A 72,089-nucleotide genomic window follows, 5' to 3' on the forward strand; every position below is an offset into this window, starting at 1 on the left:
TTTTTATTCACCCTGTATTTTAAGATGACTTAATAAGTCATGCACATGTTAAATGGATTCGATTGAATACCTGATGCTCTTTAAGAGCTTATCATGTTGCTCTTATGAGGTTTAATTGATTACAAATGTGCCATTGATTGAAAAAAGGAAGGATGTTAAACCAATTATGTTTTTTTCTGCCTTTGTTAGAGCCCCTGTACGAATAGTTAATTATTTACTATTTTCAAATATATGTGTGTGAGTTATATTAAAATAATAATTTAATATTAAACACATTAAATAACCCTAATAAAACAACTATTTTTACAAGTATTAAGATATCTTTAACAGTTTTAGAAGGTTGGGAATACTTTGTAAGCAGAAACAGGGCTAAAAGAAATATTTCATATGTATAAAACTTGAAATAACGTTTTGCATATTCTTATGTTTCGTTCCAGTAAAAAAGCTTTATGTTTAAATTTGTTAAAATTTAACACTAAAAAATAAAGACAAGATGGAGGTGTTACCTCTGAAGAAACACTCAAAAATAAAGACAAGAGGGAGGTGTTACCTCTGAAGATAAATCCATCTATGGCCAGCACTTATGGAGAATTTCTTCTATAAAAAACTGGGTGTGCCAAAAAAAACCAATCAAAGGCAAATTGACAAAAAACTTGATTATAAAAGATAAAAATTTACTTAACTTATATACAATTTTCTTTCTCAACCAGTTTTTTCCGACCATTGTTTCGCCGCCTAACCTCTACATGTTCTCCGTTTTTTTCTCAAAGAATGTCAAGTCTGTGTTCCAACCATGATCACACATTGTGGCGTATTTCATCATTCATTATTCCAAAGGCTCTTATTTATCTTTGCTTTAAGTTAGGTTATGATTAAGATTGGGCAGAAATCCACTTGATCTTTCACAAACCCCAAGACAAAAATCACACCACAGATTTTGCCTTGATAAACCAATTAATGCACTGTGCTTTCAACTGTATGTTTTAAATTCAAACGTGCCAACAACAATGGAACAGCTGTTTACTGTTAAAATGGTTCTAAACAAAACTTAGATATGCCACCTTTAAAATGAGACCTATTTAGTTGACTTTTCTTCGTTCCTTGCTAACACGCATATTATTAAGCTGAAGATATGATCCATTCTTTTACACGGTGTGTACTATTTTTAGAATGGCAGAATTAACGTTTACTAGAGAGTCCTAGAATCGTAGAATAATATTCTATGATACAATTCTTAATACAAATTACATTCATAAAAGGTTATTTGAAACAGCCAATACGTATACTTGCAACATAGACTGATTCAATATCGACAGTTGAGACACTTGCACTATCGACAGTATTATTACGTAGCTGAGACAGACACTAGTAGTATAAATACCCACACCGCAGTAAACCTGCAGAAAAAGCAAATTTCCATTTGCCTGATTTTTTCTTTTATTACATATCCTTTATTGCAATAAAATTAGGTTTAATGATTGCCTAGGTTTTCTGCTAAAGGGAGAGTAATAAAGTGTGTTTTAATATATATGATTATTTATAGCTTTATATAAAATAAATAAATTTGCCAAGTTTGATCAAATTATAAACGAGCAAACTACAACTGTTTACTTATTTTTTATAAAAATAGGGTAGGAGTTTTAAATTAAATGTTTTTGGAATTTTCTTTGAGACCAATAACCGTACTAAACACTTCAATATACTAAATTATTTAATTTCTAAACAATTCTAAATGGGGTTTAAGGAGAAAGTGGGGAATGTAATTTTTTTAGGGTCAAAAATTAGAAAAACTAATTTTTATTGCATAAAACTCCCGATAAAAGTTCACCTACATATTGATGTATGTAACTCTATATATTTATATGTAAAAATTTGAAAAAAAATGTTTTGGACTCTTGAGACATCAAAATAAAAAAGTAAATCGGCCCTAGGCCTAAATCTTACCGTGCCACCTACGGTAAGAGCTCCTGTTCTCTGCAGTGATATTCGCAAAAAAGACACGAAAGACCATTGCTAGCAGGTCACGTATCTACTGGGCTACAAATTTACAGGCCAGGCTACTGACTGCCTTGATGTCTGTGACAACATCATTGACTATGTTTATAGTTGTGGGGTTTTAACTTATACCACAATGTGTATCTATTTTTTGTAACTAATACTCTTGTATTGTAGATATATTTAAATTTTCAGTTAAATGCAACTTTGCAGAACCTAGTCTTCTCTGACTTTATTATGTGGTTGGAAGGTACAAGGTGTGAGCTTTCAGATGTTTATGATAATATTTTATATGAACATGCTTATGAGCTTTAGGAAAGCTTGATACTGTACCGACCTCTTAGTGGTAAAAAATGAAAATCCTGCATTAGTGCCTTGAGGTGTTAGTTAATAACAGAGGTTACAAGGCTTTTCTATTACATCAATAATTACAGTTTGTAATCAGATTAAAACACACACACACGCACATTTAATTAATTGTTAAACTTAATTATACTTAACTCAATCGGTAATCTAACACAAATTGTAAAAAAAATGGAAAAATATTTTAAGAATAATATAATTGTTAAAGACCTTACAAAAATAAAATAAAATAAATTAAATAGCCGGGTTAATAGTTTCGAGCTCTTTTGTACTGAAGAATTATAAATTATCTTAAACATAGTTGATAAATCAGGTCAATAACTATTTGTTGCGGGTGAAAATAAATGGCTTTACACAAACACTCAAATATAAAAGACAAGTTGGAAACGTTCCATTTGGAGACAAATCAAACAATGACCAACACTCAAAAACGTAATGTTCGGATAAAATTTATCTTTATTTGTATTTTCCCTACACTGAACGCTTAGTTGGGTAATAAAATATACAACAGCGTTTGTTTTGAATATATGGTAAAATACATTATATTTATACTTTTCAATGGATTGTATTCGATACAAACATGTAAAAATAAAACATTGTAACTAACTACGTTATCTAAATTTATGTCATATAAGAGGTTTGAGTTTGGTTGCCAATGTAAGGTAATTAAGGTACAATGCTGCTAAAGGGAGTATTTGTTGGAGGTAAGCAAAGTTCTGTTAATGACAAAGGTGACACAAATAATCCAGCAAGTCTATGGTTTTGATCTTTTAGAATTAACATTTTATTAAATTTTAAATTTTATTAAAAACATATTAAATCTTATGAAAGGTTAATTTTACTTTAAACAAAATTTAATGAGTAAACACTGATTCGTTAATACCTTATCTTTCTTTATGTACATGTACTAATTATTTAAAAAGCAATATAAAAACAAAATATTTTAGATGTATTTACTATTGGCCAACATAAACAATTCCTATATTGGAATTTAATTTTGCATTAGCTATTTTATAAAACACAATGGATGGCGTTGTAAATGTAAAGTCAAGGTAGAAAGCATGCACATTTGCACGGATCGTAACTTTAATCTAAATCTTCTCTCTTCTCTTCTAACTGCTTTCAAAGTACTTAACTAACTTTGGTTTTAACATTACGATAATTAGCAATATTATTTCTTAACCATTGTCTATAAAGTTGTGTATGGATTTTATAATGGTTTAATTTGTTCAAAGTTTTACGCCGGTGAGGTACTTTATGGATTTAAGCGTTGCACAGTTGCACCGTAATATAAATAAATATCTCAGTTGCTTATGAATATATTTTTACAATTTAAGCACGGTTTTAACTAAATTTATAAGACTTTCAAAGAAATTGTTTGTGCATTTTATTTTTGAAAAACAACTTATTTTTAAGTTATTAAAAAAAGAAAAGTTGTACTCTCCCCCATTTAGAATTGGTAAATATTGTCGTAAGATGTGAAAAAAAGTTTGCAGATGGGAATTAACATCAAGGAGTAGAAAATTTACTTATTTATGCATTCATACCATAAACATATAGACAGATAGACACATAAACAACCAGGAACTTTAAACACAATGCTTGTTTTTTTATTGATCCGATGAAAAATAAAAATATACACAAAATCTTTCCAGGGTTTTTGTATACACCTTGCATATTGTGTTGTAGTGTAATAAATGAAACTCACTATAATCGACTCTAGTAGTTAAAAAATATTATTTCACTTTTCTAAAGTTAAACGCATGGAGTGGTTACTGTCATACTGTATAATATCTTTAATTGTTAATACCGTACATTAGCTTGTGTCGTACAAAATATTATATTTAGAAGACACGGAAAAGCATAAAATTATCCACCTATATGTTTATATTTTGTATGCTTTTATCACATCAACTTTCTAGTTTTGCATGTTTTGCCGATTAAGCCACAGGCAAATTGGCATATAAAAATCACGATTTAAATGGTTCTCTGTTATTTTAAGTAAAATATAATCTTAAAGTATACAAATTACATTTTGTGTCAGAAAAAAACAAGCCACTATACAGTCAGACATTCCGGGAATTTCAGTCAGATTTGCTTTATGTAGATGGGCTTTTTAATATTTACTACCCAAGGGCAAGGACAGAATTTATCATGTAGGCTCCCGCTAACCCGACGAGACAGGAGGCAATATATTGGTCTTAACGCTAGATTATGTTGTCTCCAGTGACGTCCATGGCGAAGTTAAGTCTAAATGTTATTAGGCATTTTTCCTACATTCAATGTAAGTACGAGACTATGATTATTTTTTACACTCAGCTACATGCATTTATCTGAACATCTTTAATTGTTAAAACGAGTTAGTTAAGAACGGGATTTTTACCTCTCCCCCATTACATGGATGATAATGGGATGCAACTAAACATCAGTCCCTGTTCTGTTGCATGAATTGTCCCTGAATTGACCAAGCTGATAACACAATCACCACACAATCAGGTTTGGTCAGCTCAGTTCATCACTGCTCCTATATAGTGACGGAATTGTGTTGCAACTTCAATCAAATAGCTTGTGACTGATTTAAATTATTACGTTTTAAAAGCTATTGCAACCCAAAGCCTAAAGGCGAGGAACCCTTTATATTTTCACACTGCATACGGCCAACCCTTGAGTAGGACAGTAAACTTCAACAACCCTGAGGACATTTTGCCACCAGGCCTTATTAATGCTTGTATCTCTATTAAACAGATAAACATGATAAGTAGAACTACAAAAATTTGTCATTCAAAAACGCTTAGAAATGACACACCATTGAGCTAATATTTTGCTAATGTAAAATGCCATTTGAGTAGTGGCGAACTACGGGTTTAACGCCACTTGGGGCACGTTTTCCCATAAGAAACAACATGGGATCATTTTTTGGCCACTAAAACCAAAAATCCTGATCTTTGCCTATACATCCCCTATACTACTGTACAACTCCATTAACATTACAAATCAACATATATTTTCAAATCATGTGAGATTTGCAGCAGAACTCAAGCGCACTCCCGGCCCATGCTTCTCATCTCCAGCGGTGTGTAGTAGTATAGTAGTGTAAAAACGCTATTCACTGCAGGAGCAGGTGCAACCCCCAATTGTACCATAGCACCCCATCATGTGTACATGATATTTTACTCACGATGTTTCACCTGTTTTGGATTGAATATATATTTTTGTGTGTAAAAACACTATTAACTGTATCAGGAGCAACACCGTGTATTTTTTTAGTAGTATAGTTTGTCGCTGCCGTTTTTTGGGGTGCGTCGTTTTTGGGCCAACTCCCCGCCTCACGCCTAATTGCTAGTACATCTACCATTCCCCTTTCTAGTTGTTCTATTGACTGATTTGATATGTTGTAGTCTATATTTCTGTCTTATCTATATATATTAGTCGTATGAGTTGTTTAATATTTTCATTTCTTTGTCTTTTGAGATATACCTCTTAAACTTGCTCTTGGGCCTATACAAGCCTATATAAATGTACAACTCCATATCTATAATGTATAATTTCAAATCCATCTCCAACACCCATTCACATGTATATTCTCAAAATCGAGCGAGGTTTGTACGCGAACTCAGGCGTGCTCCCGGTCTATAGGCACTGCCATGGTCACGGGCAAGCTCCTGCTTCTTGCTCCTTGTCTCTAGTGGTAGCTCTTGATTGAGTCCTGGGTGGGAAACCTCTAGTTGAAGTAATTTCTTAATTTAAAAAAATGTATAAATTAAAATTTCTAAAGTTAAATTTTATAAATTAAAATTGTTAAAGTCAAATTTTATAAATTAAAATTTCTAAAGTCAAATTTTATAAATTAAAATTTCTAAAGTTAAATTTTATAAATTAAAATTTTCAAAATTAAAATTTTTTTTCTAAAATTTTATAAATTTTAAAAATTTTGAAATTTTCCAAAAGTCTATATATAGAGGTGGCATCAGCCCGAGACCTCATTCCTAAACATGAAGCCGTCATGTCAACACTGCTCCGTGTTGCTCTCCACAAAAAGCAACCTGATTCGCCACTATAAGGTAATGCATCAAATGAATGTGAAACTGTGCAAGGTTTGTGATTTAATCTGTGATAGCCACATGACTCTTAAAGTCACATATATTACAAAGTCACAAGACTTGTAATTTTTGTAAGAAAAATGTTGGTCATTTTAGAAGGCATATAAATTCTTGCAATAATTGTCCATATACAATGATTAAATTTGTTGGTGAATTGATTAGAACTGACCTTGAAAATACTCTTAAGTCTTGTTCTCTGCCAATAAAATGGACTTTAGTAAGGAGAATTAAATTTATAAAATATTCAATGGATCAAAATGGAAATTTAGTTGATGAAAAAGAATGTATAGCAGATTTTAGAAGCCTTACTACCTTAACTATTGAGAAGAGAGATTTAAAGTCTCAAATTAAAAATGCACTTATAAAGATTGATGCATCGGTACATAAATATCAAGCCCAAGGTAGTGGATGGATATATGACCATACTAAATATTGGCAGCTGCATGTTTATAAGTATAAGCCCCTAACTCCAAAGTCATACATCCCCACACCAAAAAGTATTCAATCAAAACATGCAGTTCTAAATATAAAAAACACAGATAATAAATGTTTCATTTGGTCGATATTAGCAGCTTTATATCCAAGGAACTCTAATGAACATGCTAATAGAGTCTCTAATTATGTACCCTATGAAAGTCAGTTAAATATGACAAATATAAAATATCCCGTAAAAATATCTGATATTGATAAATTTGAAACACAAAATAATATAAGTGTTAATGTATTTGGAGTTGAAGACCAGAAATGTGTATATCCATTAAGAACAACGAAACTGAATAGTAATACTCATGTAGATTTATTATTATTACAAGAAGGTCGTAAATCACATTATTGTTTAATTCGTGATTTTGATAAGTTAATGTTCCACTGTACAAAAGATAACAATAAGAAGTATTTTTGCAAGTTGTGTTTGCAACATTTTTACACTAATGATATATTAGAACGTCACACAACATATTGTAAAAACTTTGATGCTCAACGAGTGGAAATGTCGAAACAAGATACATTACAATTTAAAAATTATAAATATCAACTTAAAGCCCCATTTGTAATTTATGCAGATTTTGAATGCTTTATAAACTCTAACAACCATACTCCATCTGGATTTGCATTCGTTGTAGTAAATGATTCTACAATTATTTCTGAAGAGTTATATAGTGGTGCAAATGTTATGGATGTGTTTTTCAAAAGATTATTTGAGACTTATGATTATATTAAAAGTCAAATGGCAATATATATTCCCCTTGTAATGACTCCAGAGCAAGAGGCATCTTTCCATAACTCAACGCATTGTCACATTTGTGAAAAGCCCCTATATTTTGATAGGGTGAGAGATCATTGTCATTCATCGGGTCAATACCGTGGAGCTGCCCATAATGATTGTAATTTAAACTATAAAGTAACAAAGAAAATCCCAGTATTCTTCCATAACTTAAAAAATTATGATGGCCATTTAATAATGCAACACTTGGGAAAGTTTAATAATCGTAAATTAAATTGCATAGCCAAGGATATGGAAAAGTACATTTCATTCTCTGTTGATGATTTAATATTTTTAGATTCCTATAACTTTCTATCCCTTCCATTATACAAATTAGCTTCCAATTTAAATACATTTAGATTCATAGACAATCCACTACTACAACGCAAAGGCGTATTTCCCTATGAATATATGACGGGACCAGATAAGTTTGCAGAGTGTCTCCCACAAATTGAAGCATTTTATAGTACTCTAACTAAAGAACATATCTCTCCCAACGAATATGAACATGCTAAAAATGTCTGGACTCATTTTAATATAAATAACTTACAAGAATACCATGATTTATATCTTAAAACAGACGTATTGCTACTGGCTGATGTGTTTGAGACATTTAGAGACCTGTGTTTAAAGGATTACAAACTTGATCCTGTACATATGTATTCACTCCCTGGACTAACATGGGAGGCCTGTCTTAGAATGACCGGTATAAAATTACAATTATTTCAAGATATTGACATGCATTTGTTCATAGAAAGTGCAATCAGAGGAGGAGTCAGTATGATTTCCACACGTTATGCCAAAGCCAACAATAAATATATGGGCGAACACTATGACCCCAATCAAGAGAGTGTGTATTTAATATATTTAGACTGTAACTCACTATACTCTACAGCAATGTGCGAGCCACTGCCCGTGGATGAATTTCGTTGGACAAATGAGGTAGACTACAAATATCATCAAAATGATGAGTTTGGATACATTTTAGAAGTTGATTTAAAATATGATAAAAGCTTACATGATTTACATAATGACTATCCATTAGCACCAGAGAAAATGAATGGCAAATTAATACCTAATTTAAATGACAAAACTAAATATATTTTACATTATAAAGCATTACAAAAATATGAGGAATTGGGTTTGACTGTTACAAAATACCATAGAATTTTAAAATTTAGACAATCTAAATGGCTTGCACCCTATATTAATTTTAATATTGAAAAACGAAAAAGTGCTAAAAACGATTTCGAAAAAGACTTTTATAAATTGCTAAATAATAGTCTCTTTGGTCGAACAATTTTGAATCAACGCAAGTTTCGTGACATTTATCTCAAGGATGAGTCACTATTAACAAAATATGTCACTAATCCAAGGTTTGATTGTAGCAAAAAGTTTGATAACAATTTACATGCTATACATTTAAATAAATTAGTTGTAAAGTTTAATAAACCAATATATTTGGGAATGACCATTTTGGATATTAGTAAAGTAATAATGTATGATTTTCACTATAATTATATGTCAAAATTTAAGAACAAAAGATTTCTTATGACAGATACAGATTCTTTAATGTATTCTATAGTTACAGAAGACTTTTACAAGGAAATAGAATGTGACTTGCACTATTTTGATACGTCTGGATATAGTAAAGACCATTTCTTATACTCTGATAAAAATAAAAAAGTCACAGGCAAGTTTAAAGACGAATTAGATGGTCATATTATGTATGAATATTGTGGTTTAAGACCAAAGTTATATTCTTACATTCCTCTAAAATAGTTATATGAAGAAGACAAGCAAGCTTTAGAGGTGAAGAAAGCTAAAGGAGCTGATGGTGCCACAGTTAAACATCTCCTAAGACATCAACATTATTTGAACTGTCTTGCAACTGGGCAAGATTACTATGAGAATGTGACGAGAATTAAATCTACAAACCATCATCTTCAAACCTTAACCATGCACAAGAAAGTACTATCGTTTGACGACGACAAGAGGTTTATTCCAGAAGATGGCATCAACACTCTTGCGCTTGGTCATTATAAAATTGATCAAACATAGCCAATAAATTGTATGTGTAGATTTGTATGTGTTATTCAATGCTGCAAAATAAATGTAAATGTTAAAAAACTTCTTTTATTTATTTACCCTTACCATCCTCTTGATAGAATTGGTCAAACATAAATCTATATTTGCCATTATTCTTTGACCTTTCTTTGTCTATTACGAAAAAGCCATATTTAGTTTGATCCCAACATTGATGACAGAGATTTTTAAATTGGTCAAATGAAAAGTCATTACCAACATGATTGTGATATACATGTTTTAAATTTAAATCATCTTGTTTGAATAATATTAGGAAATTTACATTATCACGTAAATGTTTGTGTACTTTGCTGTAAGATTGACACAAGTAAAAACAGTTAATATTTTTATGTCGACCCATTGAGAAAAATTGTGTAATATTTGGACTATTAATGTCATCAAATACAACAACTGACTGTGATTCGACATCATTTGGTGTGATTTCACAGTCAGTAAACGTGTGTAATTTCACTTCATCACACAAACTAAATATTTCAATTATTTTTTTATATTTTTCTTGTTCTAAAGATTTAGATATTAAATATAAGTTTGTAAATTTTAGTCCTTCCTTTCTTACAATTAAATTGTAAATTACAACCGTCTTCCCACTTCCACTTGGACCGCAAATAACACATCGAATATTGGTAGGAAATAGACCCAACTTCTTTGGTATATTTTCCTTAGTATGTACTATTTTAAATTTCTGTTTTTGTTGAATAAAAGACATTTTTTATATAATAAAAATGGTAAAAAATGATAATAAGAAAACATGTAAAAAGGGCAAAGGTTTATTCCTAAAGCCTTACAGGGGTCGAGGGTTAATGAATACTCTTATAAATAACCTTCCATTCCCACTTCACATACCATCATATCGGTACTGTGGACCTGGAACGAATATACGTGAAAATATAGCCAAAAATGTAACTCCAAAAAATAAACTAGACTCTTATTGCAAAGAGCATGACATATTCTACATGAATAATCCCGATACCGCTGCTCGGAACAAAGCAGACATGAGATTAGCAGACTTAGCTTGGACTAGAGTTACAGCCAATGATGCAAGTCTCGCTGAAAAAGCTGCTGCTTATGCAGTGACAAATTTGATGAAGGCAAAAGCAAAAATGGGAATGGGATTAAAATTTAATAAAAAAGATGGACAACTACCAGCTGTTAGAGGCCGCAAAAGACGTGCCTCACTTCAGAGGGGTGTACCTAAAAAGCGAGCTAAAAAATCTAACACCAAGAGTAAAAGAGTGCGGAATAGTTAATTTAGACAGTTCATCTGGCACACATTGGACAGCATATCGTAAAAATAAAGATATTGTAATTTATTTTGACCCATTTGGAATCCAACCTCCAAAAGAAGTAATTAAATATTTTGAGGGATATAAAATCTACTATACAACTGATCAAATACAAGATTTAAATAGTTCTATTTGTGGAATTTTATGTTTATCATTCATAAAAAATATTTCTTTATAAAAATGGATTCATTTACTATAACATTTTCGGGTACAGAGCCAGAGCTAAAGTCAGTGTTCTTTCCTCCCATTGAATTAAATGATGATTATGTAATTGGATTAGTAGATTTTCAAAGTTATAATTCTATATTTAATGTGAAAAAACCTCTAAATACTTTAACATATTACAAAGTAGAGAAAATGACATTACCAAAAGGAGAGATCTCAGTTGATGATTTAAACCAGTTATTAAATGGCAAACTTAAAGTTATAATAGATAAAAATGGAGAAGCATTAATTAATACTAAATCCAAACTTTTATTCAAAGGGCTTATTCCAAAATTAAATCAACTTAAAGGCAAAAAATTAACCATTAGTGAAGGTGATGATGTTTTCTATTATGACCACAATGCTCCAGTTACAATAGAAATTTCTGAAGGAACATATGAGGTGGTTGAGCTTGCAAAGGAAATTCAAAAGCAAGTCCCAGACTTTTTCCTTACAGCTAATAATAAAACTATGAAAGCTACACTACTTTCTAGCCATGTGTTTGATTTTACAAAACCGTGTTTAGGGTCTGTTTTATTGGGATTTAAAGGTGTTTCTACTCCTGGTGTTCAGTTTGAATCTACAAATAAAATAAACATTAATAATGTAAATGTGATTAGAGTAAAATGTAATATTGCAAATGGGTCCTATTTAAATGGAAACAAATCACACACCATACATAGCTTTTATCCAGAAGCTCCTCCTGGCTACAAAATTATTGAAGTTCCAAGAAATATTATATATTTTCCTGTAAATAAGAGAAGTTTAGATGTTGTCAGTATTACATTTGCCGATCAGCATGACAAGGCAATTGACTTTAACGGAGAAGAAACTACAATTACTTGTCATATAAAAAAGATATGAGCATTTATAAGAATTTATCTATAAGTGTACAAAATGCTAGGTTCCTAAAGTCAATAGGACTAAAGTTAAAATTTTCTATTAATAAAAATGGAAGATTTTCTAGACGTTACAGGGAAATCCCAATTCGACGATAGTGTGGTTAAAATTACAAATCACTCCTATGTTCCCCACAACACTTTAGCAATAAATAATTCTGATGAAATTAGAATATGTATTAATAATCAAGATTTGCTAACTCTCCCATGTAGAAGTTATCTGTATATTAAGGGAGAAATTGAAAATCATGATAAAGGTCATTTTATAAATAATGCATTTGCGTTCTTATTTGATGAAATTAGATACGAAGTTGCAGGTAAGGAAATAGACATTGTAAGAAACCCAGGAATTTCCAGTCTTATGAAAATATTGAGCTCTTACAATAAAACAACTAAATTGACAAATGTAGCATTTGATTCTGACACGAATTTAAAAGAGTTCCATAAAGGTGGCAAGTTTAGTACATGTTTACCATTAGAGCTGTTAATGGGTGTATTTGAGGATTTTAATAAGGTATTAGTAAATGTCAAACAAGAATTGGTGTTGAAAAGATCCAAAAATGATTTGAATTGTATATTAACAACCGCTAGTGCTCCAGCCAGTGGCACTGCTGATATGATTCCTAAAATTACACTTAACTCAATTCAATGGGTGATGCCACATGTGATACCATCAGATGGGGAGAAGTTACAATTACAAAAGATGTTATTGCAAAATAAAAATTTGCAAATTGCATTTAGAAGTTTAGAGCTGCATGAACTTCCATCATATCCTAATACCACAAGACATACATGGTCAGTAAAGACGTCTTCAAGTTTGGAGAAGCCTAGGTATATTATATTTGGTTTCCAAACAGCTAGGGATAATAGTGCACGAAAAAGAACTGATGAATTTGATCACTGTAAATTAAAAAATCTCAAAGTATTTCTAAACTCTGAATATTATCCTTACAGTGATTTAAATCTCGACTTTGAAAATGGAGATGTCTCTAAAGCTTATGAGATGTTTATGAGGTTTAGAGAGACTTACTATAATACTATCCCAGATCCTATGATTAGTAGGGCCGAGTTTATGAAGAAATATCCACTAATCGTAATAGATTGTTCTAGACAGAACGAAACAGTAAAGGAAGGAATTGTTGATATTAAATTAGAGATTGAAACTGCAGAAAATGTACCAGCAAATACATCTGCATATTGTTTGATAATACATGATAAAGTGTTTGAGTACAATCCTTTGTCAAATGAGATAAATAAAATGTAAATAAAAGATGAAAAATATTCAACAAGAATTGGTTGACTCTGCAAATCAAATAAGAGAGAAATATAGAGCTTTAAAACGTGGCAAGTTTCTAGAGGCTGAAGAGAGGTTCCAAACATTCCAACCTTTAATAGAGCCATTACAAGAATTAAAGAAAATCACATCAGAGAGGCCTCGAATGGAGATACTCCCAATGACTCCATCTAGAATATCAATGATACCAAGATTACAACCATTACAACCATTACAACCATCCACCCCACAGAAATTAGATTTTGGTCTTTTAGCATCAGACTATTTAGGAAATTACCTCAGTAAAAGTAGTATGACAGACACTACATATGGTATTAGACGAGAAGCAAATAAATTTTTTATTGGAAATAAGGAAGTTGGTATTGCCAATGATGATGTTACAGTTGCAAATAAAACCTACAAGGGGACAAAAGGTTTATGGGAATTGTTAACGTTAAAAGAACCTGAGAACTATACTCAGGCTGATTTGCAAAATTATAAAGAGATTTTAGAAGCTACAAATGGACATTTAAAGAGTTGCAAAGATGGCGCACCAATTTCAAGTAATAGACATACTAAATATCTTAATATAATTAAACCTCTATTTAGATCTGTTGGTGAAGGTTTGAGACAAGTGACTGGTAATAAAATATACTATATTTATTGGGATGATCCTAATGAGCTTGTAGATAGGTTAAGACTTCTTTGGCTAAGTCGCCAAGCCGGTAACTCAGGAGTGGATAATGAAATAGATTCCATTATTGAGGAATTGAGAGAAAGTGGAATTATTTATTAAATAAAAATATGTTTATAGATAAATTTTATCGTTTATATAATCCATATAACAAGCCTGCAGAACCCAGGGCAGCAACCATGAGTAGTGAACCTACTTTAAATTTACAAGACGATAGTTGGAATTGTTTAAACCGTAAAATTGGTAATGTTAAAGATGGGGAGTTTGTAGATGATGTATCAACTTTGGGACAGACATTAACTAGAAAAGGTGATGTCTTTTTACAAGGTAAAACTAAATATGAGTTTTTAGAATCTAAGAATAAAAATTGGAATGCTAAAAAACAGAAAATTACTAATGTGAAAAAGGGTGAAAGTTTAGATGATGTGCCCACTTTACAACAGACTTTAATACGAACAGATGGTGGTACATTTGTACAAGACAATAATAATTATGAATTTTTAGAATCAGAGAATGGTGTTTGGAATGCTAAGAGACGGAAAATTACTAATGTAGAAAAGGGTGAAAGTTTAGATGATGTGCCCACTTTACAACAGACTTTAATACGAAAAGAAGATGGTAAATTTATACAAGATGATAATAATTATGAATTTTTAGAATCAGAGAATGGTATTTGGAATGCTAAGAAACAGAAACTTAGCAATTTGATGGAAGGTACAGATAGTAAAGATGCTGTGAATGTTTCACAAGTTCCAAAAATGGAAGCAGGCTATTGGAGTTTTTATAATAAAAGGTTAGTACGTGTTAAACCTGCCATTGATGAAACTGACTGTGTTATAAAAGAACAGACTATAACTTTTGATAAAAAAGAAAAATGTTGGGATGCCAAAAAACAATTTATAAGAAATCTACCAGAGGGGGAACATTTGGATGATATTTGTCTAATGTCACAAGCTATGCATTACGATGGATCAAAATTTGTATATGGAGAAAAAATTTTTAATTTGATGGAATATAATCCTGATTTATTAGTTGCTGACCCCACATCCTTGAGTGGATGTAAGTATATAGATAATAGACCATATATACCAGAAAACTACGTATTTAAAAGAATGGAAGATAATCTATTGATTGGGGCTAATGGTGATGTATTTAGAGTTACAGGAAAGGATGATGTTATAAAAAATGAATAAAATTGCATACGAACTTCATAAGCCTGCAAGAAAGAATTTCATTAGAAGGTCTTTTAAAGTATTGGGTATAAACGAAACCATACAAATAGATTTAATTGATATGCAAAACTATGCTAGAGAGAATTCTGGCAATAAATATATTTTAACTTTAATAGATACATTTTCTAAAAAAGCTTATGCTGCTCCACTAAAGAATAAGACAGGGTTGGTGGTTACAGAAGCCATTAAAACCATTCTACCAAAGGGGGTTAAAAACATTCAATCCGACAATGGAAAAGAATTTTTTAATCAATATTTTAGCAAACTAATGAAAAAATTTAATATTAATCACTATCACACATTTTCTACAACTAAGGCTGCAATTGTGGAGAGGTTTCAGAGAACTTTAAAGAATTGGTTATATAGAGAATTTAGTGCTCAGGGGAGTTATAAATGGTTGGATTTACTTCCAAAGTTAATTCGAAAATATAATAATAAAGTGCATAGATCTATAGGTATGAAGCCTAACCAAGTGAATATTAAGAACAGTAAATATGTTCATGAGAGGTTGCATGAAAGCACTTCTAAAGTAGTGCAAGTTAAAAAGCCAAGATATAAGGTAGGTGATAGCGTGAGGATTTCCAAGTATAAACATGTGTTTAGTAAAGGATATACCCCAAATTGGACAGGGGAACTATTTACAATAGTAGAAGTTAAGAATACAAAGCCTGTGACTTATATCTTGAAAGATGAAAATGGTAATATAATCAGGGGGGGCTTCTATACAGAGGAGTTGTTAAAGACCAAGTATAAAGACATGTATTTGATAGAAAAGGTAATTAGGAGGAAGGGTGATTTATTGTATGTCAAATGGCTTGGATTCCCAAGTAGCCAGAACTCATGGATTTCCACTAAGGATGTCCAAGGGAGTGCGCCATGAACTGGGAGCGCGTACAAACCTCGCTCGATTTTGAGAATATACATGTGAATGGGTGTTGGAGATGGATTTGAAATTATACATTATAGATATGGAGTTGTACATTTATATAGGCTTGTATAGGCCCAAGAGCAAGTTTAAGAGGTATATCTCAAAAGACAAAGAAATGAAAATATTAAACAACTCATACGACTAATATATATAGATAAGACAGAAATATAGACTACAACATATCAAATCAGTCAATAGAACAACTAGAAAGGGGAATGGTAGATGTACTAGCAATTAGGCGTGAGGCGGGGAGTTGGCCCAAAAACGACGCACCCCAAAAAACGGCAGCGACAAACTATACTACTAAAAAAATACACGGTGTTGCTCCTGATACAGTTAATAGTGTTTTTACACACAAAAATATATATTCAATCCAAAACAGGTGAAACATCGTGAGTAAAATATCATGTACACATGATGGGGTGCTATGGTACAATTGGGGGTTGCACCTGCTCCTGCAGTGAATAGCGTTTTTACACTACTATACTACTACACACCGCTGGAGATGAGAAGCATGGGCCGGGAGTGCGCTTGAGTTCTGCTGCAAATCTCACATGATTTGAAAATATATGTTGATTTGTAATGTTAATGGAGTTGTACAGTAGTATAGGGGATGTATAGGCAAAGATCAGGATTTTTGGTTTTAGTGGCCAAAAAATGATCCCATGTTATTTCTTATGGGAAAACGTGCCCCAAGTGGCGTTAAACCCGTAGTTCGCCACTACTCATTTGTATGAAATAAATGTTTTTAATCAACTTAACGCAATAAGTGATTATAACGACAAATTAGTACCTGATATGCTTTAGTGTAGGGATGTAACGCATTGGTTGATTTCACGCATCAGATGTGTACGCATCAGTTGTCTCTCCACATCATTTGAATACTTCTGATGTTTGACATTAGGTTGTGACCTGGCTGTTGAGAGTGGGGATAGTGGCGATGAAGGCATTATACACCACAAGAACATTGACTAATGCGTAAAAGCAGCTGTTGTTATAAATTCTCACTCATCTAACTTAACTTAATAATAAATCTGATCCGTACATATCTGATGCGCTAGGTATATTACTGATTATTAGTAAAAAGTAAATAAGAGGAAAAGTCCTAGTTAAAATCAAAATTAATGTCAAATAACTTGTCAATCTATACAAAATAAATCATTACATAATTATGTAAGAACATTAAAACACAAAATCTAGGCCTAAGACAAACTAGGCATTTTCTTTAAGGAACATTAATTGCCTAACTTTACTTGATTTCAGTCTTGTGCGTCTATCATTGATTAGGATCCCAGCTTTAGGAAATGTTCTTTCGCATGGTACCGATGTAGCAACTATTGGAAAATAGAACTTCACTGCCTTGGGAAGATACGGGTAGTGATGCCTGTTTACCTGCCACCATTTTAGTGGGATATCTTTCCTCTGTATGACTCCTTCTTGTGTGTATCTGGAATATACACAAAATTACTAGTAACAATAATATTTAGCTCATACCAATTACCGTGTGAATATTTTAAATAATGAGTAGTTCAAATTTTAAATTTTATAACAATTTAAAATGTAAAACCATTGACCTAAAACTTTTCTAAATCTAAAAAAAATAATTAAAAATAATTAAATTGAAATATTAACAGCGTTAAAAGAATGGTTATATATTAATTTAAAATTACCTTTGTAGCTCTAGTATAGCAGAACACGTAGGATTGGCTTGAGGTAGGTTTTCCATTTTTGCATCAATAAATCCCCATATGGAAAGTTCGTTATTTTGTTTCTTTAGAGGCGGTTCTTCGTTGGGTTTCCTTCTTTACCCTTCTTTTTATCCTTCTTATATTCTCGTACCACAAACTTCGTTATTATATCTTTAACGGTTCCAAGTGCCGTTTGCGATGAAAATGCATGTTGCTTAAAGCGGGGGTCCTAAAACGTACAAATGCCGGCTGTTTTGCTGTATTCTACATTCATGAATCTGGTCGAAATTCCTTGTTGGAGACAAGAAACAACTTTAAGGACATCGGCATGGTATGGTGTGTTCATTAATAATGAGCAAATGTGGGCAATACCTGGAGTCAATACAATTATTTGGCCTCCAGTAACAAAGTTTTCTCCGCTCATTTGACGCGTAAGGCTTTAAAATGGTTCCAATACTTCCACCAATTTGCCGCACTTTTTCCATTCTTCAGGCGATCGTGATGTGTCTGTTAATGGAAGGATTAGTGGTCTAGTGATCACACACTCACTACATAAATGCACACAATACCTACTGTTGACAATAGTCAAATTACAGTACTCAGTAGTTGATTGGTGAGAGATAGTGATGTGACTGTTAATGGTAGGATTAGTGGTCTAGTGATCACACACTCACTACATAAATGCACACAATACCTACTGTTGACTATAGTCAAATTACAGTACTCAGTAGTTGATTGGTGAGAGATAGTGATGTGACTGTTAATGGTAGGATTAGTGGTCTAGTGATCACACACTCACTACATAAATGCACACTTACCTGCTGTTGACAATAGTCAAATTACAGTACTCAGTAGTTGATTGGTGAGAGATAGTGATGTGACTGTTAATGGTAGGATTAGTGGTCTAGTGATCACACACTCACTACATAAATGCACACTTACCTACTGTTGACAATAGTCAAATTACAGTACTTAGTAGTTGATTGGTGAGAGATAGTGATGTGACTGTTAATGGTAGGATTAGTGGTCTAGTGATCACACACTCACTACATAAATGCACACTTATCTACTGTTGACAATAGTCAAAATACAGTACTCAGTAGTTGATAGGTGAGATATCGTGACGTGACTGTTAATGGAAGGATTAGTGGTCTAGTGATCACACACTCACTACATAAATGCACACTTACCTACTGTTGACAATATTCAAAATACAGTACTCAGTAGTTGATAGGTGAGAGATCGTGACGCGACTGTTAATGGAAGGATTAGTGGTCTAGTGATCACACACTCACTACATAAATGCACACTTACCTATTGTTGACAATAGTCAAATTACAGTACTCAGTAGTTGATAGGCGAGAGATCGTGATGTGACTGTTAATGGAAGGATTAGTGGTCTAGTGATCACACACTCACTACATAGATGCACACTTACCTATTGTTGACAATAGTCAAATTACAGTACTCAGTAGTTGATAGGCGAGAGATCGTGACGCGACTGTTAATGGTAGGATTAGTGGTCTAGTGATCACACACTCACTACATAGATGCACACTTACCTATTGTTGACAATAGTCAAATTACAGTACTCAGTAGTTGATAGGCGAGAGATCGTGATGTGACTGTTAATGGAAGGATTAGTGGTCTAGTGATCACACACTCACTATATAAATGCACACTTACCTACTGTTGACAATAGTCAAATCACAGTACTCAGTAGTTGATAGGCGAGAGATCGTGATGTGACTGTTAATGGTAGGATTAGTGGTCTAGTGATCACACACTCCCTACATAGATGCACACTTACCTATTGTTGACAATAGTCAAATTACAGTACTCAGTAGTTGATAGGCGAGAGATCGTGATGTGACTGTTAATGGAAGGATTAGTGGTCTAGTGATCACACACTCACTACATAGATGCACACTTACCTATTGTTGACAATAGTCAAATTACAGTACTCAGTAGTTGATAGGCGAGAGATCGTGACGCGACTGTTAATGGTAGGATTAGTGGTCTAGTGATCACACACTCACTACATAGATGCACACTTACCTATTGTTGACAATAGTCAAATTACAGTACTCAGTAGTTGATAGGCGAGAGATCGTGACGCGACTGTTAATGGAAGGATTAGTGGTCTAGTGATCACACACTCACTATATAAATGCACACTTACCTACTGTTGACAATAGTCAAATCACAGTACTCAGTAGTTGATAGGCGAGAGATCGTGACGCGACTGTTAATGGTAGGATTAGTGGTCTAGTGATCACACACTCACTACATAGATGCACACTTACCTATTGTTGACAATAGTCAAATTACAGTACTCAGTAGTTGATAGGCGAGAGATCGTGACGCGACTGTTAATGGTAGGATTAGTGGTCTAGTGATCACACACTCACTATATAAATGCACACTTACCTACTGTTGACAATAGTCAAATCACAGTACTCAGTAGTTGATAGGCGAGAGATCGTGATGTGACTGTTAATGGAAGGATTAGTGGTCTAGTGATCACACACTCACTATATAAATGCACACTTACCTACTGTTGACAATAGTCAAATCACAGTACTCAGTAGTTGATAGGCGAGAGATCGTGATGTGACTGTTAATGGAAGGATTAGTGGTCTAGTGATCACACACTCACTACATAAATGCACACTTACCTATTGTTGACAATAGTCGAATTACAGTACTCAGTAGTTGATAGGCGAGAGATCGTGACGCGACTGTTAATGGAAGGATTAGTGGTCTAGTGATCACACACTCACTACATAAATGCACACTTACCTATTGTTGACAATAGTCAAATTACAGTACTCAGTAGTTGATAGGCGAGAGATCGTGATGTGACTGTTAATGGAAGGATTAGTGGTCTAGTGATCACACACTCACTACATAGATGCACACTTACCTATTGTTGACAATAGTCAAATTACAGTACTCAGTAGTTGATAGGCGAGAGATCGTGATGTGACTGTTAATGGTAGGATTAGTGGTCTAGTGATCACACACTCACTACATAGATGCACACTTACCTATTGTTGACAATAGTCAAATTACAGTACTCAGTAGTTGATAGGCGAGAGATCGTGACGCGACTGTTAATGGAAGGATTAGTGGTCTAGTGATCACACACTCACTACATAGATGCACACTTACCTATTGTTGACAATAGTCAAATTACAGTACTCAGTAGTTGATAGGCGAGAGATCGTGACGCGACTGTTAATGGAAGGATTAGTGGTCTAGTGATCACACACTCACTATATAAATGCACACTTACCTACTGTTGACAATAGTCAAATCACAGTACTCAGTAGTTGATAGGCGAGAGATCGTGATGTGACTGTTAATGGAAGGATTAGTGGTCTAGTGATCACACACTCACTACATAAATGCACACTTACCTATTGTTGACAATAGTCAAATTACAGTACTCAGTAGTTGATAGGCGAGAGATCGTGATGTGACTGTTAATGGAAGGATTAGTGGTCTAGTGATCACACACTCACTACATAGATGCACACTTACCTATTGTTGACAATAGTCAAATTACAGTACTCAGTAGTTGATAGGCGAGAGATCGTGACGCGACTGTTAATGGTAGGATTAGTGGTCTAGTGATCACACACTCACTACATAGATGCACACTTACCTATTGTTGACAATAGTCAAATTACAGTACTCAGTAGTTGATAGGCGAGAGATCGTGACGCGACTGTTAATGGAAGGATTAGTGGTCTAGTGATCACACACTCACTACATAAATGCACACTTACCTATTGTTGACAATAGTCAAATTACAGTACTCAGTAGTTGATAGGCGAGAGATCGTGATGTGACTGTTAATGGAAGGATTAGTGGTCTAGTGATCACACACTCACTACATAAATGCACACTTACCTATTGTTGACAATAGTCAAATTACAGTACTCAGTAGTTGATAGGCGAGAGATCGTGACGCGACTGTTAATGGTAGGATTAGTGGTCTAGTGATCACACACTCACTACATAGATGCACACTTACCTATTGTTGACAATAGTCAAATTACAGTACTCAGTAGTTGATAGGCGAGAGATCGTGATGTGACTGTTAATGGAAGGATTAGTGGTCTAGTGATCACACACTCACTATATAAATGCACACTTACCTACTGTTGACAATAGTCAAATCACAGTACTCAGTAGTTGATGGGTGAGAGATAGAGATGTGACTGTTAATGGAAGGATTAGTGGTCTAGTGATCACACACTCACTATATAAATGCACACTTACCTATTGTTGGCAATAGTAAAATTACAGTACTCAGTAGTTGATAGGTGAGAGATAGTGATGCGACTGTTAATGGAAGGATTAGTGGTCTAGTGATCACACACTCACGACATAAATGCACACTTACCTACTGTTGACAATAGTAAAATCACATACTCAGTAGTTGATAGGTGAGAGATCGTGATTTGACTGTTAATGAAAGGTTTAGTGGTCTAGTGATCACACACTCACTACATAGATGCACACTTACTGTTGTTAATACTGTAGTCAAATTACAGTACTCAGTAGTTGATAGGTTAGATAGGATGATAGGTTAATGGAAGGATTAGTTATGAATCCAAAGATGTAACTGTCAAAGTTGCATTATTAATAGTTTAAAATAGTCCCAACTTTAGCTGGGGATTAGGTTTTAGTGGGATGGGGATAAAAACCGAAAGGCTACAAAATACAGACTAGTATCCTAGTTGATTTTTAATATTTCAGTAACCTTATCACAATATCAATTATTCTTATTTTTATTTAGTACATTTAACGTCCCCCGTAGGGAGAAAATATATGATGTCATCAAACATCAAGGAAAGTTTGTTTATAATTTTCCTTTAAAATTTAAAAATTTTATGGTATTAATGGAATAATTAGACTGCTAAATAATAATAGAAAACGGAATTTTTTCGTTGGGTCAGCGAATTTCCAAATTATTGTGAGGTGAAACGTAGTTGTTCAGAATTAGATTGACTGAAACTGTTCGATCTGGTCAACAGGTAAAGCAACCGAACCAGAAATGAAATATGACAGAGTTGTCAATTACAGTCTTCTATAGCCTAAGTTTGAGGTGGAAAATGATTAGGTAAATAGTTTATATTTTTTTCTTTATTTGAAGGGCAAATCCAAAACATGCCGGTATATTTTTGAGAGTACCAGAAGTTAATTGCATTTCGAGGGAATAACTTAATGTACTCATCGTACAAACTCATAATTTAAATTAATCATAATTCAACTTTAAACATTTTTTTTCATTTACGACAATAACACCTGTCTTTGTCGGGTTGTACAAAATAATATTATAAGTCATTTAAATAAATATTAATTTTACATTTTGTTACAAATGACTAACGCGTATAATGCTGGATGAGTTAAAATATATAGCTTGAATAAAAGAAATGAATATTCTATTTTTAACATTTATTAAATGAGCCAAACTCCACAGCCAAACCTAAAGCTAAGAGGGTGTTAAAGATATCCTCCTGCGTCACAGCATCCAGCTTTCTCCACGCAAACGCTTCAAATATCTTTAGTTATCAACTCAGTGTACAAGGTAATTTCGCAATCAAGATGTTATTCAATGAAATTATACCCAAAAAATTTACCTCTGAGCCAATATTTCAATTCCATAAATAACTGTCATTGTTTTATTTTCGGATTTACGGTATCAACAAGGTAATTTCGCAAACAATATCTCATTCAATGAAATAACACCCAAGGAATTTACATCCAAACCAATATTTTAATTTCATGGTTATTTTTAATTTTTTTCGGATCGTTATTATAGAATATATTTGCAGTATTTAAAAATTATTGTTTAATAAACACTTTCTGTAAAAAAATATGCCCGATAACAATAAAATTAGAATCCCAGATTATAATACTTTACAAGCATGAAGTTTCTTTGTAGATTTCATTCATCTTGTTGTAATAAAAATTCCGATACACCTGAGAAACATAGTTTTTTGTAATGTTCAAATATTTGTACCCAAACATACTTAAATAGTGTGTCTTGATGTGATAACTCATATTCTTACTGATACGTTTTTCAAATTACAGGAGTAATTGAAGCCTTTGAAGACATTTGCAACCTTTCTAAATAACACTATTTATTTTTACTTGGTAATTGTAACTTAAGTTTAACTATTGATATGTACAACGTGCATGTATTATTTTTTTAAAGTTTACGATCAAAATTTTGTCTAGTAACTAAAGCTACATATTACTTTTAAGCAACATTGAAAGTTACATTAGTTTAAAGGTGTTTATCAAGCACGCGAGGATGATAGAAGAAGCAGTGCATAAGGCAATACAAAATTCATTAGACGTAAATCGCTTGAACTTAATTGTACCCGTTTTAAACTCATTCAACTTTTATGTGTGTTTACACGATTTCGCTCACATGTTATAGAGACTTATATAACACTTTATCATCTAAGAATGGGTTTTAAAAATTTAATGAAATTCCTTTTTGTCGTACATAATACTTATAACATTATGTTTACTAGTAAATACGCACATTAGAAAACACATATTCTTCTGAGTTACATCTTCATGTTGTATTAGGTATCCTTTTTAAGTTTCTTGATAATATATTTAACCATATGATTATAGGGTTAGAATGTTCACTATGTGATAAACCTGTATTTCTACAGGTTATTAATGCATTCGAAATTAATCAAACTGAACTAAACATTTTTAGTTCCATGGTTCTGCCGCTTAGATAGCGACCTGCGCGCTAATGTTAACCAATGTTAAGGCTCGTCCAATCCGAAGCGGGGAAGCGGCGGGAGCGGGAAGGTGGCGGGACGAATTCCCGCGCGGGATTTTAAAACACATGGTGTTAGATGTGAGCACCCACACTAGAGCGGTACCGCTCCCGCCGTCCCGCAGCGTTGTTCGATCGTCCCGCCGGTTTGAAACATGTTGGATTTTCCCGCTCGTACCGCCGCGGGAACACATGGGTACATGACTTTTTGGTGCCGAGACGTTTGAGAAGATGGCTGAGGATGATTACAGTGCGTTGTTCATTGAACAGTTCATCAAAACACGCGATGGTCATCCTAAAATAAATATAAAACCACCTTTCGTCTTTCTTTGGATCCGGCATAAGGGTATGGTACTCGCCAAATAAATGTCCATTTAGATTGATTTCATGAACCTAAACAGATCGCCGTCTTGCAGCTTCATCTTATTTTCAGCTGTTGCTAGCAAAAGCAAAGCTTCTTCTATTTGTACATTACGATTCATGACATGAAAACATAAAATACAAACATTCACTTAACACAACCGAACACTCTGTAGCTAAGATGGAAATGAACTGAGGAGTCGTCCCGCTTCCCGCTGCCTGCAGCTTTGGTGTGGGCTACCTCTTTCCCGCCACGTATCGCTGCCGCTCGTTCCCGCCGGTCATTCGCCCCCTTCGCGCTCCCGCCACTTTTCCGCTTCGGTTTGGACGAGCCTTTAGAGGAGGTCGCTATCGAAGCGGCCGAACTATAGAGTGTTATTTTATCATAAAAGTGATACAATGATCACAAAACCAACAAACTGCCTTTGCTTGGGTCATATCAATCATACTGAGATATACATGTCCATGTGTTCGACTCACAAGACAACTTTATCTAAGTGTATTATGTATTCAGATACAATACACTTGTGATACATTCAATGACAAGCTATGTTGTACACGTAAAAACAAACCGACAAATCAGCTCTTATGTTGAAATATTTTGTCTACTAAAATATAAATTACCACCAAATAATCTTTGAAGACAACTTGTTATGAAAAATTGTAATATGTTTGTCAAACTGATTTGGCAAAGCAATAAAATTCAAAGGAGCAAATATATTTAATAGTGAAACTGCAAGAGCGTAGTAATTTCCGTTAAGAGTATTGTTAACAAGCTTAGGAAATTGTGAGCGATTACTAGTTAAAATCCTATCACAGTAATGGTAAAGACAATATACAATTCAGGGACTCAATTTACGCTATACACCATGCGTTGATCGTGTGGGTAAAGTGTTCATCTGATAACTACACGATCACATTATATGTGAGGATATTCCAAATGTAATTTTAATCTATTCTATATTGCACTTTGACAATCGATAGATAAATAAATGGAAATTGCTACAATATCATTGTAATCTGGTAATTGATAACGTAGTAGTAAGTAATCGCTCTTTGAATTACCATTTCATAAGACAGTATAAAAGTTAACATTTCTTGTATTGTTTTAAAGATTCAGCAATATACGAGTAACTTACTATTGGATTGAAACTTGATTGATTGTCTTAGAACATTTCTATTTTTACAAAATATCCCACCAATACAAATAAATGACGATATACAGAACCTTGGGAGATGGAATGCATAAAAAGAGGTGTTAAATTGATTGATTCTTAATCACTATGCTTTAATTAAGTGTCATGGAATTTGAACTGAATTTGTTAATGGAATTATTAATAGATAAATAAAAATGTATACTAGATTGAACAATCACATAGTTTATTGAATATAATATAGGAAGTAATAAGTAAGCTATGGAATAATGTTCAGCATTTTCATAAATTGAAGGGGACTCAATGACTTTGTCACTTATAACATGGCCGATGTGTGATAGCTTGTTTGCACTTGAAGGGTTAAGCTGTGATCAAGAACAACCACTCCAGCTCAGGGTCGATGTCAAGAACCTACTTCTTGTGTAGAAGCTGTTTACCACTACTTGACACTAACACTGACAAAAGGGATAGGCTTACACACTATTGGTATATACTATGTCATTGTTACCGTTTATACTTATGAATTATTTAGCTAAGAGATTATTAAGGTATTGTCAGCAAGTCTGAAATTTGCTTACATTATACAACGAGAGAAATTTACTTAGATTTTTGCATTTGACTTTATTATTGTGTTAAGCTAATAAGTAAATAAAAATCTGAAAATCTGATAAATAAAAAGAGCAACTTTTCATGGATCATAATACTTGTTTCAATTTTCAGTTATACGGAGAAGCTATCACTGATATAATTTTGATTGATCAAAACCCATTTGTCATGCCATCATACCTCATTTTGTCCAAATTTTTTTTATTTTTTATGAAATTCGTAATAATGATTTTTATATAGTACGTACCAAACACTACTATGTCGTAAAAGTTATTTACCTAAAACAGGTTTTCATTTTTTAAATCGGTTGATTATCCTGAAACGCGCTAAAGTTTATAAACATGACTGGGTTTTCATCAAGTATTTGCCACGTAAAATATATTTTTTTTAACTTAGTAATTCTATCAACCATTTTTTTAAATAACTTATTGCAAACATGTTTAAATTTGAATTTTGCATAATAATATAATCCTGTTAATATATTAAGCGTTAACAAACCCTTGAGATATTGCTGATGCTATTGGGAGGGTAATCTACTTAAGCAGTCATTGTCTCTCAAGATGTTCTCAGATATACGCATCACGCCACAACTCATGTGGTTATCTTTAATGCACTTCAATTAAGCTGCATATTTAGCTCTTAAATAATGACCATGCTGTTAAAGCTAAATATCCAAACATTATTACATTTATGGAATATAATAAACACCAAGAAAACTCTATGTATAAAACTCCTTGGATAAAACCTATGTAATTTGTAATTGGCATTTCAATCGTGTCGTAGTAAGAATTACAAGATGTAGGATAATGTTCTAGTAAGTGTCGTAGTAATACTTAATTTGAACTATTTAACTATTTTAACTATTTAAGGTTTAAATAGTAAATATTTTCAACTTGATGCTGGTTTGACAACTGTTACAATCAAGTTTTCACGATATGAAGGCTTACACTTGAACTAGTTAATTAGTGAACGAGATTAATGAATCGTTTGCTAAGACACTTGACCATGCCTTGTATTGTGGCTTTGGTGTAATGGAATGGCCTCATTAGCAGAAATAGTGCGCCAGGTAAAATCTATTAATGCAAAACGTCTGTTAAAGGTACGCCAAGTTACGTTACGCTACGTTTAAGTTTACATATAATATAAAATAATGATAAACTAGTAATCCTAGTAGTAATAGTTCTAATAAAAACTATGTGTATGCTATCTACCTTTGACATAGTACAAATTCCAAATGATTTATTTAAGTAATGATTGACACCAACCAAGAGCGATTCTGGTTTTGTTCTATTAGATAGTAAAAGATACAAACTAATTCGTACTCAACGGTAGCCACGAGTATTGTTTTTGTGGTTTGCTCAAGCTAAATAGTTTACAAGCTTACTGATAAATGTTTATAAAAAATATATATTATTTTATAATATTGTATATTTAACGTACTAATCGGAGAAAAATAATTTAACTTGAGAATATGCCAAACAATTTTTGATGAGTTTTAATTACTATTTTACTGAATATTTAGGTTGAAAAAAAAAATAGTTTTTGCTAAGTCAATATATAATATATTATAATTATAAAAAAATATTTAGATTTTATTTAATAATTTTAAACTAGTTTTTGCGTCTGTTCAAAAGGAGTGACGTCTTGAATAAATGATTGAGCTCAGGTTATGTTGTGGTCCTTTGAGAATTACGCTTCTTCACTGTATTTTGTACTTCAAAATATAATAAGCATATCTATTAGTGCAATTCCTAGGATTTTAATGCCTACGATTATCTTGAGTTATCAATCTCTTACAAATATGTGTAATTAGTTTGATGAATGGATAAGGCAAGGCCATGTTCGTAAAGATCCCGCTATTCGTTACGGGAATAATTTTTTAAATTAAGGGTTTTCTATAATAAAGAACACTTTCTAAAACAATCAAACGATTTCTAAACCTACAGTTTAACAATTGAAAATCACAAAGAATATTAAAGACATTACATTATACTGTTATGAACAATATAACTTAGTGCATTTAAAAAGGATAATTAGTGAAAAAAATGGAAAAAAATTGTTACTGAAGGAAAATTGTGATAATAAGACCATTATGAAACTGATAAGAAGTTTCAATCAGCTGTCCATATAATCCTACAGTACAGTTAAAATGTCCCTCACAGTACTTGAAGTAGGAATACACTATTCCGTAAACTTTAACGTAATAAGTGCAAATCACGTGCGAGCTAAGAACTCGTAAACCTTTTAAGTTGTGTTCAGAATGTCGCTTCTTAAAATTAATATAAGGAGAAATATCCAATAACATAAAAAGAAACCCTACAACATTTTAAATCCAAATATATATATATATATATATATATTTTTAAATAGGTGTAGCATTATATTTTATAGTTTTTAAAATTGTTATACCAAACACATTTCCAGGCAAAAAGTGGCCCACTTTTTATGTTAATAATACTGTTTAACCTTATTTTATTTTATTTTTTGGCTTTATATTAAATTATATTTTTATGAGGAAATATAGTCTTTTATAACTTAAGACGTTTTCTGTAGTCTAGTTCTGGTAAGAAATCGTTGAATAGCCAGCTTTTTATTAAGATGGAATTACATTAAAGCAAAGAATATTGACTAGATAAGGATTAAATCAAAGATGTAAAAGAATATTTTGGAAACCATAAAACAGTTACTATGAATAATCAAGGGTATTAGGGTTATTTTTACGATTTGTTTATTTTACTTGAATTAAAAATAATAATTTAAAAAAAATATCGGTAGGGAATAAAAAAAATTAAATATAAAAACGGTGAAAGAAAATTTTATATTTTGTGCCATTGTAAATGTGTTCTGATATAATATATACCTATATTACCAAAAGAGTAGATTAGCGTCATTGTGCTGCTGGGCACAATCGAGCGTTCTCCCATGCTATGTAAGAGACTACTAGTTAATTGATTGCTCCGAGAAGCGTCTCTCACTTACACTTCTGTTGGATCTCATTCAATAAACATACCAAAACATACTCATTCAATGTCTTGATAGTGTCGTTATTTAATCCTTAATGCAAATAACGTACATCAAGTTGCTAAAAGATTTTGTACATCAATCACTTTCTTGTTTAATGTCTTTTGTGTATTATTACATACAGGTAAGATATTGTATACAATATTTGCTTGCTTTCAGGAAAGATTTTATAATCACTACATAGATAAAGTTGCTTTTTCGATAAAAGTTTATAACAAAAGAAAAATATCAGCAGCATTTCCCTCGCTCTAAATTTACGTTTTCCTACTGTCACACAGCTATTAAGAATTATAGTAGTTTAACTTTACTGAGGACTTTTATTCTGTGTCTGAGTATTTTTACATTTATTGGAGAGTGTCGCGCATAACTTATACTGAAAGTGAGTTTGCCCCAATTAATTCCGTCATCGGCTTTGTCTAGTAAGTTAAAGTTAGTTTTACATATCAGAGAGATTAACTGAATGCATCTCAATAAGAGTTTGTTAATTTCATTGCCAATTTACACATTTACAAATTTATAAATTTATCTGTTATTATTTGTAAATTTATAAATTTACAATTTATGCTTCCAATTTATTTCTTCTACAATTGAAAAACTTTTGTCATAAATGCAATAATTCTCAATTGAAGACGAAATCTTTTTAGACACAACCAGCTCGATAAGCGACCTGTGTTTCTTATTATATATTTAAGTGTTCACTTTTATGTTGCAAATCTAATTTCAGCTGTGTATATTTCCTAATAGTCAAGGCAACGAAAACGTATAGAAAAAAATGTTTGTAACACAGTCTTTTACTTCGTAAATCCTGTCGGACTAGTTAGGAGTTAAACGTACAAAAAATGAGATCATCGTGCGCGAATACCTTACCGGTACATATAGCATGGATTAATGAATTAATTACTCATATTAGATAGCACAGTATAATCATTACTTTTATTTTCGTGTAATGTAAGAATAATGTTACTCCGTGTATGGCGTTCCCTTGAATATCTTGTTAAAATATGCAACTCTTCATTCTTAGAGACATAGACGAAATCACAGTGAACCCTCGTCACTTTTGCTTCATTTAAGACAACTTATCAAGTTTGATGCTCCACAGACGGCTTTATGCCAGCCAACTACATTCAAAGTAATTGTATGAACGAATATGTAATGTGAATTGTTGGTATTGAACAGTTGGTATTGTTGTGTGGTTTAATGTGCAATTAATTGACTATGTTTTTTTTTATGCTACAAGCCCACATCGGTCGATCGCAGCTTGAAACATCTGCCTGGTCAGACTTTTAAATCACAATGAAACCTCACTATTGCTTAATACATCTGTTTATTAAGACTTACAAACATATGCACTTATAATATTACATTTTGCTAATCGCACATCCATTAAATATTTTACTTTTTTGTTTTAAAGATTTTACTTACAATTTTTACTGCACTTTTACATTATTTAACTTGTGATACTTTTCAAGTATATAACGTTTACATTTTGGTAATTTAAAAGCTATTTATTATTAGATGGTAGATTTTTACAGTTGTAATTTATATTGAAAAATATTATATATAATTTTAAGATAACTAAAATAGTTTTAATTAAATCGTTAATCATCATAGAGAGAAACAATGAAATCAGAGATTTGTTTTACAACTATTAGGTCTTGCATTTTGAAATAATATTCTTGCTGTTTCGATCAATAATTAAGGGATGGAATGCTGTTACAAAACTCACACACATTAAAACCACACCAGTATAGGGTTACAGAATAAAATTTGCATTTTAAACCAACCATAAATAAATGTCAATCAAATATCATGCGGTTTTTAATACATAATTTCAACCAAAAGGTAAAAACAAATAAATAGTAAATCTAATACTAATAAATAAAATATATTTTTAACTCCTACTTAGCGTTACTCTCCAACGACAAGCACACATTATATTCAGGTACAGTTCAGAATGCTAAATAACAGAAAATATAGTCTAATTTCCAGCTTTAAAGAGAAAAATAGGTACACAACATAAAGATAAGTTGATGTAAATGTTTTCATAACTATGCATCAGTTAATATATTATGAACATTTAACCATGTAACTCTACAGTTTCCAAAGTTTTATAGGGACAAAAATGGCATACGGTGTTATAAATCCCGCTTGCCAGGCATCCCGCCAGCCACGATAAAACAATGACGCGTCCTAAAAACTTGCTTGAAATACAAACAGTTCTTGAATTTCAGATAATATTTTAGCACCCAAATTGTATAGTTCGTAGTAGTATAGTGTTTTGTACAACCTGTTAATAATTATAAAAGTATTTAGGATCGATTTTTTCACTGGGTGTATACATAACAAATTTTCTAGATTTATTACCAATTATAAAACAATTGAATTTACATGTGAACAACTATTTAGTGTTACTTATTAATTGTAAGTATGATATCGATGTCCTTTTAATAATTATTTGGTGTAATAAGTATATCCTTTTAAGTTTTAAAACACATCTAAAAATGGTTTTTAAAAAGAAATTCTTAGTTGGCGTTTTAAAGTGCATACTGTCACTGCTATGTACATTTATTGTTCGTAGATATTAACGAGGTGGACATAAAGGACAAGACCAACCACTGATAAATATAATACATATTTGCTCGGCTTTAACATCAGTTGTTTTTTGTTATATCGTGATAAACAACCCAATATGTTTTTATTGACATGCGGTTTGTTGATTGTTTCCCTACCAACATTCCCAAAACCAAACCAATTTCAATAACAGAGAGGGGCTCAAATTCTGTTTAACAAATATAATCATGTTATGTTTCATAATTCAAGTCTGATCAGCGTTAATTGTACATTGTAAGGATTTTATTCCATGGAACGACGTTACACTAACAACTAAAACTAAGAGAACATGGATGTCCTTAAATGACTAAATAATTCAAATTATGTTACCAATAATTATTATATACAATATTACAATTAATTGAATATGCTTATTGTTATTTAAAGTGCAAACAGGAATATTGTGAAGTTGCTTGTAAATTTGTTGATGGGTAGAATAGCGTAGTTAGTTATCAACTAATCACTTAACTCACACTATCAATTAAGTGTCATGTAATATAACAACCTTTATTAATTAAGTAACTTTGTAAACCGCTATTTCATTTGTATTATATTGTTTAATGGAAAAGAGTTATGTTGAACTGTTGAATGTTTTGCCCGAAATGTTTTTTAAAAGTGTAAATTTACAAAAAATAAATACTAAATAAAAATATTTTAACGGGTTGTGACTAATATAACGATCACATATTGATAAAATTAGCTTGCGGGACCATATTCAGTGATATTATTATGTTTTAATATTTCCCCATTGTTTTGCTAGTGAGGTACTAGACGTAACTCATGCACGGGAGTTCGTATAGGCCTACTCCCTGAATAAAAGTAAAAACCCAAAATTCTCTGATTATAGCTCCTCAAAACTATCAAAAGTAGGAACACGAATCTTACACACAAAACGTACACGCTAGACGCACAATAAAAAGGATTTCCAAAGCTTTTGCATCCAATCACCATTTTATGTTGTCATTCCTCCTACCCCGTCCATTTCTTCTACTATATGCCCTTCCTTATTGTGAAGGCTAAAATTGGTTATATAACCTATTTTTTCGAGCAATAGGAATAGGAATAACTTAGGTTTAGTACCAGGATAGTCAGTCTGGTGTCGTGGGTTTTATCTTGGATAGTTCCAGGGGTCTAGATAGACTTTAAAATTTTAGATACAAAGTTTTAGAGGTAGCAGCTAATTTCAGATTAACAATCAATTGTGATATTTAAATTCTCTTTAAGTTGCAGAATCCCTTACCTTAAACTTTCAAGGTAAATTTTACTCAGATGCTCATTTTAAATCGAAAAAAATAAAAACTACAATAGTCGATTCAGAGTTTGTAGTTTCTCACGAGATTGTAAATAATTGATTTTTGTACATACTTCCTTAGATAAGAAATGTAGAAACAAAGAAATTAAACTCAAGTGCTGTAAAGAATTTATTTTTTTTATTTTTTATTTTTTACATAAGACTAGGCATAAATAACTTATGACGATAATAATAACTTATAACTTAGTAATTGCATGACGATATTATAATAAATTTATTTGTACAAAAGCTAATACTGTACTGCTATTTCTTCATTCATACTGAAATTCTTCATTATCATCCTATATGTGGTCTTAATTCGCATAAAAACGCAATAATTAATCTAAAAAAAAACCTCCATAAAATTGAAAGATTGTATTAAGGTAATACTATGGTGTTATATTTAGTCAGAGTGACTCAACAGTTAGTGCAATATCTTTTAGTGTCTTTATTTATTTTTTTTATATTTATTATGTAATGAAAGTGATTTGTGGTTTTTAACATAGATTAATACTTTGAAGGGTGATAGAAAATCGTTTAATATGACAAATAGTCATAGGGATAGGTAGTCTAAGCGTGAACATGCCATGGTTATAATATAGGTTATAGTGTCATTAGATCTACTCTGAACACCTACCAACTTTTTTGCTATGCTGCAGTCGCCGAGTTCTTCTTCAAAATTGTTGAACACATCCAGCTCACTCATGGGAATATTTTTGAACGAGTCATCAAGGTTGATTCGGCCTGTACTGTGGCTGTCTTCGCCCATCTTCTGGACGACGAGGCACCTGGCTTCTTGACACCTGGTCTAGCCTTTGCACGACCGTCTGAAGTTGGGAGACAACGTCTCCCATAGTGATCAGCAGTTGGTGGAGGAAATTCCTGTCTTCACCAAGAGATTTCAACTGGACGAGGATGTTGTTCAGTATTTTGACATGCTGGTTCATATCCCCTGCTGAAAACTAATAAACAATGTTATAAAAAAAATTGGTTAAAATACCCACATAAGAGGCCCATCTCAGTGATTGGTGATTGATAAACAGAGTTATATTCATATGTAACAGTAAAAAGAGTACTTCTAAAACCTAGTGAACTTGAACAAGATTTAGTGCAACTAGTGCTTCTTTGTAGTACAGAAAGAACTCTTATCACACAAAACCCATCTTTGTACCCAATCAGAGGCACTACATTGTTAAAATGTTAAATGATTTAACATGAATGATAGCTCTTATAAGATTTCAAAAGTCAAGGACAACCTAGTACTAAGTTCACTAAATCATAACTTGAACAAAAGTTAAACAAGAACCTGCCATGAACTGGGGTCTATATTTGGTCTTTATTTACGGAGGAAAAAGAGGTAGTAGGGGTTGCTGGGTTTGTTGGTTTAGAATTACTAGGTACTAGGGCGGGAGAAGATGGGATGTTGGGAGATAGGATGGTCACTGGGTTTAAGAGTGCCGGGGAAGAGAAAGAAGAAAGGGATGGATAGGGCGGGCTGTCAAGAGGGCAATGTGTGTTAAAATCTTTTTCGCTGGAGGACCATCTTCTCCTGAAGAGCCGAGCAGAAATTCAAAGTCTTTAGAGAGATTTTTCCTCTTTCTGATGTTTTTAGATCTTCTTGCCTCCTCTTCATCTAAACTCTCCAAATCAGAGGTTTCGCACGCCTTCCTCAGCTTTTCTTTAGCTTTCTCAAAAGTATCTGAAAAAATAATATGCCAATGAAAACTGGCTCTTGGGATAAATAAATATTATAGTTCCCAAGCGGAATACGTTACAGATCTACATCAGACTTTTGCCTTGCTTTAACTTTTATACAATAGTAAAGTTAATTTACTCATCATAAAATAACATAGGAATTTTAAATTCACACACACAAATTTTTATGTATAAATAAATATTTGAACAGATGGTTTTTAAACTCAGGGGATATAAAACCCGATATAAAAGTGATATAAAAGTATAAGGGGATATAAACGTTCCGAGTCTACGACCTACCATGATAGCTGATTCCCTTTAAGAGGAATTTGATCAAAACTGGAAACATGCTTCGAAACAACTGAATTGAAACTTTTATAAAAATCTGTGAGAATAAAACCAAATATTAAGTAATGAGCAAAATTTTAAATCCACACAAAAGATACCTATCATAGTATGGCATTATTGACACTGGATATTTTGCCCATGAACTTCCTGGTGTTGCGTTGTTCTTCAGGAACTTTTTAAGAGACGGATACTGGCTTCTTGGGGGGTACCATGTGACTCTCATCTACCAGCCTATTAGAACACACGTTGATAATTTCATCACCTTCATGGGTAACTTACACTCGACTCCAATTCGAATCCAACGTGATACTTAAAAGCTGTAATTTCAAGCCAATGTAAGCGTAATGGAAGTGCATTGTGGGTAATATTACACTAAACTCTGGTTCAAATCTAAAGTGACAATTCAAAGCTGATAAAGATTTAAAAGATTCACCAGTCGCTAAATTGCGTAATGTTATTTCTAATTTTGTTGTTACTGGGATTGACATCCTCATGGTCGTGTTCTGCTTTGACAAATTTATGTCTACCATTACCAGTAGGTCATCAAACTGAACACTTGTAAGTCTTAAAATATTTCTATACGCTGTAGTGTCTTCGTTCTTCAGCTCTTTTATTTATTATGTAATGAAAGTTTTTGTGGTTTTTAACATAGGGCAATACTTTGAAGGGTAATGGAAAAACGATTAATAGGGATAGGTAGCCTAAGCGTGAACATCCCATGGTTATAATATAGGTTATAGTGTCATTAGATCTACTCTGAACACCTACCAACTGTTTTACTGCAGTCGCCGAGTTCTTCATCAAAATTGTTGAACACATCCAGCTCACTCATGGGAATATTTTTGAACGAGTCATCAAGGTTGATTCGGCCTGTACTGTGGCTGTCTTCGCCCATCTTCTGGACGACGAGGCACCTGGCTTCTTGACACCTGGTCTAGCCTTTGCACGACCGTCTGAAGTTGGGAGACAACGTCTCCCATAGTGATCAGCAGTTGGTGGAGGAAATGCCTGTCTTCACCAAGAGATTTCAACTGGACGAGGATGTCGTTCAGTATTTTGACATGCTGGTTCATATCCCCTGCTGAAAACTAATAAACCATGTTATAAAAAAATTGGTTAAAATACCCACATAAGAGGCCCATCTCAGTGATTGGTGATTGATAAACAGAGTTATATTCATATGTAACAGTAAAAAGAGTACTTCTAAAACCTAGTGAACTTGAACAAGATTTAGTGCAACTAGTGCTTCTTTGTAGTACAGAAAGAACCCTATAACACAAAAACCATATTTGGTGCTTGTGTACGCAATCAGAGGCACTACATGGTGAAAATGTTAAATTTAACATGAATGGTAGCTCTTAAAAGATTTCAAATGTCAAGGAAAACCTAGTACTAAGTTCACTAAATCATAACTTGAACAAAAGTTACACAAGAACCTACCTTGAACTGGGGTCTATATTTGGTCTTTATTTATGGAGGAAAAAGAGGTAGTAGGAGTTGCTGGGGTTGGTTTAGAATTACTAGGTACTAGGGCGGGAGAAGATGGGATGTTGGGGGATAGGATGGTCACTGAATTTAAGAGGGCCGAGGAAGAGAATGAAGAAAGGGATGGATAGGGCGGGCTGTCAAGAGGGCAAGGTGTGTTAAAATCTTTTTCGCTGGAGGACCATCTTCGCCTGAAGAGCCGAACAGAAAATCGAAGCCTTTAGAGAGATTTTTCCTCTTTCTGATGTATCTAGATCTTCTTACCTCCTCTTCATCTGAACTCTCCAAATCGGAGGTTTCGCACGCCTTCCTCAGTTTTTCTTCAGCTTTCTCAAAATTATCTGAAAAACTAATATGCCAATGAAAGCTGGCTCTTATTATAAATAAATAATATCGACCCCAAGCAAAATACGTTACAGATCTACATCACACCTTTGCCTTGCTTTACCTTTCATACAATAGTAAAGTTAATTTACTCATCATAAAATAACATAGGAATTTTAAATTCGCACATTTTAAATTCACACACTCACATTTTTATATATAAATAAATATTTGAACAGATGGTTTTTTAAACTCTGTTCTGTGATAATAAAACCAAATAATAAGTACTGAGCAAAATTTTAAATCTCCACACTAAAGATACCTACCATAGTATGACATTATTGACACTGGATATTTTGCCCATGAACTTCCTGGTGTTGCGTTGTTCTTCAGGAACTTTTTAAGAGACGGATACTGGCTTCTTGGGGGGTACCATGTGACTCTCATCTACCAGCCAATTAGAACACACGTTGATAATTTCATCACCTTCTTCTGGTAAATTGCAAATTGCACATTCATTCGTCATCTGAAAAAAATACTTCATATGTTATTATATCAAGTTCACCCTAACACATTGGTTTGTAACAAAATTCACAAACCAATCCAAAATTTAATATAAGTAATGGGATATTTTTTCAATAGAAAGCTGATAGAATTAATTTTTAACATTAGGTTCATGAATGGTATTAAAAATAGGTTGAATTAAGAACATTGGTTGTATTCATACTGAAATCGTTAGGCCAAAACCAAAATACAATTGAATAACCGTTAATGGCACAGGCCTGCTGGAGTGAAAAATACAGTAGACTCCCTCTTATCCGGACTCCATTCTTAAATACACAAAGCCAAAGCAATATGGCCGATGGCGTCTTCAATTGCCGGTCCCGCCGTTGAGCATTGTTCCCGCTTGGAATTATGGGTAACTTACACTCGACTCCAATTCGAATCCAACGTGATACTTAAAAGCTGTAATTTCAAGCCAACGTAAGCGTAATGGAAGTGCATTGTGGGTAATATTACACTCAACTCTGGTTCGAATCTAATGTGATATTTTAAAGCTGTTAATTCAATCCACTGTAAGCGTAATTCAAGTGTGTTACACGAAGTTGACACTTGACTCGAGTTTGAATCTAAAGTGACAATTCAAAGCTGATAAAGATTTAAAAGAATCACCAGTCGCTAAATTGCGTAATGTTATTTCTAATTTTGTTGTTACTAGGATTGACATCCTCATGTTCGTGTTCTGCTTTGACAAATTTATGTCTACCATTACCAGTAGGTCATCAAACTGAACACTTGTAAGTCTTAAAATATTTCTATACGCTGTAGTGTCTTCGTTCTTCAGCTCTTTCAATCATGTATTTAATGCTTCATAAATCTCACGTCTTCCTACCCACTGACTCACCCACAATTTCCTGCTCTTTCGTTTCTTACCTTGTCGTCTAATAACTTTCGTTACAACTAGAACTCCCGCTAGAACCAAATCATCCGACTTATTTGAATAACATGCGCACAACCACAAGCAACTGTGTTCACACTGGGTTACTTTACTCGCCTACTCGCTCAAAAGCAGACCAGTTGGCGTGTAAAGTAGCGGCAGCGTCAACTTTTTCCAGAGCTTTTTTTACGAGCAGCTTTTGAGCGAGTACGTCGTTCACACTGAGCTATTTTACTAGCTGCGTGTAAAAAAGCCGGCGTGTAGCTTGTAAACTCGCCCCGTGTGAACGGGGCTTTAAAGACATAGACGAAATCATAGTGAACCCTCGTCACTTTTGCTTCATTTAACACAACTTATCAAGTTTGATGCTCCACAGACGGATTCATGGCAGCCAACTACATTCAAAGTTGATTGTATCAACGAATATGTAATGTGAATTGTTGGTATTGAACAGTTGGTATTGTTGTGTGGTTATAATGTGCAATTAATTGACTATGTTATTTTTTTAATGCTACAAGCCCACATCGGTCGATCGCAGCTTGAAACATCTGCCTGGTCAGACTTTAAAATTACAATGAAACCTCACTATTGCTTAATACATCTATTTATTTAAGACCTACCCTATACATATATGCACTTCTATTTCATTTTGCAATTCGTACATCCATTTAATATTTTACTTTTTTATTTTAAGGTTTTTACTTAAAATTTTTACTGCACTTTTACATTTTTTAACTTGTGATACTTTTCACGTATATAACGTTTACATTTTGGTAATTTATGAGCTGTTTATGATTAGATGGTAGTTTTTTACAGTTGTAATTTATATTGATAAATATTATATGCAATTTTAAGATAACTAAAACAGTTTTAATCCAATCGTTAATCATCATAGAGAGAAACGATGAAAGCAGAGATTTGTAGAAGAACTATTAGGTCTTGCATTTTGCACACAGCAGCATAGGGTTACAGAACAAAATTTACATTTTAAGCCAACCATAAATGTGAATCAAATATCAGTGGTTTTTAATACATAATTTCAACCACACTGTAAAAACAAATAAATAAATAACGACTCATCATAAAATAACATAGGAATTTTAAATTCACACACACACATTTTATGTATAAATAAATATTTGACCAGATGGTTTTTTAAACTCAGGTGATATAAGAACGAAAAGTTCCGAGTCTACGTCCTACCATGAGGCCTACAATGATAGCTGATTCCCTTTAACAGGAATTTGATCAAAACTGAAAACATGCTTCGAAACAACTGAATTGAAACTTTTATAAAAATCTGTGATAATAAAACCAAATATTAAGTACGGAGCAACATTTTAAATCTCCACACTAAAGATACCTACCATAGTATGACATTATTGACATAGGATATTTTGCCCATGAACTTCCTGGTGTTGCGTTGTTCTTCAGGAACTTTTTAAGAGACGGATACTGGCTTCTTGGGGGGTACCATGTGACTCTCATCTACCAGCCAATTAGAACACACGTTGATAATTTCATCACCTTCTTCTGGTAACTTGCAAATTGCATATTCATTCGTCATCTGAAAAAATAACTTCATATGTTATTATACCAAGTTCACCCTAACACATTGGTTTGTAACAAAATTTACAAACCAATCTAAATTTAATATAAGTAATGGGATATTTTTTCAATAGAAAGCTGATAGAAATAATTTTTAACATTAGGTTCATGAATGGTATTAAAAATAGGTTGAATTAAGAACATTGGTTGTATTCATACGGAAGTCGTTAGGCCAAAACCAAAATACAAATGAATAACCGTTAATGGCACAGGCCTGCTAGAGTAAAAAATACAGTAGACTCCCTCTTATCCGGACTCCATTCTTAAATAAACAAAGACAAAGCAATATGGCCGATGGCGTCTTCAATTGCCGGTCCCGCCGTTGAGCTTTGTTCCCGCTCGGAATTATGGGTAACTACACTCGACTCCAATTCGAATCCAACGTGATACTTAAAAGCTGTAATTTCAAGCCAACGTAAGCGTAATGGAAGTGCATTGTGGGTAATATTACACTCAACTCTGGTTCGAATCTAATGTGATATTTTAAAGCTGTTAATTCAATCCACTGTAAGCGTAATTCAAGTGTGTTACACGAAGTTGACACTTGACTCGAGTTTGAATCTAAAGTGACAATTCAAAGCTGATAAAGATTTAAAAGAATCACCAGTCACTAAATAGCGTAATGTTATTTCTAGTTTTGTTGTTAATGGGATTGACATCCTCATGGTCGTGTTCTGCTTTGACAAATTTATGTCTACCATTACCAGTAGGTCATCAAACTGAACACTTGTAAGTCTTAAAATATTTCTATACGCTGTAGTGTCTTTGTTCTTCAGCTCTTTTATTTATTATGTAATGAAAGTTTTTTGTGGTTTTAACATAGGGTAATACTTTGAAGGTTGATGGAAAATCGATTAATAGGGATAGGTAGCCTAAGCGTGAACTTTCCATGGTTATAATATAGTTTTTAGTGTCATTATATCTACTCTGAACACCTATCAACAGTTTTACTGCAGTCGCTGAGTTCTTCTTCAAAATTGTTGAACACATCCTGCTCACTCATGGGAAGATCTTTGAACGAGTCAGCTAGGCTGACTCGGCCTCCACTGTGGCTGTCTTCGCCCATCTTATGGACGACGAGGCACCTGGCTTCTTGACACCTGGTCTAGCCTTTGCACGACCGTCTGAAGTTGGGAGACAACGTCTTCCATGCTGTTTCCACTAGGAGATTTCAACTGGACGAGGATGTCGTTCAGTATTTTGACATGCTGGTTCATATCCCCTGCTGAAAATTAATAAACAATTTTATTAAAAAAAAAGTTTGGTTAAAATACACACATAGGAGGCGTCCCCATCTCAGTGATTGGTGATTGACATTATATTAACATTATAATTATGATTATATAACGTATACAGCTGACTAATTTTTAAATCACCATAATATAATTTATATTTCAAACATAAGCAGATCAAATTTAATCAATTCCAATACTGCCATGAATGAAATGGTTGGCGCGTAAGTTGGTTTGAATTTCCCGCCGCAGCGAACTTTCATGTCGCGGCCTGTCAGCCACCGGTCATTCGCAGTAAGTGCTACAGGTGCTACCCTCCCTAGAACGAAGCAGCAAGTGAATTAACTCACGCAAAATGTCATGGAAAGAATTGTCTTTAAAAAACTCACCGACCATAATAATAGAAATAGACACAAAATCCTTTATCTTGATCTTTTAACAAAAATAAACCCGTACTGGAGACACAAAAAATCCCTCCATATATTGAAGACAAATCAACGATAGAAATCTTTTAACCAAGCCTATTAGAGAATAAACTGGAAAGAGTTAGAACCACTGATTGGGACAAACCACCAATACTAACCCACATTTCACACACACATTTCACAACAATGACACCTTAAATTCATTCCAGCAATAACTTTTTTTATCAAAGCAATCATACCCAATTTTTTTTTATCAGTTGGCAAATGAAATATTAGAGACAACATACAGGAAATCATACAAAATATTTATTGATGGATCCAAAACCATTAAAAAACCGGAGCAGCATACATCATCCCACAACTTAAAATAGAAAAAAGATATGAGCTACCTAAGCACACATCAATTTATTTGCACTACTCACGTGTACTCAAAATCTGGCTGAATTTCCTAGCAATGAAGTATTGATACTGTATGTGGTGATTCACCTGCCACAATTTTATCCATCAAAAACCTATGTAACAGAACATCAAATAATGCAAACAATATGAGCTTAGCAGTCTTGAAAAATTGTATGTATTCCAAAAAGATGGTCACTCTCTCAATGGGTTCCTAGCCATTTAGGATTAAGAGATAATGAAAAGTGGACATCGCAGCAAAGGAAGCAATAACAACTGGATATGACTCAAACATTATTTTACCAATAAATGTTTTGAGATCATATCAAAAGAATAGGACATGGAAACAAAGAAATAATACCTTTAAAACGTCACCCAAGGCCTAATGGTATAAATCCATACAAAATGGCAGTCCATGGTACCACAGTACAGACTTAAACAGATGGGAAATAATCAATATCATAAGGATGAGGATTGGTCACACCATTTTTAATAAAAGCCTTAATAGGATGAATCTATATTTCACACCACTATGCTTATAATGCACTGCTGGGGCTGTAGAATCAATAGAACATGTTATATTAGAATGTCCTAAATATGAATATGCGAGAAGGAAATAAACAAAATTACAAACTATGACTTAAAAAACTAAATAAGAGAAATACTTGCCACTGAAATGTTTAGAGAAATAAATAACTATCTACAAACAATCAAGAAAAATGTATAAACTGACACAGAACAACCGCTCACTCACAAAACAATATCTTCTGGCTTTGGGTTCTTCTTTCCGTGGTTTGTTGGTTGTTATTTGATTCCTAGCCCTAGTGCATTACTTGCAATTATGATAACTAATGCTTGCTAAGTTGACTGTGCCTATTAATTAAATTAAATAATTAATTAAATATTACTATCGATTACAAATCTGAAATTAGTTGCTCCCTCTAAAAAATATAATCTAAAATTTTAAAATTTATGTAGCCCCTTGGAGCTTATCTTGCCCAAGATAAAGCCCAATACTGACTATCCTAAACCTAACCTGTTCGTATTCCTATCGATTGAAAAAAGGTTATAAAATGGCCAAAGAGACGGCATTTTTATGTTGTCATTCCTCCTACCTCTTCCATTCCTTCTACTATATGTCCTAATTTATAGTGAAGGATAAAATTGGTTAAATTGGACAGCTTTCAGACAACGATTTCCAAAACTCTCATTCGACGAAACCTTGTTTTTCATATAATTCTGCTGAATCAGACAATTTATTATTCAAACTGACCAGAAACCCCAAAATTACCGTTTTAATCTACCTAACATCCACCTAAAAAGTCACCTTGCAATTCTTCTACCCAGTGTGATTGACAAGTTTGCAACTGTTTACTGGACTCTTTCATAAAATTAGTTTCACATAAGTGTTAAGACATTACGTACTAGCTGTTTGTTTTATCAAATTTTTGCTTTACTGTTAGATTGAAAATTCTGCTTGTGAAATCAAACATTCACATTATTCAAAGCTTTAAATGGCTTATGAACGGCAACATTACACTAATGACGAGCTGCAGTCAAAGGACTGAAACGGTGCATTACTTGATAGATAATGTATAATTGGATATGATTAATCTTTTAATGCGGGCATTGATCAAACACCACCAATTCAGCATTATGATGTTTTGTAACTTTATGAATATGTTTATTTGAGGAATACATACCATTATCTATAGCTTTTGTGTATTTAAAGGTATTATTTCTATTAATATGGTAAAGAGCATTCTCACATTTACTCCTATACAATGTTGCTTGACACATTTATTTATTTATTCATTTATTTTTTTTTTGGTCACACAATAGCTTAGCATTGATTGTATCAAGTGTGTTGTATCTGAAGTTATGATTGACATAGATAAGGTTGTCTTGTGAGACTCATGTAACACATGGACGTGTAAATCTCGTGATGGATGACTTGGACAAAGACACAGTAAAGTATGTTGGTTGTGTGCTCGAAACTAGTATCATTGTAACACTTTTATTTGACAATAACACACCTGAGCCTTAATTTAAATGTATTACAATATGTACTGCAGCTATACCAAATGCCTGAACTACTAAAGTGTTAATTACTACAATCCAACCCAAAAATCTAGGAAGATTTTTATTTCTCCTTAAATGTGAAACTACTTTTTCAAAACGTTTATTATCGAACAGGCTCCCACATCACGTATTTATGATAGGTTTAAGATTATGAAAGAAGTGTTGAGAATATGATAAAAGTATCTTTTGTAAAGCTGCTGCAGATTTTGTATGAATCACATCAAGACGTCTTTAACCTACAGAGAGTCCTCATGTTTTGAAGACAAAAGACAAGTCGATATCTTAACTGCTAACAACTTCCCCGACCTCTTCACCTTCTCCTTCACAATCAGACTCGTACTTCGAGCATTTCATTCGTCGTATACGGATACTCTTCATAATAATACGAAAATAATAAAACTATACAATATAGTCTTTTTAAATAAAAGCTAGAAAACATACCAAATAAAACATGTTTAGCAGTTGATTGGTGACAAGGATACAAATACAATATGGGTCTTTAAAAGCCTATTGCAATATTAGACGCGCTTTAAAATTTCTTTACGTAAAATATATGCAACTAATATTTCAGTGGTGAAGGATGAGGTGACAAGACATGCTTCATTGGGTCATTAATTATGTCACAAGATTAAATCTCGTATTGATCCCAATGTAGAATGTCACTCACAAGCTCTTGTTTGGGGAAAACCTATATTTCTACTTTTATAAAGCATATACTTTTAATTGTGTGAACTCTAACGTTTTTATTACGCCTTAAAACCACTTTGTATCGCTTCAAAAATGTGTAATGTTGTCGGTAACCTATTTAACACCTAAAATACTTTCCATATATACAAACAAGTATTTGTTTAAGTTGTTAAATTAAAAGATGAGAATGAGGATTCGTTAAATAGTTTTTTTTTTACCGCAGCTCAAGACAAAACTTTAAGTTAGTATTTTATTTATAGGAAATGTAAAGCCACATCAACCCCCAACACGATTTTGAGAATACACAATTGACATTTAGATAGCGCTATCATAATACTGATTTGGTCCGGCGCGGCGCGGGGCTGGTAGCAGACTGGAGGTCACGTCACATCGTCTCCTCTACTGTTATCACTGATGTTATCAGATCTTCGATCAGCTGTTCCTGAGTTTAATATTGTATTAAAAATCGAGTGAGACTGGAACTGTAATTTTTCGTTAAGGATGTGGTCCTTACACTGTTCGTCATTATAAATTTTATAAATCTCGAACTCCTCCAAGGTGTCAAGTTTGCTACCTTTCCCACAGACATGTAGAATTTTTAAACCATCGTCAATGCTACTCATTGAGTGATTTGAATCAACCAGGTGTTGTGCGAAGGCTGATTTTTGTTTGACCATTTTTGGAGTAGGCCTATGTTCTCTGTAGCGGGTTTCAAATGCCCGACCCGTCTGGCCTATATACTTGCATGGGCAATCTGGGCAACTGATCTGGTAAACACCGGTGTTATTTAATTTGTTGCTAGACCCTTTATTATGCAAGATGTTCCTAGTGCGGTTGGTGGTTCGGAACGTTAAGTCGATGCCTTGCCTATTTAGTTCTTTTTTAAGGCTGTTTTCTACAGAGTGGCTGTACTCCACGCAAACATATTTCCTCTCACTCTTATCTGGTTTAATATCTTGTTTTCTTTTGTTCTTATATTTGCTAATTAATCTGTCTACCAAATCGTGTTTGTACCCATTGGCTGATGCGATATACTTTATTAATGAGCATTCTTTGTTATAATTATCGGGGCTTAATGGAACAGTTAACATTCTGTGTATCATGGAGTTGTAGGCTGCTATTTTTTGCGAAAACGGATGGTAAGAAGTGGAGTGAATTGTTTGAGCTGAAGTGGTTGGTTTTCTGTAAATACTGTAATCAAATTTGCTGTTATTCTTCGTGACTGTGAGGTCTAGGAAATTTATTCTATTGTTTGACTCTGTTTCTAAAGTAAACTTTAATTTGGGTGCGATGTTATTCAGATAGTTGAGTAGGAGGTTTAATTGCCTATTGTTGCCATCGAATAAAACAATGGTGTCATCCACATATCTGAAGTACATGCTAATTTTACATGTTAATTATAACAAAGAATGCTCATTAATAAAGTATATCGCATCAGCCAATGGGTACAAACACGATTTGGTAGACAGATTAATTAGCAAATATAAGAACAAAAGAAAACAAGATATTAAACCAGATAAGAGTGAGAGGAAATATGTTTGCGTGGAGTACAGCCACTCTGTAGAAAACAGCCTTAAAAAAGAACTAAATAGGCAAGGCATCGACTTAACGTTCCGAACCACCAACCGCACTAGGAACATCTTGCATAATAAAGGGTCTAGCAACAAATTAAATAACACCGGTGTTTACCAGATCAGTTGCCCAGATTGCCCATGCAAGTATATAGGCCAGACGGGTCGGGCATTTGAAACCCGCTACAGAGAACATAGGCCTACTCCAAAAATGGTCAAACAAAAATCAGCCTTCGCACAACACCTGGTTGATTCAAATCACTCAATGAGTAGCATTGACGATGGTTTAAAAATTCTACATGTCTGTGGGAAAGGTAGCAAACTTGACACCTTGGAGGAGTTCGAGATTTATAAAATTTATAATGACGAACAGTGTAAGGACCACATCCTTAACGAAAAATTACAGTTCCAGTCTCACTCGATTTTTAATACAATATTAAACTCAGGAACAGCTGATCGAAGATCTGATAACATCAGTGATAACAGTAGAGGAGACGATGTGACGTGACCTCCAGTCTGCTACCAGCCCCGCGCCGCGCCGGACCAAATCAGTATTATGATAGCGCTATCTAAATGTCAATTGTGTATTCGTACCGTATTAATGTCTTCTGTGTTCGTGTTCGTGTTTTAAATGTGTTTTTGACGAGTTGCAAGCTTTGATAATGTTGTCTTCGCAACGAAACATGTAAGCTGTTGAGCAATACCATTTTTGGACTATTTGACTGAGGTATGTAAAAAACCTATTATTGTCTTAACAATATAGTCCAGGGGCCGAAAACATGAATTTTGAAAAAAATATTGCTCCCTATTTTGTCAAATAAAAATGACATGCAAGCCATTAATTTGAAATAATTAAAAATGTATTTTAACCATAGCAAAAAGTATACTATGTTCCGGTTTAGAAAAGAGGTCATAGTTGTTCTATTGGAAAAAAATCGTTACAATTTGTAATTGTTGAGCTATTGTCCGGAAGAAAATACTTCATTAAACTTCCAAGTTTTCTTCGTCCATTATCGAATTGTTTAAATTATAAATAGCTGCTTCAGAATTATGAATATCTATAATCAAGAAAATAGCTCAGCCCCAACAAGTAAGCCACAAGGTATATACAATGAAAATTAGTTATATTGTATTAATTCTTTTTCCCGAGCCATAGATGTATGTAATATTCAAACAATTTGAGGTTATGTGGCAATAACATTAACTATTTATACGTTAACTATATAATGGTAAAATTAATGTTTTGCATGGTTTATCATTGAATATACTATGATTGATCTTCATGACTAGGAAATTAAATTATGGTTCAAAGTTAGTTACGGTGTAGAGATTTTTATTAGTGAAATAATATGAATTCAAGATATCATTACATATCAATACATAAAAATAAAGATTTAATTTAACGTTTAAGTAAAAAAAAAAAATAACTTCGCCATCGGTCAAACAGCAAATAAGCAGTGTGTGCATATTATTTTGAAAAACGTTAGTTTAACTTTATGAGTTCAGGACAACAATACTTTCTCCTTACACATAAGGGGGGGGGGGGATATTAACACCAATGTCCAGATTTGTGTGGATTTTTATAAAATTTTGAAGACATTTCTTGCTATAAGTACTCCTCCAAACATGTTAATATTGAAGCTTTTTCCCCAGTCTGGTTGACGAGTTTGATACGCGTCGAAGCATAATAGTGTTTTGTGTTTGAGCCTAAGCACCGCTCTTACGCCTACATCTCGAGATAACAACGCTATGTGCGTTAATGTACGTCGTTCAGGGACTTTGATGATTCTCAAAATCGTGTTGGGGGTTGATGTGGCTTTACATTTCCTATAAATAAAATACTAACTTAAAGTTTTGTCTTGAGCTGCGGTAAAAAAAAAACTATTTAACGAATCCTCATTCTCATCTTTTAATTTAACAACTTAAACAAATACTTGTTTGTATATATGGAAAGTATTTTAGGTGTTAAATAGGTTACCGACAACATTACACATTTTTGAAGCGATACAAAGTGGTTTTAAGGCGTAATAAAAACGTTAGAGTTCACACAATTAAAAGTATATGCTTTATAAAAGTAGAAATATAGGTTTTCCCCAAACAAGAGCTTGTGAGTGACATTCTACATTGGGATCAATACGAGATTTAATCTTGTGACATAATTAATGACCCAATGAAGCATGTCTTGTCACCTCATCCTTCACCACTGAAATATTAGTTGCATATATTTTACGTAAAGAAATTTTAAAGCGCGTCTAATATTGCAATAGGCTTTTAAAGACCCATATTGTATTTATTTAAGTGTCATGTTGGTAATAAAATGTTAATTTAAGGCTCATTGACTTTGATTTTCACAATAAATTACTTGCAATGCCTAAAACACGTTGAAATTAGTTTAAAATATTTTTACACAAAACTGAAAGTTCATAATCTATAATATTAAAACGAAACAGTGTTTTTTTTATTTCACGATTCTGAATCAACCACTCGACGGATTTACATGATTTTTGTGTTGAAAGAAAGATAATTTTGAGAACTAGGGAATGTCGAAGCCATAATTTTAGTTTTGGGTCCCAGTTTTTAAGAAATTTATTTTTAATTTTTAAAAAGTCTAGCAGCCGACGCTAAGATTCTAAACTAGCTTTCGGCGTAAAATAATTTGCTTAACATAACAGCTGTAAACATTCAGCTTTTGTGTCACAAACTCAGCATTTGGATAAAAATGTAAAGACATACTTAGCGTTGACTTATTTATACTATGTGTAATGCTATCATTGATACGATAAATTCTTCTGTAAGAGGATGACAGATTAATTAAATATACATAGTAAAATACTAGGATGTTCAAAATATTTTTTAAAGCAATCTTTGTAATCTTTGATTTGTTTTAGAGCCATACAATTTGTTTTAGAACCATACAATTTGTTTTAACTAACAGCTGGTTAAATATAAACTATGGAACTATGAGGTTATTTTATTTACTCTTATTTTGTCATTGATTATAGGAAATAAGTCAGATTAGTAGAAATAATTAGACCACAGTTTAAAATAGTTTGGACCAAAATTAATTAAACCACAGTACAAATCGAGGCTCTGTACACGAGTCTTAATAAAAAAGGATAAATGCAAATTATTTTACTGCTCCACTTTTCAAGGAAAGAATAGAAAAATAACAATGTTTACATGTTTTATGAAATCGTGTTCAGTTGTGTTTACGTTTGGGGGTGCCTATATCAGCGCCCCCAAACGTGAAAATATCACTTTTATTTAAACTATGAATATATTGTTGTTTAAATTAACTAAGTACCTGGGGACCGAGCTTTGCTCGGGGAAAATTATAAGTTTACTCTGAAAAGTATTGCAGATACATTAATCCACTCCCAATCTCCACACTGCTCACCTTCACTACTTACTTCACCACTCCCTACGTCGTGGACCTGTTTGCCCTCCTTCCCTATACCATTTTAGAATTGCAGATACATAAATGCCACAGACAGTTCCCACACTCTGCACTGCTAGCATTACTACTTCCTACACCATTTCCTACGGCATAGACCTGTTTACCTCCCTTCTTGTAGCATTTTAGGATTGTAGATACCTTAATGTAATTCCCATAAACAGTTCTCAGACTCCAGACTGCTCACCTTTACTACTTCCTTCACCACTTCCTACGTCGCGGACCTGTTTCTCTCCCTTCCAATGGCATTTTAGGATTGCAGATACCCTAATCTAATCGTCATTAACAGTTCCAACACTCCGCGATGCTTGCCTTTACTACTTCCTTCACCTCTTCCTACGTCGCAGACCTGTTTTCCTCCATTCCCATAGCATTTTAGGATTGTAGATACCTTAATCTAATCGTCATAAACATTTCCTACACTCCGGACTGCTCACCTTTACTACTTCCTTCACCACTTCCTATGTCGCAGACCTCTTTCCATCCCTTCCCATAGGATTTTAGGATTGTAGATTCCTTAATCTAATCGTCATAAACAGTTTCCACACTCCAGAATGCTCGCATTTACTACTTCCTTCGCCACTTCCTACGTTGTGAACCTGTTTCCCTCCATTCCCATAGCATTTAAGGATTGCAGATTCCTTAATCTAATCGTCATAAACAGTTTTCACACTCCAGACTGCTCGCCTTTACTACTTCCTTCACCACTTCCTACGTCGCGGACCTGTTTCCCTCCATTCCCATAGCATTTTAGGATTGTAGATTCCTTAATCTAATCGTCATAAACAGTTTTTACACTCCAGACTGCTCGCCTTTACTACTTCCTTCACCACTTCCTACGTCGTGGACCTCTTTCCATCCCTTCCCATAGGATTTTAGGATTGCAGATTCCTTAATCTAATCGTCATAAACAGTTTCCACACTCCAGACTGCTCGCCTTTACTACTTCCTTCACCACTTCTTACGTCGAGGACCTGATTCCCTCCCTTCTCATAGCATTTTAGGATTGTAGATAACTTGATCTAATCGTTATTAACAATTCCCACACTCCGGACTGCTCACCCTTACTACTTCCTTCACTACTCCCTATGTCGTAGACCTGTTTGCCCTCCTTCCTTATACTATTTTAGAATTGCAGATACATAAATGCCACAGACGGTTTCCACACTCTGCACTGCTAGCCTTACAACTTACTTCCCCATTTCCTACGTCATGGACCTGTTTTCCTTCCTTCCCATTACATTTTAGGACTGCTGATACCTTAATTTAATCGTCATAAACAGTTCCCACACTCCAGACTGCTCGCCTTTACTACTTCCTTCACCACTTCCTATGTCGTGGACCTGTTTTCCTCCCTTTCCATAGCATTTAAGGATTGCAGATACCGTAATCTAATCGTCATAAACAGATCTCACACTCCACACTGCTACCCTTGACTATAGAATCGAGTAATCTTCAGTATAATCTTTGCTCAATAGTAACAACTGATGTTTTTTCCTTTTGTACTGTATTTTGTTTTGCTAGTATACTGTGGATAGACAAATTACAAGTCTTTTGTTTACTTTTTCCTTGTTATTTAATTCAGCCAACATGGTTACCTAGCAACCCATAAGACTAATGTAAAAAAAATGTGATTTTCAGTTTCATTTTTCTACGTAATTAGATTTTTGTTGGCAGTTCTAATTGCAGTAAACTCGTTTTTAGGCCAGAAATAAACTATATACAACATTTGAAGAAAATCGTCGGAGCCGTTTTCGAGATCTTGGTGCAAGCATACATACATACATACATACATACATACATACAAGCAAACTTTGCTCGTATTAGAGTATAGGATATGGTAAATTACGATGTACATTTATTCAATGAGGGTGGGTAATTATCAAGGATAGAACTGCTAACGGTATGGATAATAAACATTGACAATTACGTCATTAGCTTTACTAGCGTGTTTACTTTTTATATTCCTGATACATGTGACCAGTTCTTTTTTTCAAATGAATGTTATTTGAACCAATCATCTGTTTCAAAACAAATTGTTATTGTTTTTATTTTTCTTTGTTTAGACTTATTTATTTAGTAATTAATGCAGTGAAATTGATATAAAGGATAGGTGTGACGATTAGTTTTGATGTTAGGACACCAAAGTTAAATTATGTGTACTGTGAATTTTATTGGATATTATCGTTTTATTTTAGGTCGTTTCTATTCAGACCTACTGGAAATTGTGTATAATAAGTTAGTTGTATTGTGGTGATAATAATTATGGAAGAGGCAGGTATGCTATGGAAGGTAGTATCGTTGACTAGGTCTATACACTTCTCAATTGACCTTTGACTATTGGATACAGAAGTTGTATAAGATAAAGAAGTGTTGTATTAATAGTCAAAGCTATTACTCTCTCTACTGTATGCTACTTATAATCAGTGTGCGTCTGTGCGAATCGGCTGCAAATCTCACTTCAACGCTTTTCACATCGTAAAAATTGCAGAATTGCTGTTTTATCGTAAAATTATCGGATTTAAAATGCATAAAACATATTTGGTCGCACAACATTTGTTTAAAGATGATTTTTCACATTAAAACTGCAAGAAACTTTGTCTTTTTTAAACTAGCTGATCTGAATAAATTGTACACGGTTTTAACTGACTACTGAATTCCCGTACGTAGGACGGGCTAACACCTCGTAAATATTATTAAAACAATACATTTATGGTAACCAAACCGGTGTGGCACTTTAAGGGAGCGAATCTTTCTGAAACTAAATTAATTTTACATTAACGTCGTTAAATCTAATAGGCTAATCTCTAACTTATTACCATTACTGAAAATATCAGTCCAAAAACCAGGGTTGATTTTGGACTCCAAGATTGCGCCTTTTTTGAGCAATCCACGGCATCAATTTGCCCAAAATAAGAATTCATTACTGCAAAATTGCATATCAAAGTGTTGAACAACTCAATTTTCTTTATCATATTTATGTTTATGCATTCATGTCAGATTTTTGAACGAGTCAGCAAGGCTGACTCGGCCTGTACTGTGGCTGTCTTCGCCCATCTTCTGGACGACGAGGCACCTGGCTTCTTGACACCTGGTCTAGCCTTTGCACGACCGTCTAAAGTTTGGAGACGACGTCTTCCATGGTGATCTGCATTTCTGGCTCCACTAAGAGATTTCAACTGGACGAGGATGTCGTTCAGTATTTTGACATGCTGGTTCATATCCCCTGCTGAAAATTAATAAACAATTTTATTAAACAAATTTTTTTTGGTTAAAATACACACATAGGAGGCGTCCCAATCTCAGTGATTGGTGATTGATAAACAGAGTTATATTCATATGTAACAGTCAAAAGAGTACTTCTAAAACCTAGTGAACTTGAACAAGATTTAGTGCAAATAGTGCTTCTTTGTAGTACAGAAAGAACTCTAACACACAAAACCCATCTTTGTACCCAATCAGAGGCACTACATTGTTAAAATGTTAAATGATTTAACATGAATGATAGCTCTTAAAGGATTTCAAATGTCAAGGACAACCTAGTACTAAGTTCACTAAATCATAACTTGAACAAAAGTTAAACAAGAAGCTACCTTGAACTGGGGTCTGTATTCGGTCTTTATTTATGGAGGAAAAAGAGGTAGTAGGAGTTGCTGGGGTTGGTTTAGAATTACTAGGTACTAGGGCGGGAGAAGATGGGATATTGGGATATAGGATGGTCACTGGGTTTAAGAGGACTGAGGAAGAGAAAGAAAAAAGGGATGGATAGGGTGGGCTGTCAAGAGGGCAAGGTGTGTTAAAATCTTCTTCACTGGAGGACCATCTTCTCCTGAAGAGCCGAACAGAAAATCAAAGTCTTTAGAGAGATTTTTCCTCTTTCTGATGTTTCTAGATCTTCTTGCCTCCTCTTCATCTGAACTCTCCAAATCGGAGGTTTCGCACGCCTTCCTCAGTTTTTCTTCAGCTTTCTCAAAAGTATCTGAAAAACTAATATGCCAATGAAAGCTGGCTCTTATCATAAATAAATATTATCGTCCCCAAGCGGAATACGTTACAGATCTACATCACAATTTTGCCTTGCTTTACCTTTCATACAATAGTAAAGTTTATTTACTCATCATAAAATAACATAGGAATTTTAAATTCACACATTTTAAATTCACACACACACATTCTTATGAATAAATAAATATTTGAACAGATGGGTTTTTAAACTCAGGTGATATAAACACGAAAGTTCCGAGTCTACGTCCTACGATGAGGCCTACAATGATAGCTGATTCCCTTTATTTGATCAAAACTTGAAACATGCTTCGAACCAACTGAATTGAAACTTTTATAAAAATCTGTGATAATAAAACCAAATATTAAGTACTGAGCAAAATTTTAAATCTCCCCACAAAAGATACCTACCATAGTATGTCATTATTGACACTGGATATTTTGCCCATGAACTTCCTGGTGTTGCGTTGTTCTTCAGGAACCTTTTAAGAGACGGATACTGGCTTCTTGGGGGGGTACCATGTGACTCTCATCTACCAGGCAATTAGAATACACGTTGATAATTTCATCACCTTCTTCTGGTAACTAGCAAATTGCATATTCATTCGTCATCTGAAAAAATAACTTCATATGTTATTATATCAAGTTCACCCTAACACGTTGGTTTTGTAACAAAATTTACAAACCAATCCAAAATTGAATATAAGAAGTAATGGGATATTTTTCATTAGAAAGCTGATAGAAATAATTTTAAACATTTTTTTCATGAATGGTTTTAAAAAAAGGTTGAATTAAGAACATTGGTTGTATTCATACTGAAGTCGTTAGGCCAAAACCAAAATACAAATGAATAACCGTTAATAGCACAGGCCTGCTAGAGTAAAAAATACATTAGACTCCCTCTTATCCGGACTCCATTCTTAAATACACAAAGACAAAGCAATATGGCCGATGGCGTCTTCAATTGCCGGTCCCGCCGTTGAGCGTTGTTCCCGCTCGGAATTATGGGTAACTTACACTCGACTTCAATTCGAATCCAACGTGATACTTAAAAGCTGTAATTTCAAGCCAACGTAAGCGTAATGGAAGTGCATTGTGGGTAATATTACACTAAACTATGGTTTGAATACAATGTGATATTTTAAAGCTGTTAATTCAATCCACTGTAAGCGTAATTCAAGTGTGTTACACGAAGTTGACACTTGACTCGAGTTTGAATCTAAAGTGACAATTCAAAGCTGATAAAGATTTAAAAGAATCACCAGTCGCTGAATAGCGTAATGTTATTTCTAATTTTGTTGTTACTAGGATTGACATCCACATGGTCGTGTTCTGCTTTGACAAATTTATGTCTACCATTACCAGTAAGTCATCAATGTTTGACATGATCTCAAATCATTTATTGGTAAAATTATGTTTTTTGTGTCATTTCTAGTTGTTATTGCTTCCTTTGCTGCGATGTCGACTTTTCCATTACCTCTTAATCCTACATGGCTGGGTACCCATTGTAGAGAGACCATCTTTTTGAAATCCATACAATTTTTCAAGATTGCTAAGCTCATACAGTTTGCATTATTTGATGTTCTGTTACATAAGTTTTTGATGGATAAAATTGTGGCAGGTGAATCACTACATATCAATACTTCATTGCTAGGAAATTCAGCCAGATTTTGAGTACACGTGAGTAGTGCAAACAATTCCGCTAAATAAATTGATGTGTGCTTAGGTAGCTTATATCTTTTTTCTATTTTAAGTTGTCAGATGATGTGTGCTGCTCCGGTTCCTTTAATGGATTTGGATCCATCAATAAATATTTTGTATGATTTCCTGTATGTTGTCTCTAATATTTCATTTGCCAACTGATGGAAAAAAATTGGGTTTGATTGCTTTGATTACAAAAAAAGTTATTGCTGGAATGAATTTAAGGTGTCATTGATGTGGAATGTGTGTGTGAAATGTGGGTTAGTATTGGTGGTTTGTCCCAATCAGTGGTTCTTACTCTTTCCAGTTTATTCTCTAATAGGTTTGGGTAAAAGATTTCTATCGTTGATTTGACATCAATATGTAAAGGGATTTTTTTTGCGTCTCCAGTACGGGTTTATTTTTGTTAAAAGATCAAGATAAAGGATTTTGTGTCTATTTCTATTATTATGGTCGGTGAGTTTTTTAAAGATAATTCTTTCCATGACATTTTGCGTGAGTTATTTCACTTGCTGCTTCGTTCTAGGGAGGGTAGCACCTATAGCACTTACTGCGAATGACCGGTGGCTGACAGGCCGCGACATGAAAGTTCGCCGCGGCGGGAAATTCAAACCAGCTTAGGCGCCAACCATTTCATTCATGGCAGTATTGAAACTGATTTAATTTAATCTGCTTATGTTTGAAATATAAATTACAGTATATTACGGTGATTTAAAAATAAGTCAGCTGTATACGTATTACTTTGCACTGTTAATATAATGTAAATTTTTAGTCCAGTCAATAAAGGGATCAATAGAGGACATGGAGAGGGGGAAATTTTTTTTCTGCGGGAATTTGTTCGGGGTAGTTAGAAGATTAAAATACCAAAAGTCCCCGCCCCTAGCCCTGCTGCTTCAGCGGGGGGAGGAGGGGAAAGACCCTATTTTTTAGTTTTTTACTTCTGCACTGAAAACCGTGCATCGCACGGAAAAATTTAAATTAATTATAAAAAGAAAGATGATGAAATTCTCTACAAGAATGGTCATATTCATTTCTTCCGTATATGCATTGGTTTAAAAGACATTCTCAAAATAATATAAACATTCTTAAATAAATTGATTTTCCTTGCGTTTTTTGTCAAATAAGTTTATATAATCCATTAGATTATGTTATGTATACAGGGTGATTTGTACTCAGTGTGACAAAATTTTTTTGGCGTAAGTACAAAGTAAATGAAGTGTGATGATGCATATCAAATGTTCCAAGTCTCAAAATTAGCTTCCCAAAAAATTATTTTATGTTTTTCAAAAATAACCATGCTTTTAAACTTAATACAGCGATTTCTCAATTACCTGTATATGGATTTGAGTAGATAATGTCATTTTCGTGTTCTACATTAAATTTTGAACAAGAATAATGGAAAATGACGGAGGATCAGTTGTACAATCTCCATTGTAAATAGATTCAAAGATAAAAATTAAGATATTTGATAAAAATTGTAAAAACAATGGTCTATTGCATTTTTCACACCCTGTATACAAGAAAGTGTCGGAATAAGTTAAAAACTGCGCCATTTTATAAGCTTTCCAACCATATGCTACACTATTGAGGTTTATGCCTGCTTATGTACGCATTAATGGTTTGAAGACTACAAAGCATGGTGTCTTTAACATTTGAAACATAGAAAGTCGGCATGTATTAAGCAAAAGTTGTATTTTTGTTTCAGCTTGAACAGTAAAAACAGTAAAAAAGTTCCTTGTTTTCTGGTATTCAAACCACTAAAACAAACAAACAAATATCTAAACCTCAATAGTGTAGCATATAGTTAGAAAGCTTATAAAATGGCGCAGTTTTTAACTTATTCCGACACTTTCTTGTATACAGGGTGTAAAAAATGCAATAGACCATTGTTTTTACAATTTTTATCAAATATCTTAATTTTTATCTTTGAATCTATTTACAATGGAGTTTTTGCAACTGATCCTCCGTCATTTTCCATTATTCTTGTTCAAAATTTAATGTAGAACACGAAAATGACATTATCTACTCAAATCCATATACAGGTAATTGAGAAATCGCTGTATTAAGTTTAAAAGCATGGTTATTTTTGAAAAACGTCAAATAATTTTTTGGGAAGCTAATTTTGAGACTTGGAACATTTGATATGCATCATCACACTTCATTTACTTTGTACTCACACCAAAAAATTTTTGTCACACTGAGTACAAATCACCCTGTATTTGTCATGGAAACAAGTAATTTTGGCATAATTATTACACTAAAAATTAAAAAGATTATAGTTGTAGCTATATTTGTCTAGGTTTATTTATATCAATTACCGAAACCAAGACTTAATACTATTGTTCATGGTCTCTCCAATATCCAATTCTAGTTCATTAGACTCAATATCTGCTATCGATGTAAGAGTGCAGTGTATATATTCTGTATCATCCTCATTAATCAGAATTGGCATTCTATTTAAACGGCCCCCTTAGCAGTTCTGGCATAACGGCCAACGAGGAACATTTAATGGACATTTCATTGCAAGTACATATTTCATTGCTTCAATCTTTGGTATATTTCCAAAAAACAAACCCAATATTTCTCGTGGGTTAGGTGGTTAATTGATTAAAACTGGGAATAGATTACCTTTTTTGCTCTCCCAATCCCGCATTTCTGAGGGTAGTTGGTTTCCCAAACAGAGTTGTCCTTGATTAAATGATACAAATGATGAAATATCAAATAAGACATTTCGTGCTAGCTGTTTGTTTTATCAAATTTTTGCTTTACTGTTAGATTGAGAATTCTCCTTCTGAAATTAAACATTCACATTATCAAAGCTTTAAATGGCTTATGAACGGCAACATTACACTAATGACGAGCTGCAATCAAAGGACTGAAACGGTACATTACTTGATAGATAATGTATAATTGGATATTAGATATGATTAATCTGTTAATGCGGGCATTGATCAAACACTACCAATTCAGCACTATGATGTTTTGTAACTGTATGAATATGTTTATTTGAGGATTACATATCATGATGTATAGCTTTTGTGTATTTAAAGGTATTATTTCTATTAATATGGGAAAGAACATTCTCACATTTACTCCTATACAATGTTGCTTGTCACATTTATTTATTTTTTTTTTTTTGTTACACAATAGCTTAGCATTGATTGTATCAAGTGTGTTGTATCTGAAGTTATGATTGACATAGATAAGGTTGTCTTGTGAGACTCATGTCACACATGGACGTGTAAATCTCGTGATGGATGACTTGGACAAAGACACAGTAAAGTATGTTGGTTGTGTGCTCGAAACTAGTATCATTGTAACACTTTTATTTGACAAGAATACACCTGAACCTTAATTTAAATGTATTGCAATACTTACTGCAGCTACACCTGCCTGGACTAATAAAGTGTTAATTAATACAATGCAAAAAAAAACTTTGAAGATTTGTGTTTCTAATTACATGTGAAACAACTCTTTGAAAACTTTTATAATTCAACTGCCTCCCACATCACGTTTTTATGATAGGTTTATAACAGAAGTGTTGAGAATACGATAAAAGTATCTTTTGTAAAGCTGCTGCAGATTTTGTATGAATCACATCAAGGCGTCTTTAATCTACAGAGAGTCCTCATGTTTTGAAGACAAAAGACAAGTCGATATCTTAACTGCTAACAACTTCCCCGACCTCTTCACCTTCTCCTTCACAAGCAAACACGTAAGTTTACTTCGAGCATTTCATTCGTCGTATACGGATACTCTTCACTATAATACGAAAAAAATAAAACTATACATAGTCTTTTTAAATACAAGCTAGAAAACATATAAAATAAAACATGTTTAGCAGTTTATTGGTGACAAGGATACAAATTGACTTTCCACATACCAGAAGAAGGTGTTTTTTTTTACGGACAGGACGAACCTTTCATCCTGCTTAAAAACAGATACCCTGAAGATAGGATCTTATAAACTGCATTGATACCGATTGGTTTTTTAAACCATAACAAATGAGCTTAACTCTTCAATGAAAATATCATCCATACACTTAACTGTTAAAGTGGATCGGCTGTGGTACACCGTCCCATTAGATTGGGATCTTAACATTCCAGGTACGTTTAGATGTATTGTTGGTAATACTGAAGAATCCATTTTTTATAGAAATGTATTTTACATATTAGTTGTGAATAAATTACTTTTAACATTGTTTAATTATGGGGTAAACGTTATATTTTTAAATCCTTCCTATCTTAACATTTTATAAACATCATTGAAAACCCCCTTATTTTTTGTAAATAAACAATAATGTAATTTAAGATATGCAATATATTTGGACACGATAACTTGTAAGATTTAACCAAATTTAAATAAACACACATATTTAAACATGTGGTTATAGCAGTGTGTAGCACTCTAGGGCTTATATGTGATGTATATATAATATATCATTATATTCATATATATATTTCATAAATGCATAAACTTAATGTAACGTTTTGTCTTAATTCTGAAAACCATCCGTACAATTTTGTGTAATAAAAACTTAATGTTTTTATACTTAGATATCAGATATTGAAAGACTGTAATCGACAACTCTGACATATTTCATTTTGCTTCAGTGCTTTTACCTGTTGACCAGATCGAACAGTTTCAGTCAATCTAATTTTCTTCTTTGATCTATATATTAATAGGCTAGCATGTTTCTTTTAAACCTTTTTTCTCAGCTCGTGTGCATCGCAGGGAAAATCTACGCATAATCTTAGAAATATATTTTCCTGTAGATGTGCAGAATCCCTTTATGAACTAAAATAGGCTCAAGAATAAGCACACAAATGAAATGAAATAAAAAAAAATTACATGGACCTAATGGGTATATGGGTGTAATTCTGGCGACGAATAACAACAAAATATAAACAGAAAATCAAAACAAATAGAAGAAATTACAATCACATGTTCTATTTATAGCGCGGGGTGAAAATTGAGAAGCTTGTGCATTACACATTTTTGGTCGAGTTTTCGACCACTGGATGACCACTAGTAATTTATAATTATGTGGGTAGCAAAATCAACTAATTTGAAATTTAAATTGGGGCTATAAAACACGATTGTAATACAATTTGTTCCTATCAGTTGAGTATACTGATATTATTAGTGAGTCAATTTCCTCATATGTGGAATATTGGCACCCCCTTTGAACATGTAAAAGGTCAGTAATGTAGGTGTATTTTGCATTGCAATAAACATTTTCGCTTGCAATAGATAATAAAATATTATTTTTTAAAGTAAAATCTGTACAAAAGGTTATCCGATATTTAACGTCATTGATAACGAACAAAAATATAAAAAGGCAGAATTTTTCAACGAGGGTTTATGTTAAATAATGGTGCTCTTACATTCGTGTTGAATTCGACGTTAATTTATTTATATTTAATTAATTTAATTTGATTTATATTTAAAAAGCCGTTAGAACAATGTCAATTGAGTTGTTAGGATTATGTGTTTCTACGAAGTATGTTTTACCAATTCAAGATCAATAATTTCTGGGCGGTTTAAATAGGTTTTTACTATACACTCAAAAAATAAAGGATATGGAAGTTCTGAAAACTTCATATTAGAAATTGTATTGAGTTATCGAATAAATAATGAGGAGTACATAAAAGTCAAAGCTATACGTAGCATTGAATTGTTGCATGTTTCAGCTACATTTTGTGAACTATATTAAACACAAATTATAAAAAAAAAACTTCCTAATTATGTTGTATCACAGTATTATTTATTTTATTTTAACTTAGAACGATACTAACTCCGTTGAGTGTTGGAAATCCAGACAGGCTATACGAGAGGAAAAGTCGACTCATCCGTTAAAAGAAAGGCAGTTTAAGAGGATTTATCAGATGATGTTGGAGTAAGGCCTTTCTGTTCCGAGTAGGAAAAATAAACAGACCCACTGAAGCGTTTCAAAACATGCTATTTGTGACTGTCTCCTTTGATGGATTTCGAATCTCATACTAGTCGGAGTTATATTCCACAGCATAATGTGTCCAAACATTTAATATGAAATTTACTCCAATCATGTGTAGGAGAAGGAAAACAAACATTAAGCATTTTTATTATGAATGCTGTATGATGAATTGATTGATAGCATTTGCTAATGTGACTTATACCAACACGTCTTAAGACCACTTTTTAAAATTCAAGGAAAATGGTGACGTGTAGTTGAGGTTGATGCTGTGTGCAAGGCAAATCCCTATATTCGTGTTCAAAGTGTTGCATGAAGTGTCTGTCAAAAACACTTATTCATTCTTGGATTTTCCTTTGCCACGGAACACATTTCATTAGCAAAGCAACACATAATAAGAGACACGCCAATGTATTGTCTCATGTCTCATTGGATAAGTAGGAGACTGGAAGAAAGATTTAATTCTTGGTTAATATATATATATATATATATATATATATATATATATATATATATACAGGGTGGCGCAGATGGATCGGGTGGTTTTAAAATACTTGTCAAACTGTCAATTTTAAAGGTATTGGATTGAAATAAAGTGCAAAACGTGTACTTACAATGGAAGTTTATTGCCAAAAATTTGTAAAGTTCGTTTTTAAAAATTACATCCATCAAATGCCTTCCTTCTCGAGCGACGCATTCTTGGAGTCGGTCCTTGAGGTTCCGCATTGCTCGCTCAAGCACATCACCAGGAATTGATGTGATTTCGTTGTGAATTGTAGCCTTCAACTCCTGAAGCAAGGGTCTACATGAACAAACCCCGGACCATTCAGGAGTTGAAGGCTGCAATTCACAACGAAATCACATCAATTCCTGGTGATGTGCTTGAGCGAGCAATGCGGAACCTCAAGGACCGACTCCAAGAATGCGTCGCTCGAGAAGGCAGGCATTTGATGGATGTAATTTTTAAAAACGAACTTTACAAATTTTTTGGCAATAAACTTCCATTGTAAGTTCACGTTTTGCACTTTATTTCAATCCAATACCTTTAAAATTGACAGTTTGACAAGTATTTTAAAACCACCCGATCCATCTGCGCCACCCTGTATAATTAATCCAAAGTGTGTTAATAATGTACAGTTTATTACCTCAAGGAATAATAATTGAGATGCAGTTATAGGTTACGTAAAACATTCAAAGGCAAGAACATGCTCAATACATTGTTATGCTGAAACTAAGTTTCCAACCGTTTATAGCCGTCCTACACAGCCTAGCTTTCAATGTTTCCCCTAAGTGGTGGGAGTTGATAGAAACTAATTACCGGCCAAACTCTAACTCAGCTGATTCATGGAGAATCATAGAACGTTTCAATTTAGATTAAGTATCAGTTCGTAGCCTTAGCATCATTCTACTTATTCATTTTTAAGTAATATTAAACATTCCAAGCAATACAGGATCTATAACTGAAACTCCAAATCAAATAGTAGTGGGATATTTTCAGTATATTTTTATATACAGGCAGTTTAGGTTTACTACAAAATATTCAAGTGTTTATTTATCTCAAGATTTCTTCGGTTATTGAAGATTTCAACACGTTTTCTTGAATATATCCATATATTTTAAACAATATTGAAGTAATATAACATTAATGAATATAACATTATAACATGGTTATGGTCTAACCAAGGATAGGGCTAAGCAATTTTTTTTTAAGAGTGAAGTACCCACGTTAGATTTAGCTGGTAAAAAAGGGGCTAAAATTAAATATTCTTTGGATATCAATTTTAAAATAAATACCAAATAAGTGTCTATTTCAAGTTTTATATATATCAATATATCAACACGGTTATCATTGAACTTGTATAGTGTTTATGCTTTTTTAATCTTTCTGATTGAATACATTTTAATATGAAATGAATTTATTTAAAGTAAAATGATAGCAGTATTTAATAACAATGGTATGTCATGCATATATCGATTTATTATTACAAATCTAAAGGGCGAGTGAAGCGAATATTATTTAACTGCGCAACAATGCAATCACTAACCCTACAAGACACTAACGAGACAGACCTCGGAGCAGAGCCATTTGTTGTCTCCTCGACCCTCGTTTAAACTAAATCGTTTGGTGAGTCAGGCCTACACAAAGGTTTAAGAATGTATGTGCCAAAGTACTTAATACAAAAAATAATAGCATCAAAAATTTAGTGAAGCAATAATACTCGTATTTAAAATGCGCTCAAAATTAACGTTTGATTAATAATATTTTTTACATAACAGTCTAAACTGTATATTTTGCTATATTTTATTTCTTTACAAAGAGACCAGTGTAAATAATACTAAAAAAACTGGACTTTTATTTAGAATAATAGTAATATGAATTAGGCTACATTATTACTAAAGGCAGGGTTTCCTTGCTAAATAATTTATCAATAAAAACTAGGTGCTTCAAAGAAACACACAAAATTTCAAAATTTCTCAGCCATATTTGGTCATTGGCAGATAAAACGAAGTATGATTTTTTGTTCTTTTATACTTAAGTAAATATTGCTACTTATAGAACGATGTAAAACCGTTTAATCATTACGTTTTAGCGAATTTCCCATATAGGGAATAAGCTATTACCGTAGTACTCATGGTAAGATCTGGACCCGGGACCGATTTTTTTTCCGTTTTGAGGTCCCTAGAGGCCAAAAACACCATCCATTCATATATATATATATATATATACGATCCGATTTTGATGAAATTTGGTACAAACGTGTAAACCTAGTGCAATCTCGAATTAGTTTATTCGAACGAGTTCGTGAACCAGCATGATCGGACCATGGGAACTGGGGTTTATGGGGGGTTTTATGGGGTAAAAATGCGGTTTTCCCATTTTTGACACAAAATACATAACGTTTTGCAATTTCTTTCCAAACTATTTTGTAGAGCTTAAAAAAAACAAATAATTTAGTATATTGAAGCGTTATAATGCACCTAATGGTTACGGAGAAAATTCCAAAAAAAATTAAATTTAAAATTCCCATGTTATTCTTATGGATAATAATTAAACTGTTGTAGTTTGCTTGTTTATTAACATATTTTGCCCAAATTTGGAAAATGTTTTTATTTCTTACTAACTATTAACATTTTACATAAAAAAATCACTTTTACCCTCCCTGTTGCAGCAAACCTAAGTATGTGTTAAACTGATTCTATTTAAATAAGGAATGTGATATTTTTAAGGAGACATTTTAGTGTAAATCCAATCAGGCAAATGGAAATTCGCTTAGTCTGCAGGTTTGCTGCGGCGGGGGTATTGTAATTCATGACGTACATAAACATAATTGTTTATTTTCATTTAACATATTATAATTGTAAAAATAATGTGTTACTTATCCATATTTTCTACAATATATTGGTTTTCAACCAATTAAATGTGGAGAAATTGAGAAATTACAATGAACTTTTCTAGGAACAATCATTGTTAATTAATTGTTCATGTTCATGAAATATCGCTAAAAGCATTTAATTGTATATAAAATGCTCTTCAGCTGTTACCATTAAACAGGCAAACATTTCATAATTCTCGTACAGATTTAATTGGCTTAACTGGATAACAACCCCATAACAATGCTTGTTTTAATGACTGTCTGGAAGCAATGCAATCGATTGATTACAATACTAATAGCAATTGATTGATTTGCCTTCAGTTTATGTTTTTTAATTAGTTTTTGTTTTTTAGAGATATGTTGATAATATAAAATTGTACTTTTTAAGGTAATATCTGTTACGCAGGGAAATAATCAATAAAACACTATTTGACAGTGTTACATACGGGGTGGCCAAAAAAACAGGGAGAATTTAAAAAAAAATTTATTACTTATCTGTTTTAACAGCTGGAGAGTTCATTGTTGCGGTAAATGAATTTGTATTTGATGCCATTTGGTGTATAGTTAGAATGGATCATCAATGGTTACACCAAACATCGTGCCTTTGTCATAGAGACTTTTTATAAGAGTAATCATTTTACTTTTTTTACCCAACGCTAGTTTCGAGTTCACTTCAACGTTGGCTGTCATGGCGGCCGTCACCCAAAACCGAAAAACTATTCAAAGATGTCACACATCAAAGATGGGTAAGATGGGGTCATCTCCGGAACACGGCTTCTGCATTTAAAATCAAACATAGTGGAGACCTCGGACTGTTCGAACACCCGAAAACGTTTAAACGTTAGCTCGAGTGTGCTGCGTAGTCCTGAGTGGTCAGCTCGAAGACAGTCAATGGGTTTAGTGTCGAAATCATCCGTTTGCAGAATATTGCATTTAAATTTAAATTTGCATCCCTATAAATTAGTAATGGCTCAGAAACTTAATGAGAGGGATTTTTATGCACGCCTTACCATGTGTGAAAGACTATTGTATATTGTGGAATCTGCTTCAAGTCTTGATTATGGTCTTGACGAGGCTCATTTTGAACTCTGTGGTAAAGTTAATAAGCACAATTTCTGGTATTGTTCTGCCGAAGATCCTAGAGAAATCCACATCCTTTACGAAATCCCTACGACCACTTCATCTACAAAGAGTAAGTCTTTGGTGTGGAGTTGTGCGGTTTTAATCAATCTAATGTGATCAATTATTTTAAGATGGGCACGCCACTATGTGCGTATTTTAACCTAAAAATGAAGGATGAGTGCAGGATGAGTGGTGCGATCTTGTAGTCTTGTTAGTGAATAAGCCCGACATGTTCCTCAGACCTCTGTTAATTAATAGCCCATACAGCCAATGGCAACTAAGGTTTGGTATTATTGGTCCATGCTTTACTTTAGAACGATAGACAAATGGCTGTTACTGTTAACACAGAACGCTATATATCCATGCTCAGAGATTTTATGAAACCACAATTTCGTCAGTTAGGAACCAACCGACGCTCCGTTTGGTTTCAGCAGGATGGTGCTACATGTCACACATCAGATGAGTCGTTGGCCTTTTTACGTCAACTCTTCCTAGGACATTTGATTACCCGATATGGTGATTTTTCAAAGTGCGATCCCCGAACTTGACCTCTTGTGACTGTTGGATGTGCGGCTATCTGAATAGTAAAGTCTTTGTTTTCAAGCCCAGAGTATTGTCGAACTGGAGCAGTGCATAAGGAACGTGATCGCTGCGATTCCTCAGACAATGTTGTGAACTATTACAGCAAGTATGCAGAAAAGATTAGAGGCCAATGTTGACGTAAAAATAGCAATACAGTGTAAATATTTTGGTGTAATTTGTAATATTAAATTATGTTTAGTTATTGAGTAATTCCTTTTTTAAATGGCCATATTTTTTGTCAACCATGTATATGATTTTTACGCTATGTGATGTGCATAGATAGGTTTACAACACAAACTAGCCTTATTACAGAACAACACATACAATTTTTCAAGTTAATTGTTGAATATGGAACCTTTGCTCACTCAAAATTAATTGGATTGCTAGTTAGACGAATGTCTCATATTTAATTAGTCTTGTCTGGAAAAAATAAAATGAACAGCCTTATAGTTGATAGATAAAGTCAATAACTATTGACAACACTATTAAAGAATATTAAATAAATATTTTTGTACTGTGGTAAATTCTGTACATATAAACAAACAATATGGCAATTATAATGTTTAGCAAAACGATCTGTATCAGACACAGTATGTTTAGACTGAAACCATATCCTGTATACCGCATGTAACAAAGCATTACCAACCAATACTTTGTTTACATATATATATAGATATTTGGTTATATGGTGTTATCAGGAAACTTACCAAATAAAACTAAAGTACATTGCATGGCTTGGATTAGTTTTAACGATATTCGCCATATTCATAAACATCACCGCTTTTGCAATTGACAATGCTTTTTGTGAACCGTTACAATAACCAGTAAATAACTTTATTGATTTAATTTTTAAATATGATAAAAAACATAGAAATATCAAAACCTTATCAATAAATTTAGTTAACAAGTAGCGATTATTTATGACTACTTGAACGCTTAGTTTTACTTTCAATAACTAACTCGTCATAACTCAACATTCTAAATCAAAATTTAAAAAATATCGCCATATTTATATTGTTACATGGTTTACGTTTTAGATATAAAAATTTGAGAAAATTAAATTATTTTATTTTGGTTCAATGAATTGAAATTAAGTATTAGATTCGGAATAACTATGAGTAGCCTGCAAGAACAAGACGTGTTGATAAGAATGGTCTGGAAGCTTCCTTATCACCTGGTCCAGAGCAAGTGCTGGCCGGGGAAGGGATGGAAGGTTCCAGAAGTGAACTAACTTGTATATAAGGGAGCTGCTTCCACGTGGGTCTGTTCAAGTGTATGATGTGAGGTGTCAAGACATCCTGGGGTTAATTCTGCAGCCTACTCAATGAGTAGACTCAAGTCTTTAGCAGGAATAGTTTGAAGTGCCCCATAAATTAGCTGTATTTTAGTTTATTAACTTTTTGAAAGGTATTAAACAATAAAGGAATATGTAAATTTTGTTTTATTTTAGGCTCTCTAAATTTAGTAGATTATGTTTTAGTAAATAGATTTTGTTTTAATAAATCATAAATTTGTTAAGTACGTAATTTTATTTTAGACACCTCTTAAGGGTCAATTTGCACAAAATGAAAAAAAAAATAATTTTGAAATAACGTTAAAAAATATCAAATTAGATGCAATAATCACTCATGTTTTTTACTATAATCAACAAAGTAACTACGGTGTTTATAAATATCCGTAATAAATAAGAATTAGTGGTTAATTTAAATATTTAAAATTAAATTCGTGAAGTTTTTGATACATGAGGTGAACGCAATTTTTACAGGAGAGATAGTGGATATACTTAATTACCAGACAAGATATATACAAAGAGACTGACCAACAGAGAACAAAACCGCACAAGAATTGCAACACACAAAAAAAGGTTGGTGGTTCTGTTAGTGTGACCTTATACAATCATCGGAAAGAGATTAAAGTAGCTCTTAAAAAGACATAAATAAACAAACCCATGCTGTAAAAAAGAATAAAAGCCATGTACAAGTGTTTATCTACTATGAATATACTCTACCGAATATAATATCAATTCAGGACAAGAAGAGCAGGGTTCAATGTCCTGATCGTTGCCAATCACCCCCCATAGGTGTAACAATGATCTTTAGAGGCCTTTGACAACATGCAATTAGTGGTGGAGAATGGTGACATCGTTTGTAATTGTGTGATTACATCTGATGTAAGCAAGCTATTGTGAGTGTCGTTTCTCTGACTTTTTTACTGATTTACACGGATTTCTACAAGTAAGATGGTCAATATTCTAGGATCATCAGCAAATCTTTTATAACTAAATGAGCTGCCGATTGGTTATAACACTCGTCTAGTAATCAGAGGATAGCATTTTTGGTACTGAGCAAATTCGTAAATGTTTAACGAATTTATACATTTGCTTCCATATAAATATATGCACGAATGGTATAAACTGTTTATATAGAAAAATACTACATCTGTAGGTATACCTTAGATTTTGAAATGGTGCAAATACATACCGTGGTTTAGCACATTATAAACATCAAATTGCTCTTACAAATGTATCTTTTCTTGTTTGTTTTTTTTTTTACAAAGAGAAAGGTATTATCCACTAAAGTATTAGGAATGAAATGTTGTAATTTATTTAGTATTGGAAGTACAGTGAGTGAAAAACACTTTGTACGAATCACTTGAAAATCATTAAAAGTTTATTCTACGGCATGGAGCAGTAAGACCCACTTAACAGTAACAAACAATACTAATAGATTGCGAGGTGTTAGTGGGAGAGAGACTAATGATATCACTAACAGCCCAAAACAAGAGTTTATTGTGGAAGGTTTTGAGACAACACTTTTCACGTCAAACATCAACATGTTATATTTAATTATTAATATTGATATAAAAAATATGATATGTAATTTGTTTCTATGCCATATCTCGTCACATTGTTTAAAAGTTTTAAGTAAGAACTCTGAACATGTTGACCCAGCATGGCTGCAATAGAAGCTATAGTGGATCTGCTGGACCAACTGTGACACGATCTCGATTTCCGGTGACAAGAACCCCATCATTAACTCAGGGTAAAACTGTATCTTTTTTTCAGATCTCATCCAAAATATAGTTAATGGTAAATGGTAAATGGAACTTCCATTATAGTCTACAAAACAATACGACAGAAGCAACGACAACAATGATAAACCTTATGATGTGTATAATTTTCAAGCCTATTATTTTACAATATTTTAATGTAAATAAAACGCAATTTTAAAGAAAAACAGAGCATTAAGGACCTTCTTCGAATATTTAATGTTTTTAATTAATCAATTTACTATTATAATGTGTTATTAATGTTTTTAGTTTGTTTATTATTAAATTAGTTTACAGTTTACCGTTGCATATGTTTTCCAAACCTTATAAGAGTAATTAACCCCCCGTAAACTAGGCTCTAGATTGTGTTAATTATCGATGCTATAAACAAATAATTTACATGCAAGTGCTGTAGAGAATGTAGATATTGAGTGCTGTTTGGTGATGTAATCTCGTGAGATGTGCCAGGTTTGCAGATGACACGTTCAAACATGCACGACTTGAGTGAGTCAACACTCTGGTGAGTGATTTATGTGACGAGGGTGAGGTGTCACGCAAGGTTTAGTTAGTGTACTTTACTATAATATTTTAGTCATAATAATAATGTAAATATGATATCATATTGAACACAGTCCCTACGTAATTAATTAAAGTTTCACCATTTCTTTAGCAAAGTATTTTTATTCCCTTAAAACAATCATGTTTGCAAAACGATAAACGCCAAACAATTTGTAATTAATAGACAACTACAAATTCCAAAATGTGCATGTACAGTTTAAATGTTCCAAAAGCAGACCAGTCCCAATTAAATATTTGGAGACGATCACAGTGATTTCTTAAGAACCTCATATTCTTGTAATTTACGGTCATATTAATTAGTAAATTTAAATTTAAAGTCTATTTTTAAGTCGTTAAACACTTTATTGCTCATCAAAATGTAACTAAAAAAGGCAGCTAAGTATTTATTTAGAAACCATTAAACAAACATTTTGCTATGATATTTGCATGTATATTTAGTTAACAAACTACCATTTAGTAAAGAGGGCAGTCGCACCCGTAAATTATTTACATACAGGGTGAATAAAAAGTCAAGACCCCCCTATCTAATATTTTTCCAAGTAAATATACAGAGATATCCTTATGGGGGTCGTGCAATCTTAGCAGGAAGTTTCTTTTTATGATTTGGAAATTTTTGAGTGTCCCCCCAAAAGGGGGGATTTGGGGGGTAACTCAAATATTTTAAATGTAAACCCCCTTCAAGTGACACCTCATTTTAAAGTGTTTACAACAACTTAATGAATGGTGAAAACCAGAGTTCGCTATCTCTTCTCTATCCAAAATGGTAGCCCGTCAAATGTTTTGGAAAATCAATGGTAAAATTGGTTCGTAATTGTAATATTGGCTACCATTTTGGATAGAGAAGAGATAGCGAACTCTGGTTTTCACCATTCTTTAAGTTTTTGTAAACACTTCAAAATGAGGTGTCACTAAAGGGGGGTTTACGTTTAAAATTTTTGAGTGTCCCCTCAAAAGGGGGGATTGGGTGGGCAACTAAAAACTTTTTCATGTAAAACCCTATCAAGTGACACCTCATTTTGAAGTGTTTACAAAAACTTAAAGAATGGTGAAAACCAGAGTTCGCTATCTCTTCTCTATCCAAAATGGTAGCCAATATTA

Source organism: Macrosteles quadrilineatus, unplaced genomic scaffold, assembly GCF_028750875.1.
Source record: "Macrosteles quadrilineatus isolate MER2022 unplaced genomic scaffold, UCM_ALF_1.0 Scaffold_2__2_contigs__length_208266976, whole genome shotgun sequence".
Classification (NCBI taxonomy): Eukaryota; Metazoa; Arthropoda; class Insecta; order Hemiptera; family Cicadellidae; genus Macrosteles; species Macrosteles quadrilineatus.